The 72089-nt window shown below is 38.9% G+C and overlaps 1 pseudogene; it reads left to right on the forward strand.

Moving 5' to 3' along the window:
- Window positions 17305-32313, forward strand: LOC110261733 (annotated as a pseudogene).

Here is a 72089-nt window from a genome sequence, read left to right on the forward strand (position 1 = left end):
AAATACAAAAGACGAAAAAAAAAAAAAAAAAACAGTTGACAACTTAGAAGAAATGGACAACTTTCTAGAGACTTAGAGCCCACCAAAACTGAATCAAGAAGAAATAGATCAATTGAGCAGACTGATCACTAGAAATGAAATTGAATATGTAATAAAAACACTATCTACAAACAAAAGTCCAGGACCCAATGGATTCACAGGCAAATTCTACAAAACATACAAAGAAGAACATAAACCATACTTCTTAAACTTTTCCTAAAAGTTCAAGAAGGAACACTCCCAAAGACATTCTATGAAGCCACTATCACCCTAATACCAAAGCCAAAGATACTCCTAAAAAAGAAAATTATAAGCCAATATCTTTGATGAATATAGATGTGAAAATTCTCAACAAAATTTTGGCCAAATGAATCCAACAATATATGAAAAAAGATCATACATCACAATCAAGTGGGAAGTCCACAAGGATGGTTCAATATACACAAATCAATCAACATCATACAGCACATTAACAGAAGAACAGTCAAAAACCACATGGTCATCTCAATAGATGTAGAAAAAGCATTTGACAAAATCCAACATCCATTCATGATAAAAACGCTTACCAAAGTGGGCACAGAGGGAACATAACATAACAAAGCCATTTATGACAAACCCACAGCCAATATAATACTCAACAGAGAAAAGCTGAAAGAAAGCCTTCCCATGAAAATCTGGAACAAGACAAGGATGTCCACACTCACCACTTTTATTCAGCATAGCCACAGGAAGTCCTAACCACAGAAATCAGACAAACAATGAAATAAACAGTGTCCAAATTGGAAAAGAAGAGGTAAAATTGTCATTCTATGCAGATGACATGATACTATATATAAAAAAACCTAAGGTCTCCACACGATGACTCGAACTGATCAATAAATTCAGCAAAGTAGCAGCATATAAGATTAACATTCAGAAATGAGGTGCATTTCTGTATACTAACAATGAAATATTAGACAAGAAACATGGAATTCCTGTTGTGGCTCAGTGGAAACAAATCCAACTAGGAACCATGAGGTTGTGGCTTCAGTTCCCGGCCTCTCTCAGTGGGTTAAGGATCCGGCATTGCTGTGAGCTGTGATGTAGGTCGCAGACACAGCTTGGATCTAATGTTGCTATGGCTATGGTGCAGGCCAGCAGCTGTAGTGCCAATTGGAGCCCTAGCCTGGGAACCTCCATATGCCATGGGTGTGGCCCTAAAAAGCAAAAAAAAAAAAAAAAAAAAAAAAAAAAAAGAGCAAAATAAAGGAATATAAAAATATCTTTTTAAATTGCACCCTAAAAAATAAATACCTAGTAATAAACCTGACTAAGAAGGTGAAAGACTTATATACTGAGAACTATAAAGCATTAAACAAGGAAATTAAAGAGGATTCAAAGAAATGGAAAGATATTCCATGCTCTTGGGTTGGAAAAATTAATATTGTTATTAATGGCCATACTACCCAAAGCAATCTACAGATTCAATCCAATCCCTATCAAATTACCCAGGACATTTTTCACAGAACTAGAACAAAGAATCCAGATATTTATATGGAAACATAGAAGACCCAGAATTGCCAAAGCAATCCCGAGGAACAAAAATGAAACAAGAGGCATAATTCTCCAAGACCTCAGATAGTATTACAAAGCTACAGTAATCAAGACAGTAATAAAATTTGGTACTGGTACAAAAACAGACACATGGACCAATGGAACAGAATAGAGAATCCAGAAATAAACCCAGACACCTATGGTCAATTAATCTTTGACAAAGGAGGCAAGGACATCAAGTGGGGAAAAGACAGTCTTTTCAGCAAGAATTGCTGGGAAACCAGGACAGCGGCATGTAAATCACTGAAACTAGAACATACCCTCACACCATCCACAAAATTAACTCAAAATGGCTCAAAGACTTAAACATAAGACAAGACACCATCAAACTCCTAGAAGAGAACATAGGCAAAACATATCTGACATCAACCTTACAAACGTTTTCTTAGGTCAGTCTCCCAAGGCAACAGAAATAACAGCAAAAATAAACCAATGGAATCTAATCAAACTGACAAGCTTTGGCACAGCAAAGAGAATAATAAAAAACCAAAAATACAACCCCAGAATGGGAGAAAATAGTTTCAAATGATGCAACTGACAAGGGCTTAATCTCTAAAATATACAAACAACTTATACAACTCAACAGCAAAATAGCCAACAACCCAATTGAAAAATGGGCAAAAGACCTCAGTAGACATTTCTCCAAAGAAGATACACAGATGGCCATCAGGCACATGAAGAAAATGCTCAATATCACTAATTATTATAGAAGTACAAATCAAAACTGCAATGAAGTACCACCACCTCACACCAGTTGTAACTGCCATCATTAACAAGTCAACAAACAACAAATGCTGGAGTGGGTATGGAGAAAAGGGAACCCTCCTTCACTGTTGGTAGGAATGTAAATTGGTACAACCACTATGGAAAACAGTATAACTACAGAACTACCATACGACCTAGAAATCCCACTCTTGGGCATATATCCAGACAAAAATTTTCCTTGAAAAAGACTCATGCACCTGTTAGGTTCATTGCAGCACTATTCACAATAGCCAAGATATGGAAACAATCTAAATGTCCATTGACAGATGAATGGATTAAGATGAGATAAATATACACAATGGAATACTACTCAGCCATAAAAGAAGAACAAAATAATGCCATTTGCAGCAACATGGATGGAAGTAGAGACTTATACTAAGTGAAGTCAGTCAGAAAGAGAAAGACAAATACCATATATCACTTATATATGGAATCTAAAATATGGCACAAATGAACCTTCCTATAGAAAACAAAGAAACTCATGCACTTGGAGAACAGACTTGTGGTTGCCAAGGGGGAAGAGGGGGGAGTGGGATGGACTGGGAGTTTGGGGTTAGAAGATGCAAACTATTATACTTGGAGTGGATAAGCAATGAGATCCTGCTCACAGCACAGGGAACTATATCTAGTCCTAGTCCTTGTGATGGAAAATGATGAAGCATAATGTGAGAAAAAGAATGTATATATGTGTATATGCATGCATACATATATATAAAACTAGGTCACTTTGCTGTACAGCAGAAATGACAATATTGTAAATCAACTAAAATAGAAAAATAAAAATCTTTTAAAAATTAAAAAATAAAAAAATAATTATACCTCCTGTGAATACTCAGTTATTATGCAATTATTCTTTCCTGTTCTTTTTTCTCCCTTTTTAAACATTTTATTATAGTTGATTTATAATGTTCTGTCCATTTCTGCTGTGCTAGTCCCTTTATTTTTTCTTTTAATTGAAAACCTTCCTCTAGGGAAATTAATCATACTAAATAAACTTTTGCTAATGTGGTCTTCAAGCTCTTTGGGATACCTGGAGAGCTTTTAAAAATACAGATGCCTTGGTCCCACCCCCAGAGGTGGGCTTTGATGGTCTGAGATGGGCCTGGGCAGCAGGATTTTTACGAACTCCCTCAAGTGATTTCTAATAGGCAGCCAAGACTGAAAATCATTGCTCTTTGAAGGAAAAAACCCTAGTCTGGAGTGAGAGGAATAAAAAAATTGGAGTGAATCAATACAGTCCAGTGCTCCAAAAGAGAAAGACACTATTACTGTAGGGAAAAATGATAGCCCAGTCACCTAATTCAGAATTTGCAGCTTTGTTCACTGTTTTACAGTCTCCATGTTATTAATTTTCTGTTTCATAAACCTGACAAACATAATTGTTAATTACATACCATACACTCCACCCTCACAGTAATGGGTTCTTTCAGAACCTTCATCTGATAAAAAGCTATAGTGCAATGCCCCACTATATTAAATTTCAATTTAATTATCTTTATTACAGAATCACCTCCTTGGAGGAAATGATTAACTCTGAGATGGACTTGCATTAGGAGAGAAAGGTATTGCGGTGAGCCTTGCCCTAAACCCTGTTCTACTTACTACACAGGCTTCATCCACAGGCACAAGAGCAACAATAAAATGGCTGAAAAATGAGCTTCTCTTGCATTTCCTCAAATCCGTGTGATGTGATCCCTCAGAGGTCCCCATTGCACACACAAAAGTGAGGAGCAAAGAACTGGGACTTTAATGCACACCTGTGTGTGTGTGTGTGTGCCCACAGGCATGTGTGGGAGCGCATGCTTAGAGGTGCACTTCAGTTAAAAGCAAAGAATGATTCTCAAATAATTAGCATAGAAGAGAATAGACAGTGCACATGTTCATTACTTAATAACTGATCTTTTTCGGTTAACTTTACATAGTACTAAAGTTAAATTTTATTTAGTACTATGTAACTTTAAAAAAAAAATCTCAGGGTATTTTACTTTTAAACATTACTTGAGGTGACTTTCAATAAGAATATCTTTAACCTTGTTTTTCAAATTAAAAGAGCTAGACTCTTGCAAGTTTCCCAGAAGTAATCTTTTCCCTAAATGAACACAAAGGGGCTTGAATCCCATGCCACTATGTTATTAGGTGACTGAGAAGAAACAAAGTAGAAAATGGGACCACAGGGCTTTGAGACTCCATGTTATTGCAGTAAAACAGTGAAAGGAATTTCATTATCATTAATTAAGCATTTAGATAGAAGGCATTTACAGAAAGTACTCTGAGAGGAACTGCCATGGAGTGGACGGGCACTGTTCCACATACTTGCCTCTCAGCTCACATTTTTGTTCTCTTTAAACATGTTTTGTAAATTCAAGCACAGAAAACTTAATTTGTCCAACTCTCAAACAATGGAGTCCCACCTAAGCCCAGACAATACCACAGAAACTTGAGCTCTTCAACAAATTGGGTTTTTAGCCTGGAGCTAGGACTTCAGCTTGAGCCTAAGTTGAATTCACTACAGGATGCTGACACATCAGCGTAGCAGGGATGTAGGAAGAAGGGGTGGGGATCGAAGAAGCCTGTTTGATAAGAAAACATCTGAGGAAGGACATGTTGGAGCACTGAAGCCATCAGCCATTCAAGGGGAGAAGTGTTCTGAACACACGGTCTGCCTGTTACTCATATAACCACCACCCTCCTCCCCAGAAAAGAGTTGCCGTAAAGAATAAAACTTGAAATAGGTATGTTACTAAATTGCTGCAACAAATTGGAGTGATGGATGCTTTATCTGTTGCGGATACTAACAAAGTAGAGGGGAATAGAAGTGGTAGTTGTCCAGAATTTGCAGATTTGGGTCAGAAGGGGCTTCATGGCATCTCTGCTTTTCATGAGTGTTAATATATTTTCTGGAATAAGATAGTGAGAAATGATGAGTGTCAGGCAATTACTCCGAGTGCTGTATGAATGGGGAAGAAGTGTGAAGGTGCTAGAGGTGTTTATTGTTACATCAAATTGGTGAAAATTGAGTAAAGATAAAGGATTAGGGTCAAAGTGAAATTCTTGCATTGTACACTGACAGCCTATACAGCCTAAATATACAATGTTTATGGCCTTTGCTTTCTTTAGAACTTCATGCAATGTGTTGCCTATAGAAGCTTAAAATTCGCTCATTAATTGACACCTGCATGAACAAACAAGATCCCAAGATTCCTCATTTGAGTCTTTCCCCACTGTGTTCAAAGAATCTCTGTGGTTTTACAAGCTACATCAATCCAGGCTCAGTCAGGAACAGAGAAATGACTAAGAATTTTAAACAGAGCTAACAATACAGGAGATGGGCTACCAAATATCAGAAGGGCTAAAGGAATAAAAAGGGTAGGGTTTGATTGATAATTGCACGATGACATTCCATCCCTTTAGCAAGAGAAGTAAAAGGGAAAATACTATCTAAGAGCTCATGATCTGTGTTTTTAAGGCTACTAGATAAGCTCTTGCTACTAGTGGAGCCACCACCACAGGCACTGTTTCACAAGGCCACAGGAGTGACCTGATTCTTTTGTTACTGATGCTAGAAGTGCTGCCTGAAATCAAAAGGACAGAAAATGTCCTCTCTTATTGCAGCCTCATTATCTCTATTCTCCTGGATGATCTCCTGCTAGAAGAATACAAGGAAGCCCCTTGGCAAGGGTGTCTGTTAAATAAAGGTTGCAGACTTACAACCTGTTTATAAGAGAAGAGCAATGATGCATGGGAAAGGAACTGAGAGCCCAGAGACACATCATCAGTACGGACTAATCCAATGCAAATGCAAGAAGGGAGTTGTCGAGTCTGTGGCAGCCCAATAGATTCAATTCCATCACCAAAGGGAATTTTTTCTGATAGAAGTTATAGTGATTGTCTGCCACACAGTGTAATATGAAAGCCATTAGTTTCTTCCTTTTGCTTTGTGATGGGTAGATTTAGCTTGAAAACACTTGCTTCTATTTACTAAAATTTGGGTGGGAAATATTTATAAAAATAATCAATAATATGCATCCTATCTTACAATGTAATACAAGATCAATAGAAATAACATACATTTCTTTGACCCTTAACTGGCACATGGATTGCCTACAAACACTTGGAATAAGAAAGATAATGTAGAGTTCCTGGTGATTCAGCGAGTTAATAAGGATCTGGTGTTGTCACTGCTGTGGCTCAGGTCACAGCTGTGGCATGGGTTTGAGCTCTGGCCCGAGAATTTCCACATGCCATTGGTGTAGCCAAAAAAAAAAAAAAAAAAAGAAAAAGAGAGAGAGAGCGAAAGGAAGACAATTCAACAAAGGAAGTTTGATGCCTGACACAGGGCCAAATACAGCATCTGAGATGAGATTTGATGGAAAGAGCTTATGAAAATTCACTCCCATTAGAGAAGGGCTTTTTTTGTCAGCTCAACAACTTCCAGGAACTAATGAAGACATTTTAAAAATCAAAGTGATATCATCATGTAAGGGGGGCCTTATAAAAATTGATAATGGCACAGCATACCAGCTCCAAAGTATGACAACAGTTACCACATCAGGAGAAAGTAATGAATTGTAATAAGTCTGGAAACAAGCAAAGAAGTAATTAATATCTCTGAATCTGTTTTGTGAAGCTATTATCTTAATTCTGTGATATTTTGAATAGAATAAAAATATTTAGTAACAAGAGCAAGACATTAACTAAAGGATGGTGATTTCTGAGACTTGTTGATACACTTATTATGTTTTTCCTTTTCATTGATGACTAACGTGTTACATTTCATCTTTGGAGAAAGTCATCATCCATGTAAGGAAAGTCAAGTTTTAGAGCAAGTTAGAAGACAAATAGAACCTGAAGGACAAATACCAGATCTCCTCAAAATGTGTGCCTGCAGACAACACCCCTAGGAACTATCAAGTATTGTAACATTTGTATTTCACACTGATAGACCTGCCATTCATTAGGAGAACCACAAGCTGCAGAGAAGGAAGGAACTGTAACTCAACTAGGATATTGTACATGTGTGCCTTGTACAGGAACAAGTAGGAGGTTTGTAATTCTAGGACAGCTTCTGGCCAAAGAAGGTCTTAAAGTTTGGTGCACACTCATCTTCCATTTCCCTTCCAGTGGCCACCTTTTTCTCCAATCTAAGCATCTCTGCTGTTTCCCTCTTATGAGAAGATGTGTGCCTCTTCTTCACAATATTTGTGCAGTTTATGAAAGGGTGCAAGTTATATATTTCATGAATGAGGGATTTGTTTGTATTAATGGGGTAGTCTTACACTCATAATCTTTCTGAAATTGGGATGTGTTTTACTGTCAAAGTAAATTCATAATTTAAAATGGTAATGTTTCTTTTTAGCTTAATACAGAAAGTAATGGTATATTTTAGAATCTTGGGTGTTAGAAAATACATGAAATATAGGGGTTCCCATCATGGCTCAGTGGTTGATGAATCAAACTAGGAGCCATGGGTTGCAGGTTTGATCCCTGGCCTTGCTCAGTGGGTTAGGGATCCAGCGTTGCTGTGAGCTGTGGTGTAGGTTGCAGACGTGGCTCGGATCCCCATTGCAGTGGCTGTGGCATAGGCCAGCGGCTACAGCTCCAATTCGACCCCGGCCTGGGAACCTCCATATGCTGTGGGTGTGGCCCTAGAAAAGACAAAAAAAAAAAAAAAGAAAGAAGAAAGAAAGAAAGAAAATATATAAAATATAGACCTTAGTAAATATATAATACTGGGTGAGTTTCAGACTCATCTTCTATAAAATGTGGAGGCCACCACTTAACGAAAATGATTTCTTAATCTTTCTTCCACATTTAAAAGCTATTACACCATAGACTGGATTCTCAGCAAGGGTGTTCTGGCAAAGGAAATAAGTTGTTATTGACGAATGATCTTGCAGCAAACTAAGCTGCTGCTCAGAGTTAATTGGTAGGGAGCAGTTTAACTGAGGACAAGACCAGCACACCCCCTCCCCCACCCCCACAAAAGATCAAGAAGCGCAAAAAGCCCAGAATAGAGCTACATATACAACATTTAATGTTTTCATATTCCTTAAACACTACCTCGCCTGCTCTGCTAGAGCACAGAGTAGCAAACACAACCCCCTCCATATCTAATATTTTAAAGGCTTGGAAGTTGTATTCACAATTTAGAAGTCAGAAAATTTCTGACAGGAAGAAAACAGAATAAATTATTCTACATGGGGAAAAAAAAAGGCTGACAGTTTCTAATATGCGAGAGGCCCCAGAGAAAGCTACTAAGCCACTTATCTGTGGAAGGTATAATTATTTTTGATTCTATAAACTGTATGGAAATGCGAATGTATTATGGATTGTGATAAAATGCCCCATCCCCTTAGCCTTTTGAAGGTGAGTGCACTCCGAGGGCCCGCTAGATGCATTAAGGGACATATCAGGCGTCCTGTGAGCAGAGAATGTTCTACTTTGATCTCCCAGCAAGCGGATTGTGACACGGTGTCCCCACAGAGCGGAAGGCACAGCTCAGGAGGGTCTTTTAACTAACGTGCACAGAAGGAAAAATTTATGAGGATCTTAGGAAGTGGTATGTTTTAGCTCTGAATAGAGGAAAAGAGGGAGAGAGAAATAGGGGGCAGAGTTTGGCCACACAAAGATCCAGGTGGGCCTGGTGTGATTTTTATCATCTTAAAACACATTTGAGAAGACTCACCTCAAAGCATAAGACTGTTCTCAATACAGCACATAAGACATGGAATACAGAAAATAGCTGGTCTGTAAACAAGCCACAAAGCAAATTGCCAGTTGATATTTCCTGAACTAAAATTCTCTGGGTTACAACGGGAACCACTTCTCAGTATATAGAGTATAAGTCCTCTCTCTTTGGTTCCAACGGGGCTTTGCCATGACTTGTAATAAGCCGAACATTGTAACGCATGTTCTAAAAAAAAAAAAAAATGAGTATTACTGTGTGTGCAAAAAATACAATGCACATGCACCAGGACCTTAACAAAACAGCACCTGCACAAACTAAGATTGCAACTCTATTCTCAGCTTATCTTTGCTTTTCACTCACTGGGATCATTTCTGTTTCAATGGGAAATGAAAGCCGCACATGCAAGCATAATTCATACGTTCAACTGGAGCGACCACTTTTGTGTGAATCAGCGCTCTGTAAACAAAACAAAAATCTGAAAAATTTTTAAACCCAAATATTCTCTGTCAGATAAATATAACAAGCTTCCATGGCAACAGTGGTAATCACGGTAGCCTTACAGGTAAATGGGCTTTTAAATTTGGGATTGGAATTTAGGGGAGGTGCAAATTATGGGCTACTTAAAGAATTTTAAATTAACTATACTCTTAAAAAACGGAGTCACTAAAACTTTATGTAAATCTGCTTGTTAAAATAACTTGATTAATAGAATTATAGAATTAAGCTACAGATAAATAATAATAATGATTTTGTTTATTCATCCTTCTAAAAATGCCAAGAATTGGAGTTCCCATCATGGCTCAGCAGGTTAAGAACCCAACTAGTATCCATGAGGATGCGGATTCAATCCCTGGCCTCACTCAGTGAGTTAAAGATCCAGCATTGCCATGAGCTGTGGTGTAGGTCCCAGACGTGACTCAGATCTGACATTGCTGTGGCTGGTGTAGGCCAGCAGCTACGATTTCACCCATAGCCTGGGAATTTCCATATGCTACAGGTGCAGCCTTAAAAAAAAAAAAAAAAGCCAAGAATTAGCAAAGCTCTTGAAATCAACTCCATCATCTATCTGTGGCAGACAAGTGACAGATTTGCTTACTAATTGAAAACAGACAACCTGACCTGTTAAACTGTGTCACCATGCTGTACAGTATATATATAAAAAAATGTATTGGGAAATAACAATTAAATACAATTTAAAAAAAGAAAGAAAAAAAGTTATTTTCTCATTTAGTCCTTTCAATGGCCCTATTAGGTAGGTACTCATACTTTGAATTTGACAGGTGAGTAGCCTGAAGTTCTGGATTCATGAACCTTGCTCGTGTCAAAGTGTCAGCCAGTGCAAAGCTGGACAGTGCACCTCAGCATGTCAGCCTCTGAACCTCTCTGCCTCCCGCAGGTCTAGTCATCACAGATCCCTCAGTTACTATTGCTGGAAAAGGAAAAGGCAAAACAACATTTAGATTGCTGTGACCAGGGCAAATGCATGTTTTAAAATTGTGGAAGTAAGAGAGCTGACTACAAGAAGAAATGCTAAAAGTCATTAGTGGGATTCCATAATCTGGATCATTACAACGTTACAAAATCAAGACTAAAGACAACCATGGCACCTTAAATTGGGGAGCGATTTTAGCAAGTCTTATATTTCATCCAACACAGGGATTCTATGCAGTGCATTCTTGGCAGATGACCACCTAGTCTCCGCTTGAACACTACCAGTGATGGGGTGCTCACCACCTAAAGGGCAGTCCATTCTGATTCTGAATGACTTGATTTTTTAAAAAAGGTCATTCTATGGAGCCAAAAATCAGAGGTCCTGGCTCTTCAAGGAATTAATTTCACAAGTCATACTAAATGCTGTATCATTAAAAGGGATGCTATTTCACTATAAAAAAAAATGGCAGGTAAAGTATAATTCAGAGGGCAGCTTAATTTGTTTCATGGAGTATGTTAAGGCTTGAATTCTTTTTAATCAATTGTGTCAAGGCCAATATAAAACCCAATGGCAAGCCTGGATTATAGTGCATAACCCTAAATAGAATTTATCCATAAGCCAAGAGCATTACTTGCGACAAAACCATTGCACTTTGTTGTGCCAGCTTATACCAGGATTGTGTTGGTAAAGATATCTGGTTGAACCAAGATTCAGGTCTGGCAAGTCAGCAGGGCCAATATGCAGTAGGTCTTTGAATAGGTAATCCCCACCAAAACCCTCTGATCTGGGATTGCAGGAGGACCTGAGGGTTCATTCTCATGTAGGGCACAATGGCGGGCACAGACAGGCTCAGGGGTAGCCTTGGCCTTCCATAACGTGAGGCTGCTGTAGAGGGTGGGACTTCTGATGGACAGAAACAGATGCCAGCCTCACATACCCACCCTGCACATCCAGCCAAACAGACTCAAGTTCAGAGAAAATATTTATTCTCCAAGCAAACAGAAGAGAAATACACTTTAATCTGTTCTTTAGGTACACAGCACCTCCCCTTAGCCAAATGCCTCACTCACCTCACTCTATAAACCAAACATCAGACAAGACAGGAGAATGTAACTCCTCCATCTCTAGAGGAAGCATAAGATTCCTTATCACCTATTATTTTATATCCATTTTTGTCTAAAATGAAAACTTAGCAGCAGCCAAGCCTCAACTATACTCTAAATAGATGCTACAGCAGAATTGAAGAGTTTGGCCCACTAGGCATGTTCCAGTGGCCAGGCACTGCTGTTTTTCCTGCCCTTGTCACCACAAAGAGCTCCAACTGACCTCGATCCAGAAAGAGCCAAGTTCTGTGGTCTTACTCTGAACTGAGAAACGTGTTGTTCGTTGTATAGACTGCCCAGTTATGCAATCTCTGTGTGAACTCATTTTTAGGAGCCACTGTATTCATTTTTTAACTCAAAATTTGTGGTCGGTATGTTGAAATCACATGTTTATTTCTTTTTAAATTGTAATCCATTTTTAAAAAAAACTGGTGACACTCCCTCAATTTCAGAATAAACCACCACCTCTCACTGGGTATTCCAGAAGTCTCGGTGCAGTTTCAAGGCTTATCAACTTCAGAAAAAGAAGTGCTGCCAACTTAAGGAACATTTCTAATGTTGCTGGTTATCTTTCTTTTATGCTTACACGGTTTTGTAAATTTTTACAATTTTTTTCAGTTTGGATTTTTTCTAGTTCTCTTACTGAAGATGGTACAAACCAATTAAAAAATATCATGAAAAGATTCACAAAATTGTATACATATAAAGGAACATAAGTAATTAATATTTCAAAAGACTATTATAAGGTAGTACATTTATACTTCTGAAGTAATTAAAATTATGAGTAAACAGATTTTTGAGTCACCCTGTAGGATGGCTACGAGTTATGCTAAATCTTATGGCAATATAGCAACTAAAATGCCATCTTTGTATATATACTTCTTTACTCACTGCCTGACAAGGAGCAGGTATAATACAGAAAGAGGATTCTTACCTATAGATGTCATTTTAACTTAGTAAATGTATACATTCCTACCTCAGAGATATTGTAATTTTTTAGTGTCCAGGCGCATATAAAAGTTATTATACTAAGTGAAGTTAGTCAGACAGTGAAAGACATATGATATCATTTACAAGTGGAATCTAAAAGATAATACAAATAAACTTATTTGCAGAACAGAAACAGAATCGCAGATTTTGAAAAACATATGCTAACCAAAGGGGATAGGGAGGAGGGGAGAGATGGACCAGGGCTTTGGGACTGGCATAAGCAAACTAAAATATATGGAATGATTGGCTAACGGGGACCTGCTGTATAGCACAGAGAACTCTCCCCAATATTCTGTAATAATCTATGTGGGTAAAGAATCCACAAGAGAATGGATACGTGTACATGTACAACTGAATCACTTTGTTGTACAGCAGAAATTATCATAACCTTGTAATGAAATATACTTCCAAAAATTCTAAAAAAGAAAAAAGTTATATTTACACAATACTAAAAAAGCATTATGTTTTTAAAAATGTACATACTTTAATTTTAAAAAAGACTTCATTGCTAAAGAATTCTAATCATCTGAGTCTTCAGTGAGTAGTAATTTTTTGCTGATGGAGGGTTTAAAATATTGCAAGAATTACCAAAATGGGACACAAAGACACAAAGTGAGCAAACGCTTTGGAGAAAATGGCACCTACAGACTTGCTTAGCGCAAGCTTCATTTTGTAAAAACGCAATATCTGTGTGTAGCACCATAAAGCAAAGTACAATAAAACGAGGTGTGCCTACAAATGAGTGGTGGTGGAGTTTAGAGAAGAGCATCTCCTCTGAGGATGAATCCTGGCCTCTGTCCCATGACCCAGGACTGAAATTTGGAGAACAATATTTCACTCATCATAGAGCTATAGAATAAAATCAAAGGGAAGATGAGGAGGTTAAGAAGAGATTTCCTTGATTGAACTTTCAAAATGAAGCTGGCAACAAGCCTGCTTTGAGAAATTGTGCATGTGTGCAGACTTAATGCATTCTTTCCACTCTCTAGACTAGAAAAATACAGAGAAGTTAAGTCTTGTACTCCAATTTTGATTCCTGTTCTTTAGATCATTCCACCTCCCCCTCCCCTTCTCCATTTCCCTAAGGGACACTGAATGTCACCATTACAAAAAATGAAACTAGACTATGAGGAGACCAAAATAAGGCTTTATCACTCAACCAATATGGGATAGCTGAGCAGAAATCACCATCTAGCCTAATCACATCGATTTATTTTGTGAACAAGGAAAACAGAGAGAAGAGGTTTTATGATGCTGTGTTTTATCAATCTTGGATAAAACTCTTCCAAGTAGATTTTGCTGCTTAGATAGGATATGTTTAATTTCATTTTTCTCCCTTAGACTGAAAACTCATTGAAGGTAGAGACTCTATCTATTCACTATTCTGTCTACATTGCAGAACTAGCACGTAATCAACAGACACTTAACTAAATGAAACTATGGAGATAGTGCAAATTCTTACACAAAAGCAAGACATGAAAGCATGCTCATCTTTGATTTCCTGTCCATACTGGATTGGATAAGTAAACAAGGATTCTTTTATAATAAAAGGATGATACCCTGTTCTAATGCTCGATAGGAAGGACAAAGTTTAGGAAAGGAATGAAATCACCCTGGTTTGCCTTTTTAAAGGGAAAGAAGGCAGGCAAAAGACAAAGTGTGTTGAAAGAAGAAGGAAGTATAGAAAATAGTCCAGAACAATGTGTGACTTGGAAGAGAACATGAGGAGATTTCACTGGAGCTGGAACTTGGAACCACTTCTTGTAAATGTTGCCTTCAGTGTATTAATTTTTTAGGTGATCCGAACAGATTTTATTTAATACTTCATGAAGCAGACAGCCTCTTTTGGAAAACTGCAAGATGAGGCAGAAAGGGACTCTCCTCAACAGTCTGTGATAACATGTGTGACAAAAGAATCTGAAAAAGCATGGATATAGTTACAGGTATAACTGAATATTATATTAATTGTGCAAATGGCATATGAGACCCTCTTCCACCCTCTCCATGAGAGATTGCAGTGTCAGACAAGGCCGCCCCATGTAGATTTTGTTTCCAAGTCAGCTTTCTCACAAATGTCAATTTCCTGACAAATGAAGGTGAACGTAACTGTTCAATTGAAGGAGGAGGGTCTATGGTCTCTATCTGCCTTTGGCTTGTTTGCTTTCTTGAGGGCTTCAAGAAAGAGCAACATTTGGGCAGGAGAGAAAGGACTTGGTGGTTCTCAAAAAAAAGCTTCAAACTGTGTTCTGATTAGTGTGTAAGTGCTGCAGAAGAAAGTGGTTAGAAATAAGACATACATTTTTAATAAATAGAGACCTAAAAAGTTATTTTTATTTGATCTGAGCCTGACATCGTTCTGTGCCTCTAAATTCCTTTGGAAACACTAAAATTTTCATTCCCATGTTGCCTTCAAAGTGCTCTGAGGAATGTGAACATCTTTTGAAAGAATCAAAGGTAAAGGTTATTTTTTTAAAGGATAACCCTCACTCAATCTTAAATACACAATAAATGCCTCATTTGTCACTTCTTTAACACACTGAAACACCACCAAGAATGTTCTGGGCCTCTTGCAGGGATTCTCTGCCCCTCATACTGTATTCAGAAGTTTCCTAAGTGTTCCTGTACATGAAGTTTAGATCTCTTTGAGTTAACCAGGTAAAGTGGAGACTTCTTTCTTTGCAATTCTCTCTCAATATTCTGGCTGTGAATCATGGAATGAATGTACTTAGGGACCGCCATCATTTTATTTATGATGATGCTGAGATGCAGAATGCCTGATATTTATCTAAGACCATCCAGCTGGTTCTGAGGACCCCAAACACTGATTCCTCAGACCATCCACTCTTCCTTCTGGGCATTAATTAAACAGAACCATCAAAGGGCCACTGTTTTGGAGGTTCTTTGTTGGATGTCTTAGATGTATTACATTCATTTTCCTCATAGGAAAATAATCCTCCCAGAGCATATGATGAGAAAGTGGGACCCAAAAAAGTTGCATAACTCAGCCAATGTTAAAAAGCTGGCAAAACCTGGCCAAGAACGCAGCTCACACTGACCCCAAAGCCATTCAGGCTATGCTAAGAGATCCTGAAACTTCAAAGTCAAGTGAAAATGTGAATGTGGAAATGGACATGGAGGAAGAGGTTTCCCTGAGGACTGTAACAAGAAAAAATTGTGAAAATCAGGCTGTTTCTTGATTTAAAGGGCAGAAATCTAACCCAGCCCTGCTCCATGAGTTGCTTAGGGAACAGTGGCCAAACCCAGCCTCCTGAGCCTGGACATCCTGGTCACTGAGGCCAGGACTAAGGTCCACTCCACCTCCTTCGTGGGGCTGCTAAGAGACCAAATGAGAAGACTAAGTCAGAAAACAGTTTTAAATATTTATCAAAGCATTATCATCTTAAATTCTAAGCCCTGTGGAGTTTCCAATTGCTGTATTCATCTTTATTAAGTGGAAAAACAAATAGGTAGACAGACTTTGAATCAACACAAAAAATTTTAAATGACCACTTCTCCATCACATTGCTCACGGCGGAAATCATTCAAAAGATACGTACCTGCCATTCAAGAATCTCCAGCTTTGACAAGTTCCTGTTGTGGCTCAGTGGGTTAAGAACCCAACATAGTGTCCATGTTCAATGCAGGTTTGATCCGTAGCCTCACTCAGTAGTTAAAGATCTGGCATTGCCACAAGCTGCAACATAGGTTGAAGATATAGCTCAGATCCCATGTTGCTGTGGTTTGGCTGTAGCATAGCGTTGGCAGCTGCAGCTTTTTTTTTTTTTTTTTTTTTTTCTTTATTTTTAGGGCCGCACCCATGCATATGAAAGTTCCCAGACTAGGGATCAAATCAGAGCTACAGCTGCTGGCCTACACCACAGCCACAGCAAGTAGGGATCTGTCTGTGACCTACACTACAGCTCAGGGCAACACTGGATGCCCAACCCACTGGTGAGGCCAGAGATTGAACCCAAATCCTCATGGATACTAGTCAGATTTGTTTCTGCTGTGCCATAATGGGAACTCCTGCAGCTCTAATTTGACCCCTAGCCTGGGAACTTCCACATGCCTCTGGTGCAGCTGTAAAAATAATAATAAATAAAATAAATAAATAAAATAAATAAATAAGATAAAATAAAATAAAATAAGATAAAATAAAATAAAAGATAAAATAAAATAAACAAGAATCTCCAGCTCTTTACATCATTCTAAGAAGCACTGCTAGTGAGTATAGTGGGTTGAATGGTACCCCACCCCCACCCCCAGCTGATCTTGTCCGCTCAGAACCTCAGAATGTGTCCTGACTTGGATTTAAGACCTTCACAGATGTAAATAGTTACAGCTCTTGAGATGAAATCATTGTGGATTTCAGATGAGCCCTATGACTGGCATCCTTATAAGAGGAGAGGACACAGGGACAGGCAAGGAAGAAGATTATGTGACATCAAAGACAGAGTGATGCTGCTACAAGCCAGGAAGGCAGGAAGCCACCAGAAGCTGGCAGAGGCTTGGAGAGATTCATCCTGGAGGTTTCAGAGGAGCGTGGCCCTCTTGACACTTTGATTTGGGGCTTTTAACCTCCAGAACTATGAGAGAATACATTTCTGTTGTTTTAAGGCACTAGTTTGTGGTTATTTGTCATGTCCTGAGGAAGCTAACACAGAGGCCAATGTGTCATCATCAATTATGCGCTTATGTCGCCAGCAGGACCACCTTTCCTCCACCCTCACCGCCAGATGCTCCCCTTCCTGGGTGAGTTTCAGCAGGTGGCCCTGTGTTCGTAGCCAGTCTCTACCCCCATCGATCAGTGCTCAACCGCTAGATAGAATACATAGCTTTCATTCTATCCATGCTCACGGGGATTATGGAGCTGCAATATTCAGTTGCAAATACATGATTCGGTCTAGCTTCTTATCTATTATTATGTCTGATATAATTTTGTGTTTAGACTCTTTGTGAATAGACTAATATATGGAACCTGTATCCCATCTGGGTTTGAGAATACAAAAATGCTAGTGATAAAAATTACACATTAAAGATTTGGGTATAGCTTATGGTCTCAGGAGAAAAGGTCCCTGGTGGATGATAATTACTTTTACTTTTCACCTTTGCTACATAAAGAATGTAAAAGCCAGGAAATAGGAAAGAGCTGTTTTGCTTTATAAAAGGAGAGAGGCTGTGGGGTTTTTTTAATTCTGTTTACATATAAAAGGGATTGAGATCAGGGCCATGGTTCAAAGAGTCTGCAGAGGATTCTAGGCATGGGAGGCCCTCAATTAATATGTGATGGAAGAACAATAACAAATTTTTATATACCTCATATCTTATTAAAATTATTATGTTATACTAGAGTGGGTGGTAAGTTATAAAACATTTGTTGGTATATAGGGGAGTTGGAGGTGGAAATTTCTTAGACAGGGTCAGTTCCGGGAAACTTCTGCCCTTTTCTTCCTCATTTCTCCCATGTCACCAGTATTGACAGCATCTAACCAGAAATATAGAAAGGCTAAAGAACCATGAGGGGCTGTTAAGAAGAACAATAAAGCTTAGCTGTAATAAAATCCTAATGTTTAACACTCTTCACCTCGCTGATCTTGCAAGTATAACCTAAGGCCCCATCCCCCATATATTATAGCCAGCAATCACGCAGGCAGAAGAAATGGAAACAGGTGTTCCCATGAAGACCTGAACCCTCAGCACCACCTGTGTTCACATGCATCCCAAATAAATGGTATCTAGCTAAGATGTCAGCAAGGCTATAGGATTTATCACATTCCCCTGAGAAGCAGGAGGACAGGACAGGTCTTCTGAGCCTTGCAGGAATCAAAGACACACTGCCAAACCCAGAGAAGGGGACAAAATCCCTTCCCTCCTGACACCCTTCAGGAAAGAAGTGGGAGGGACTCTTGGCCAACACAGACCGAAACCTTGGAAGGTTCACTGAAAATATCAAATGGTTCTCAGAGTTCAAGTGACTCCACCTCACCACTTGGCTTTATTCTCAAAAAGATGCCAAATAATACCCACCAAGAACGGAGGACACTCCCAGCTAGCTCCCAATTGGGCATAGCAAGTGGCTGATTAGATGTCTTAAATTCCACAGGACCCTTTGATCTTCCTCTTCTTTTCTGATCTTAACCTGTAGCCTGAAGCAGTCAGGGACCCAAATAACTAAGAGGAGGTGGGCACACTTAGGGAACAGCTGCTAATGGAGCCACAGGGTGAAGTGTGTCTGATGTGTTCCAATAACCTTCTCCACACCAACTGGAACCATTTCCTCTCCCAAAGCAGACACAAACAATTAAAATGCAATGTTCCTCACAGCATTCTGGAAAACCACATTATATGCCCAAATTCCTTAGCAATTTTGCCTTCATTGGGTGAAAGTGAGACCTATGGTATCCCAGGCTGCCTGCTGAGTGGTTGCTTGGGTGCTGTAAATCTGAGAGCCTAGAAGAGGAATCATTACTTTCACACACAGAGAGTGCATGGCAAATCTAGACATGCCGAAAGGGCATTTAGGAATGTCCCACACAGAACCGGAGCCTCAATCCCGGCATTGCTGGCTTCTGGCCACTGCAGGTTACAATGAACATTTCACAGGGACGATGTCTTTTATGAAATCTGTTAGTTCCCTGAGATTTCTGCATGATAGATTTTATTGACATAATGATAAACCCAACACTTGGGCCTCATCAACCCCATTGCTAGTGATGCTCATGATAAAATGTGAATGCTTTCCCTGTACCATATCCTCAGTACAAGATGATCAATATTTGGAAAATTCCTGAGGCTCCTCCTCCAAGTGCTGTGTGATTTAATAAGATCTGATGTTGTAAAATAAGAAAAGAAATGTCCAAACTGGAGATGCCTCTGGCATAACAAGGTTCCTCCCAGGCCAGGGATCAAATCCAAGCTGCAGCTATAACCTACGCCACAGCTGCAGCCAACCCTGAATCCTTAACCTGCTGCTGCCACAGCAGGAACTCCTGGAGATAGATGCCTTTAAAAACTTTATTAATTGCTCAATTCTATTTGTATTTAAAATATTTCATGCACTTTGTTTATTCAATTTGTTTAACTCAGGAATACATCATTCATCTAGATACAGGCAAAGATCAAATTTTTTTTTTTTTGGTGTACAAAAATCCCCTTAAAATATGAAGAGTCACAGTTTGATCCCTACAGAATTAACAGTTAAAATATCCACTGCTGTTTTCCCTGTATTTTCAGGCATTTCTTTCCCATAACCATGATGTCATCACACAAAACAAGTAGGTCAATGGTTTTTCAAAGATTTGGTCTTTGAGACTATAAATGGTTTCCAGCAGCACTTTCAAAGCAAAAAGGACATGTGGGTGATGATTTCCACGGCACATAAAATTTGCTCTGTAAAATGTGTGCAGATTCAAAAACTAAAAGGAAAACGTTCTGGCCAAAACATCACTGAATCTTGCAGAAATTAAACGTGCAAAAAATTCAAGGCACTTAATATAATCAAGTGGCAGTGTGGTTTGTCTAGACCACTCCCACAGACTAAATGGCTAAAGTTCCTGTTTTGCAAATCTGATTTCTTGCCCAAAATTCTGCTAATAATTGGTTCCTGGACTGGCATGCCCACTGAGATGTGTGAAATGGCTGTCGTTGATATTTTGATGTCAAAAAGGGTCTGTCAGATTTTTCCTTCCTATAACCACTCACTTTCTTTGGGCCTCTTGTCACTTGTCCCCTGCCCCCCCTGCTCATTGTACCCACATTAAAGCTCTAAGTAAATAAATAACAGGCTGTGGCCTATCATCAGGTGACAGATCATCCTGCACTGGCTCTGAAGAATGGAGACGTTGTCATCTGTCTGGTCCCCCTCACATTCCCTGTCAGCCTTGCCGCATCCGGGTGGCATGTCACAGTCATCGGAGCAAGATGAATACAGCAGTGTAAACATCAGCCTGAGAACAGAGTCAATCAAACACGTGACTCTGCACTGAAGCCCTTCTGCTGCCGGAAAAGAAAAGCTCTCAGAGAGAAAGAAAAGTCTTTTAGGGGCCTGCTTCTGCTCTTCTGGTAGTTATTATTTAATTGAATTTAACAGAGTTTGGTTTTTTTTTTTTTTTTTTTTCAAATTGAGGGAGGAAAGTCACATTTTCCCCCAATGAGAGTAGGAGGCACAATAGAAAATCTCTCTAGAGCCAATCAATAGTTATAGGATTTACCTACTCTTCCCACAAAGAGGCACATCGTCGTGGTCCTGTGAGGTCTCCCAAACCTTCACGCCCTTCCCCGTGATAAAAGTTTAGCCACATTGCAAGAAGTGACCACAGAGGAGATGATGAAACATCTCATTGGCTAAGCTGAAGTGGCATTGGCAAGTAGTTTTTTTGAGGGCTGTTCCAAAACAAATAATGAACCGTGTATTAAAATAAACAAAGTCATAAAAATGTCAGGAGGTATGCCAGAATAATAATGACTTCCCAGTGTGAGAGGAAATTCAAAGAAGGATAATGAAACTCCTTCCCAAATGAAAGCAGCTGGCTCTGACCGTCCTCATGGATTTTCCATTTCCCTCCTGCTTAAGCAGCTTTTTTGGTGCTGGCACTTTAGAAGACCTCATTGATGGCACATGAGGGGAAAGAAATTAATGTTTTAAAAAAAATGTTAAAAATTTAAAAAAAAATCACTGTCAGCTACCGTTTGGCTCTCTTATAGTAGTTGGTGTGGGTATGGAATGATTAATATGACAGCCACCTTCTGCTATGATTTCTTGGACCTAGAACACCCTGACCCACCCATTGAGAGAAGCCACTGACAGGACTTCCACCATTTGAGACCATTTAGTCAAGCACTGATGATTTCTGAAAACTAGGTAGCTTTGTTGCTTATCAAAAGCACTTATGGACCTATTCAGCAATATAAAGCACTGAAGCAGTAGTGCCAACGATTCTGGAATTTTCCCAAACCCTCGGTGATTCTAAAGAAAGGAAACTTGTAGATTCTATCCATAACATCAAATTAAAAGCCACTGAATACCATGGCTCTCTCTACGTTATTTGATCTACCAGCAAAGGCTCTGCAAATTCTGGCTCTACCCTAACTTTTTGGCCATATTTCTTTAGCTTTTATTATTTTCCTGCCATGGTCTGAATGTGTGTGTTCCCTAAAAATTCATATGCCAAAATCCTAACCCCCAATGTGATGGTATTTGGAGATGGGCCCTTTAGAGGTGATTAAGTCATGAAGGTGGGGTGCTCTTAAGTAGGATTAGTGCCCTCTTTAAAGTCATCCCACAGGACTCCCTAGCTCCTTCTAGATGAGGAGACAGCAGGAAGGCCCCAGCTGTGAATCAGGAAGAGGGCTTTCACCAGACACTGAATCTTCCAGCTTTTCTTATCTTGGACTTTCCAGGTTCCAGTACTGTGAGAAATAAATTTCTGTTGTTTATAAGCCCCTTGGTTTATGCTATTTTTGTTATACCAACCCAACTGGGCCAAGCCATTCCTTTATACCTTTCTCTTCAGGCAAACCATAGCACCCATTTCACCTCATCCCCATTGGCCTATGCTTCCTGCATCTAGGCTATTTCTTACACTACCCCCATCTCGACTATATCGTGTCCTTCTAATGTATCCATTAAAAATATATATAGATGCACTGACCTAGAAATTCCACATTGAGACATTCATCATTAAGCTAATGAATTCATTTCAAGGATTTCTTTCAGCATGTTCATAATAGAAAAAAAAAAAAAACCCTTCCAAATTCCCAAAATTATAGGATAGGTTATATAAATCATAATACATTTATATATGACATAGTATACAGATAATAAAAAATGATGCTATATATTAATACTGATACCCATAAATACCATCCATGGTATGTTGTTTGGTGGAAAACCTATCATATTCAAAATGTTTGTTTTTATAAAAAATAAGCATCTGATTATGTATATATATTCACTTATCACTGTATCTATGTTTAAAAATCCATATTCACAATTATATCAAGGAAGAGTCTGAATATACACCTACGTATACTTGTGGTTTATGGATCAGGGAATTATTTTACATGTATCTGTGTGTGTACGTTTACGTTTATATGTACTTTATAATCTTATCAAAACTAAACACTGGTTGTCTTGGTATTGACAACTAAAAAAAATGTTCAACCTAAAAGTTGAGAATTACGTTGTATTTGACAGACCTTCTGAGGACTTCAAGCCTGGGAAGCAGCCTCTCAGACAGCTCCGCCTGCTCCAAAAGAGGTAAAGGAGAAGCCAGAATATATAGGAATTTTACAACAAAAAAACAGGTAATCAGAACATCAAAAAATGTACTGTAAATTAAAGAAAACCAGACATTGCAAGTTAATGAATGTAGCACTTGTCTTTGTATGGGAAGATGCAAGAGTCTGGGCTCATTAAATCATTCCTTAGCTATGTACCTTAGCTGTTTAGGGCCAGTATCTTCTTCTTTCCCATCCTGATTCCCCTCAGAGTGCACCGCTAGGGGTGGCTGCAGTGGCTGAGGGCTTGATGGCTGCAGCATCCTTTGCTGACATGGTAGGCAACGTTTTTAATCCACAGTATCAAAAATAATTTCGTTGTGTGCCATCTTCCAACTTCAGCTCAAATGCTCTACTCTACACAGTTTTTCTTGAAATCTCATCAGCAAGTCTTTTTTTCTCAGTCGTATCTATATCAATTTTATGTTGTTTAAACTCCAGCCTGGGTTAAAAACAGCTGTATATTATTAGAATATAAACTACATGAGCGTAGGAGTCCTTTTCCTTCATCCTTGAAGGCAAGCTTGTAGCAAGTGTTCAACAAATATTTTTATACTAATCAATATGATTTGCCTAATCAGTAATTAAAAATTGGATAGCACACCAGAATCACTTGGAATGTACCTCTTAAAAGTACAGAGTCCTTGGTCCACCCATTCTGTGGTCAATGCAGCCAGCCTGGCTTTTAGGTCAGTAGTGGAGGGCTGCAGTCCAAAGTCTACTCCAACAATGCCCTTGGTTTAATCCAAGCATTTCTCCTTCCGCCAGGCATGCTCCTTCTGTCCCAACATATTTGGGTTGTTAATGCCCTGAATTAATTCCTGTTCTTGAAAAAAAGTATAGAAACAATCCTAACTGATCAGACTTCATAAATGAAGTGCCAGGAAGATTGAAAATGTTTAATAAATGTTTGCTGGAGAATGGCTATGTTCTCCTGTCATGTTCCTAACCTTCAGAGCTGGTAGAACCCAAACTCCTGACTCTTGCAGGAAGTACTCTAATTGCCTTGACTTACTCCTTTTCTGTCTCCCTGATACTCATCTCATTGTCTTCTTGAGACTGATTCATCTCTTACCCTAATCATAGTATTTTTTGGTATTTTGTTTTGTTTGATTTTTTCTTTTTATGGTAGTACCTGTGGCAAATGGAAGTCCCTGGGCTAGGGGTCCAATCAGAGCTGCAGCTGCTGACCTGCACCACAGCCACAGCAATGCCAGATCTAAGCTGCATCTGTGACCTACATCACAGCTTTCGATAACCCTGGATCCTTAATCCACCAAGTGAGGCCAGGGATCGAACTTGCATCCTCACGGACACTATGTCGGGTTTTTAACCCACTGAACCACAACAGGAACTCCACTAATATATTTTGCAAGGAAAGTTATTTCAGCCAGCCTGGCACAGGAAAAGCAGACAGATGTGAACAGCAGGTAAGCCTCTGATCAGCAGCAGAGGTTATTGGGTGGGAAATGGGATCAGCGGTTATGAATAGTTGGTAATGGGCTTACCCTGTGATCTCAGAGGTGAGTCAGGGCAGACAGGAGCAAATGATGAACATTATTGTCTAGCAGTAGGGGGATGGGAGGGAAGCAAATCCAAACAAGGATATTCCTAAAGCATAAATTCAGGGAGAAAGCTACCCAGTAGGCAGGTTGGAATTCTATTAAGAGATTAAAGAAGAGAGATAATTCAAGGAATTCTGCCAGATACCTCCTGTACCTGATACAAAGCACCTATGTGTTTGTCACTGATGCCTGTTGTCACTGCTCTTTATCAGCTTTGTTATTTACTTACTGTTTCTCCTAACCTCTTGGGTGCCAGGTGCTAAATCCCAGCCATACACCAGTGCTCTATCATTACAAGTCAAGGTCTATTTCTGGGAGTGACTGTGTGTCTGACCAAAGAGATGAGTATCGAGGAAGAAGGTAAGGACGGGAAGAGAAACAAATATAGAATGAACATGAACTGGCCATTTAGACTCTTGCATTGCTGTAAACCACTCTTTCTCTGTGCAATCATTATATTTAAACAGTACAGCACATAGAATACCATCAATTGAAATGTTACCAAACTGCAACTCCTTAGAGGTCAAGTTCACCTTTTCTGCCTACTCATGAATTATAGGTTTTAAAAGTCCATTAGCACATATTGAGCATTACTGTTTCAATCTTTCTATTTGAAACCAGTATCTATGGTTTAAAAAAAAAAATTCCAGTCTTTATTTAGTGGCAATGAAGAGGATAATTTGGTAATTAGAATGTGTGGGAATGTGTGTTAATATCACTAGCACATTTTTTACTTTCTAAAAATCCCCTGTTTTTAATTGAAATAATGATCACACACTTTGGAAATCACTTTATAATACCTTTGAAGAAATTTGTTCACAGATGAAAACTAAGACTCATTACCATATGATTTAAATATTTAAAATAAATTCTAGAAACTTTTAGAGAAATAAAATAATTTGACATTTCAAGAGCCTCTCTCTTCATAAGCAGCTTATCTGGGGAATAACATGTATAGACCATTCTTGATATTTTTCAGCTTATAATTGATAGAAGAATTGAGTTTTTCCCCTTAAAAATCCATACATTTACCTAAATTATCCTTTTATACTTTACCACTCCAGACCTTTCTTTCTTATCAAGCATCTGACCTATGATGCTCTCTCCTCCAACCCAAGCCTCGGTTTTATTTCCAGTTTCCCTGTGGGGATTGATGTGTAATTTCAGTTTTCACAGTAAACATACTGATACTTTATTTTCTTTACATGGATTGTAATTTATAAAAATCTCCTGGAAGTTTCTCAAATTTGTCCACCACCTTTCCCTTTTCCCTCACACCAAGGCAGAAAATACAGTGAATCCAAGGAAACAACATCCATAATGATTACAAATGGTATAATCCTTCTCCTTCTTAGGTGAAGGAGGCACACACGCAAAAAATGTCCCTTTAGTCTGTACTGCTTGCGTTATTCAGGCCAAGAGTAGAAGACAGACACCTGAGGGTACATGGGAGAAGAGAGAGAAAGTGTGTGTTGTGTGTGGTGTGTGTGTATGAGAGAGAGAGAGAGACAGGGACATAACCTGAGATATGGAGGGAATGATAAGAAGAAAGAAACAGAGAGAGTGAGAGAATGAGAAAAATGGAGAAAGAGGATGCAGCATACTTATGAACATTAAATCCAGAAGTCACACTGAGAAATACACCAGTTAACAGCATTACACTCTGAGTCCAAAAAGGAAGCCCAAGAAACTGTGACGGTCAGTGAAATGATGTTTGTACAATTATAGAGAGACAGGCTCTAGCCTTTCAACAAATGTTTTCCTTTCTCTTGCTCACCCTACCAGGCCTCCATCCATTCAGACACACACACACCACACACACACACACACAACACACACACACACGAGTTAACACCTTAGAATAACAGAGTGCACCCCTGCATTCAGCTGCTTAGCAAGATCTGTGGCAGAATTCCTCTAAGTAGAAAATACCGTTAAAAACACTTAAAATAGCATTTCATTGAAAAACAACTTTTATCAAAACAATCCCAACTTCATAAATCCAGACACAGCTTTCCACCTTTTTGGAGCACCTTCACTTTCAAACCATTTTTTTTTCTAATTTTATACAAAACTATGAAAAAATGAACTCCAGTGGGAATTACTGGAGTTCTTATTCTTATAAAGATTAGCAAATGTCTGTTCCAGATAAGTACTTTAGCTCTAATCTGTCATATTGCTCTTCTACTTCCATTCCAGTGTAAAGATGTAAAAGGTTACTCTGAGAATTAAAATACTTAAAAGGAAAGAGAAAAGTTTAAGGAATTTTCCTCAGGAGTAGCAGATGCATCTCTTCAGATAAACTCCTTAATAAATTTTCCACATTGTCAGAGTTTTTTAGGCTAAAATAATTAACCTAAATTTTCAAAATGAATCCTAAGCAGTGTGTATACTGTCTTTTTGTGTTGGCATGCAAACTGGAGCTTGAATCTGTCTCCATTCAAAAATTCCACCAATGGGCACTTTAAGTTGGCTTGCTTCATAAGCAATTCAGAAGGTGGAACAGCAAAAAGATAAGAGGATTCATTAAGTGATTAGAGTTACCAGAATCAAGAATTTTTCACATTGGAAGATTTCATGGAGAAAATGAGACTTGAGGGATGTTTGGCTATATATTTTTTAACTTTAGGGGGAAGTTGCCGTGAAATTAAGGGGATTCTCAAATATCACTGTGGGCAGCTAAGGTCCTTTTTCATGACGCCTTCCAAAACCTCCTCAGTTTCATAGGAAACCCTCCAAAGTGACAAAGACAGCTTTGGGGTGAGTCATTTGATCCAAGATGACCAGAATGAACTAGAATAAAAAGAAGGAGACTAAATCAGAAGCTTCTTGGTCCTGGCGGTGGTATTCCTCATTCTTGGGTCCTAGTAGCACAGGCACCTGTCAGAAGAGGTTGGCCTAAAGGTCAAAGCACTAAGAAAGGCCATGCTCTGGTCAAAGAACAAGATCTGGTGAGAGCTCAAGATCAAGTCAAAGGTCAAAGTCCCATCAAGGATCAAGATGTAGTCAAAGGACAAGATCCAGTCAAAGCCCGATATACAGTCAAAGTCCAGTCCTCACTAAGCCTGGCTCCTGCCCCAGGATTCTGACCCAATGTGCCATGTTAAATCCAGCAATCAGTGTTTGAGAGATGCTGAGTGTCCAGGGGCCAAGAAGTGATGTGTAGGCTCTTGTGGGAAGGCCTGTCTGGATCCCTGGTGAGGCAGAATCTGTTCTTGCTGCACCTGTGAAGTCCCAGGGATGCAGGGGTGCAGGTCCTAGTGCCTGTAGCACTACCCCCTCCCACACGGCCCAATCTTCCTCTCATCCAGGATGCTCAAGCCTGGGCTGCCTCTCTCATCATCTTTCCAATAACTGGCTGCTTTCAGCACCCGCCCCCCCCCCCACTGGTGGCCGGGTGGTGCGGGGGTAAGACTAAGGCTTCCCTAGTCTCTGTTTGAGTGGAGAACTTGCATCATGTCACCAAGCAATCATGCATAGTCTGGAAGGACATTGCTTTTGAACTTGACAAAAGGTATCTTCAAACAGTATGTTTTGCCATTCTGGCAGCCTATCCATACTTCCAAACTCTTATAATTGAAGATAGGAGATAAGCTCCTCCACCAGGGCAGTAAAAGATAGGATATTGTAGTCAGTGATCCCTGCACAAAAGACAGAAGATTGGATATGGAACTAAGTATTTCAATCTTTACCAATCCACAAGCAAATTTAGACCCAATTCTCAGTGCCCCTGAGCTTTCTTTTCCTTATCTTTCCTTAAGGAAGTCTATTATTTTAACCTATTTCCTAATGTGTTTCTAGAAAATCTTCTCCCAACTCAGGGATCCATGGTCATGCATCAGACCCATCTTTTGTGCACAGCTTGACTGGCCAAGTCAAGGCTCTGCTGCTTCAAGATGCAAGAGTTTTCCAAGGAGGCTGGGATGCACTCAGATTCTTCCCTCACCACCTGAGGTGTTATCACCTCCAGGTAGATGAGGAGAAGCTAGAAACTTATTACTCCTCTAGCTGATGAATGTGAATTCAAATGCTCCAAGGCCATGGTGAATCAGAACATCACTACAAGTTAGTGCTAATGAGATTAGTGATAGACATCTCTATAATTGCTTATGTAATATAAAGAGTGCATTTCCTCTGTTACAATCAGTAGGGGACTCAGAAAAAGCTGCTCAAGCTCCTAAACATTACAGATATCTTAGCTATGCAATAATTTTGTCCCTGGGGTGCAAAATGCTCTTAGAAAGACAGAGACAAAAAATTGTATTTTTCAATCACCATACCTAGTACCACCACTCTCCTCCAATGGGGGTAGAAAAAAATTTACACACACACACCCCTGGGAATAAACTTGGTAGACTGGAGTTCAGAAAGAGTGCTCAATATTTACACTGATAGTTTTAAAATATAGATATCAACCACACAAATAAATTATCTGTAAAGAGTCCAGGCAGAGAAAGAGGCAAGAGAGACCATGGGACTCAGGCTTTGTTCTCAGTCTAGACTGGCAATTCCCAAACTGTGCACTGGGAGCCCTTGGTGCTGCAGGGCATTCACATAGTCAGTGCAGGATATCTTCCATTTTAGAGGGAAACATACTGTCATTTACCAAATATCACATAAGCTATTCATTTTAGGCTGCTCAGACCTGAATGAACATCATTAAAAACTGTTTTTTTTTTACATAAACTAAATTTAATGGAACTATGTGATATTTCTTTTGACCTAGAAACACTCTGAAAAGTTACTTAGACACTAAGGGTGCTGTGGACAGAATAAGTTTGGGAACCACTGTGCTAGCCAACTGATGATGGCTGGCTTTCCTAGGCAAGAAAGCCAAACATAACAAAGTCATAATCTTTGTGATGGTTTGGAAGTAAGGTCATGCTTTTGCAAGCCTGAATTTGCTTAATATGGGAAATGTTGATTTGCTTGTATATTGACATTGGAAAAAATAGTTATTTTCTAGAGTAATATAAGTGGCAAATACACTCAACCAATGCATCTTCCTTCCTTCTTGCTCAGTGTGTCTGAACTCCCCGAAAAATTCAGAGTTCACAGATTGCCTAAAAATCTTCTTTTACCCATCTTTCCAAAACTGGTGGTTCCTTTTACAGTAGCCTATGATTGGAAGAGATGTCTTGTAGCATATGATACAGACTACTCAGAATCACCTACATGAAAATTTGACCTTGAAGTATTTAATGCACTATAGTCTTTGATACTCTGAATGCCATCTGTCAATGAGGAACTGTATAAAGAGCTATAGTTTTAGTCAAGGTATTCCTTAGAGACTGTTAAAAATATTCTAAAATCTTACGAGTATTTCTTTCTAAGACATATCTTTTTAAGACATTCTTTTTTATTGTGGGAGGTGATAAGACAGAGTAGAGAGATCATTTTCCAATAGAATGTCTCTATTCTCGCTATTAAATACCTTGGGAGTTTGCAGTGGGTCAGCTTGGATAAATTGGAACTTATTTCCTGAACAGCCCTTCCCGGTGTTGTTCTGACTTAAAGCTGGCCCAAAGAGGACCTCACATGAAATCTGGAAGCAGAAGTGAAGGAGCAGCCAGTACTCTTTTAACGCGGATCACCGTGATTCGAAGTGGTGGCAGAAGATGCAAAGATGCTGGCATGTTCCAGTACATCCTCATTCTCCCCCATTCCACATCGGTGAGACTGTCAGGCTGACCCTATTGACTAACAGAATCCCAAGGTCCATCATCAAATGCTTGGCAGCAAACCCACAGAGGTGGCTGCTACACAGAGGTACAGCTCCCAAAGTCCTCCATGACCCTCCCCCTCCCCATCCACCTGGGTGACTGGCTGCACTTGGCTTCTAATCCTGCTTCTCCAACTCCCGCCTGGACTTCCACCTCTCCTGACACTGTGGAAGCTCTAATTCCTGTAATAAATCTATTTTCCTATAATTCACAGTGGTTGGGCTTCCCTGACTGCTACAAATATATACTATAGACATCCCAAGTGAAAAGAAAACATGGAAAATGATTCTCCAGGTTTCATTTTTTTTTTTTTTTTTGGTAAATGATTTCCTTATGGGGACACTGGGCTGGAACAAAAAGTATCTGTTGCTCATTAGTTCTGTTTTTAGACCATCCTAGACCATTGCTCTTGAATCCTTTTCTTAATACTAAAGAAAGCATGGGAATTGAACCATACACATGTGGCTGGATTGTCTAAAATGCCTTAAAGTTACTCAAGTTTCTCATGGACCATTCCCTCTGAGGAAGAAGAAAGTATTTCCACAGTCAGGGAAATAGGCCTATTTGGTGTGGCTTTTTCTTTCAGTCAGCCAGTTTCTCTCCAGATTTAATAAACAGCTTTCAAAAGGGGTATAAAAGTGTCTGCTCAAAAGCCTGCAGTCTGTTATTTGTAGAAGTGCCTGTGGATTCGCAGACCTGTTTCCAAAGGAGTGGATTATCATCTCGTGATAACTCATTGCAGAGCACTGAGTAATACAGTTCTGTGGGCAAACAAAAAAGCCATTCTCTTCTGGTGACAAAAGATGAAGCTAGTTATTAGCAATTCGATACAAAAGAAGTAAAAAGGACTGGAAATGAGGAGTCAAGCCAAGTTTGGCATCTATTATTCACACAAAACCTTCTAGTAATGACAACTACCCAAATCATAGAAAAATCCTATTCGTAGCACCCATTTTCTTGCTTCGCTGTCAAAAGTGTAGATGATAGATAACTTCCAATGACTGTCAAAATTAAAATCAATTTTAACGAAAGAAAACATAGTCTGTTTGTGAGTTCCAGAGAAAATGTGTGATGATGAGTTTGTGAAGTCTTTAATTTATCATTCCACCCTGAACAGAATCTATTTTTGCAAACAATAGTTCTCTCTATCATTGACATCCTTTTTTAAGGAAAAAAAAAAAGCGTACTGGCTTAAATGTTGAGCACTATTTATGAACACCAGTCTACTGAGTTTTTCCCAGAGATATTTTTTTCTATATTATCTCATAGTTGCAGGCTTCATCAAAGGTCATCATATCCACTGATTTTTGTCAAATATCCCCATGTTATTTCATCTGATAAATTATAATTTGTGATTGGCCTTTGGAAATTTCAAAGGATAGCAAACAATAGATATAGTTTCCAAAGTAAAGAACAACTGCAAATAAAAAGTAAACTCAGAACTCAAACAAATATCAAAGGGAAAATACTAGTGAGTTCACAATTCAGAAGGCTTAATATCATTTAATAATTTATCTGTTTCTTTTTATTTATTTTTCAAACGAACATGAAACCCAATTCTCATTTCCATAAATGCTAACAAAATCACAAAGTGACAATTTCCATCAGAAGTTCATATCTGAAATCTGAATTTATCTCATATCACAGGGATTACACACTGTTCACAAACCTGGGAAACCAAAGCCAACAATGCCTATTAGCTAGATGTTATTTTAGTATTCTTTAAAGCAGTACTTATGTTTAATTATATGACACTGCTGTGGCCCTTGAGAACTCCTAAGGTCATAAATATATAATAAACTTTTTTGTTCCTTGAAATGTGTGAAAAATGAAATGATAGGATCAGTTGGAATTGGATGGCTGAATCATCTCTTTGTTAGATACATCTTATCATAGCTTATCGGAGGCCAAAGAATCATTTTATTTATTAGGTATTAATATATTATTTAGGCTAGTGCAACTCTGAGGCCAACAATCTGATGCCTTTACACTTCCCCAGTATATAAGTAACTAACATGGTTTTATGATAGGCAGTCAATATACATATTGGCTAAAAGAAAGAATCAGAGAGATGAAGAAACCAAAAGAAAATAATTTGGGGAGCTCCCATTGTGGTGCAGTGGAAACAAATCGAACTAGGAACCATGAGGTTGCGGGTTTGATCCCTGGCCCACTCAGTGGGTTGAGGATCCTCATTGCCATGGGCTGTGGTGTAGGTCGCAGACGCAGCTAGGATCCCACATTGCTGTGGCTCTGGCATAGACCAGCAGCTACAACTCCAACTGGACCCCTAGCCTGGAAATCTCCATATGCTACAAGTGAGGCCCTAAAAAGCCAAAAAAAAAAAAAGGCAAAAAATAAATAAACTAATTTGACTAACACCTCACATTACCCTGAACCATCTCAATGTCTTAAGTTTTTTTAAGGGTTTATACTATGTTTATGGATAACTACATTCCATACCTAAATTCCCTCTATTCCTAAAGCTTCAGACAAGACTCAGCACATGGCTTATGTTAAAGATGTAGCAAAATGCTTGACTAAAAGTTTGTCTGAATCAGCTCTTTTAAAAATAATTTATGAGTATATACCTACTGTAATGTATGTGTAATAAAAATACTTTTGTACTTGTTAGGAGCCTACCAAGGGCATCAGTGCCAGTGATGTAAAGTCCTTGAGCTTCAGAAAGCCCCTATAAATCTGTAAAATTGACACTAGCACTTCAGTAGGAAAATGGGCAAAGGGTATTAATTAATGGATCGGTTGCTCAGGGGTAAATAATACAATGTAGTTTCCCTATTATTTTCCTGTGTAGAAGTTACACATAAAATTAATCATAGTCATTTTTCCTGGTAATCAAAATTACAAACAAAAGCATGACACAAATATAGAATAATAAAATAGTGAAATTCATTTTCTTTTCTTTTCTCCTCTCTTCCCTTCCTTTCTTTTTTTACTGGTAGAGGGAAATGGTTTAACTTTTCTGAACAATCATTTAGCAACATAAATCCAAAGCTTTTAAATGTCCATATTTGATATCAAAATGAACATTCTAATACACTATTACTGAGGACAAAACTTTCCAAAGGACGATCTGGAAATAAATGTTAGCACTTAAAATGTTTATGTCTCTTGATCATTTCCACTTATATACATCTATCTAAAAGAAATAATCTCACAAATGAGTGTATATGGTGAAAATATCCTAACAACCTCAACTTCTATTAGTAAAAGAAGTGTTAAACTATAGTTCAAATGGCAGGCACTACAAAATATTAGTACATTGGTGGGAAAGCTGGCAAATATGTGATGGCAAGTAGAAAAATAAAAAGTAAATTATATAATAGTATGCTAAATAGTGTCTATTTTAAAATTTTAATATTAGTAATATAGCATACATTTTCTTTAACATTGGAAATTTTAGCAAATATTAGTAACCTAGGGGAAAATGTATGTGGTTGTATGTGTAGATTTTGGCTCAGGAATTCCATTTCTAGAAATTTTTCCTGATAATGAATAATATGTTCCTAATATAAAGAATGATTTAAATAGGGAATGGGTTAAATACTGTATGCATATATACAACTAAATTCTATTCAGGAAACTGAAAAGATAAACGTTTTTCTTTGGGGTTTTTTGTTTTGTTTTGTTTTTTTGTTTTTGTTTTTTTTTTTTTTTGCTTTTTAGGGCCACACTTGTGGCATATGGAAATTTCCAGGCAAGGGTCAAATGGGAGCTACAGCTGCCAGCCTACACCACAACCACGGCAACGTGAGATCCAAGTCACATCTGTGACCTACACCACAGTTCACAGCACCTATGGATCCCTGATTCCCTGAGCGAGGCCAGGGATCTAACTGGTATTTTCATGGATACTGGTCAGATTCGTTTCTTCTGCGCCACAGTGGGAACTCCCAAAGATATTTTTTTTAATTAACAATGCTTATAGTTTTCAATTTAGATGGATTATAAACTTACTGTATGGTATAACCTCACTTTGACAAACAACTTAAAATTGTTCTTTCTGTTTGTAAGCAGAATATATAAATGAACACAAATATATACATTTATACATGTATGCAAAGAACAATGTCACTATGTTAACAGGGGTTAATTTTGCACTGTTTATGAGTGGTTTTTTTCTCTTTTTGTTTATCATAATTCTATTTTTTGCCTCAGAAGGCACATACAACTTAAAAAGATATCTCTGTTAAAAATAAGTATGTGTAAAAACTTATAATCACAGTAGTAAAATACATATGACCAATAAACAAATAAAAAGGTTTAGACTCATTAAGATAATTAAAGAAAAATAAATTTAAAACAATAACGACATGCAGATTTTCACTATTTAAACTGAAAAGTTTTTTTTTTTTTTTTTTTTTTTTGTCTTTTTAGCTATTTCTTGGGCGGCTCCTGCGGCATATGGAGGTTCCCAGGCTAGGGGTCGAATCGGAGCTGTAGCCACCGGCCTACGCCAGAGCCACAGCAACGCGGGATCCGAGCCACATCTGCAACCTACACCACAGCTCCCGGCAACGCCGGATCGTTAACCCACTGAGCAAGGGCAGGGACCGAACCCGCAACCTCATGGTTCCTAGTCGGATTCGTTAACCACTGCGCCACGACGGGAACTCCCATGCAAAGATTTTTAAGAGAACATTCACTGTGGACAAGAGGTGAGAGATCATCCTTCATTGTTCATGAAGGATATGCTGGTGTGACCTTTCTGGAAAGCAACTCAGCAACAGTTTAGAACCTTAAAGATGCTCATAATTTGGGCCAATAACTTAGCTTATAAGAATGTATCCTAAGAAAGTAATCAGAATTGTGGGTAAAGATGTGTGTCATTTGGATATTTAAAATTATGAAAAATCAGGGGGAAAAAAAACAAGTATTCAATCACAGGGAAAATAATTAAACCATATTAATAACCATGTCTGAAGTATTAAGAAGCCATTTAATAGTATGATTTCAAATAATTTAGAAAGTAATCATGCTACAGTGTGAAGTGGAAAGAAAAAAAAAAACTAGGATGCCAAATTATATAAATAGCATAATTTCAAAGAGAAAAATACTAAAAGAAAATCAACAAGTATATTTTATCACTCTCTATGGAAGGATTGCAAGAAACTTGCATGCCCATCTTTTTTTTTTTTTTAATTGCCATACCGGCGACATATGGAAGTTCCCAGGCTAGGGGTCGAATTGGAACTGCAGCTGCTGGCCTATACCACAGCCACAGCAATACTAGATCCAAGCCGTGTTTGCAACTTATACAGCATCTCATGGCAACACTGGATCCTTAACCCTCTGAGCAAGGCCAGGGATGGAACCCACATCCTCAGGGATGCTAGTCGGGTTCCCTTCCACTAAGCCACAACAGGAACTCTCACCTGCTCATGTTTATAATTCTGTTTTTAAAAATTATATCTTTGAAAAATTACTCAAAAATCTGTTGAGTAGCACAGACAAATACAATAATTGGCATATGATTCAGGCTCCAAGAAACAGGCTGGGGCTTCCATGACCACATGGGCCCCCATGCAGAGCACCTCACATATTTAGAGAGGAGGTTGTGAGGGGCAGGATCACCCCATCAAGTAAGAAGAACAGGAAATTTAACATTGAGACACTTACTGCTTGCTCAGTGTTTCTCAAATTGTGGTCCCTGGACCAGGAGCATTAGCATCACTGGAGGATTTAGAACTATAAATTCTCAGGCCCCACTCCAGACTTACCAAATCAGATATTCTGAGGTGGGTTTCAGCAACCTGTGTTTTAACAAGTTTCATGGAGATTCTGAAGCATACTAACCTCCACATGTTTAGAGATGAGAAAAAAAATGAAATGATTTGATGGGGCTGCACTGTTGTTCAGAATCCAACTGAAATCAGCTATCAGCTGGTTTAAAAGGTTTACAACACACTCTGTTCTACTCATCAAAAAGTCATAATGGGGAGTTACTATTGTGGCTCAGTGGGTTAAGAACCTGACTAATAGCCGTGAGGATGTGGTTCAATCCCTGGCCTCACTCAGTGGGTTAAGGATCTAGCATTGCTGCAAGCTACAGTGTGGGTTGCAGATTCGACTCAGATCCGGTGTTGCTGTGGCTATGGTGTAGGCCAGCAGCTGCAGTTCTGACTTGACTTCTAGCCTGGGAACTTCCATATGCTGCAGGTGCAGCCATAAAAAAAGAAGAAAAAGTCATAATGGGAGTCTTTCGAGTTTATTTTGGGAAAAAAAAGTCAATATTCTTTTATATCCCAAACAAAATAGAAACATTTATTCCATTTAATAATATCTCTAATGTATCTTCCAGGCCCGCCATCAAACATCTGTCTATTTTGGATAGCCTTGGGAAATGATCTACTAGAAACAGAGCTAAACAGATTTTGTGAGTTGGGAGGAAACTGGGAGGCCAAATAATTCATAGTTTAGGAGGCTAAAATACATAGACAGTATTAAATGATATTAACATTTTAAAATTGTGAGTCCTCAAGGATCTTGTTATTCCTACCATGGTTCAGGTGTCCAGGCAGCCTCTGTATCACCCAGGAGCTTGTTAGAGATATAACTTCTCAGGCCCCACCCAGACCTACTGCATCAGAATCTGCATTTTAGCAAGATCTCCATATGATTCTCAAGCACAGTGAAGTTTGAGAAATATTGCTGTAGGAGTTTAATGATAGCAAATTACCATTTCTTTGGGGAAAATACAGTGCTTTCAATAGAACAGGCGAAGTTCTTACAAGAGCATTACTATTCAAGAAGAAAAAGCATCAGGGAGTCTGACATGCATGTATCATATGAAGATTTGGGAGATACTGCAGAAGGAGAGTAGAACTTATTCACTAGGATATATAGCAGTTAGGGTTATCTGGCCTGCAAGCAACGGGGTAACAAATCAATCTGTAGTAAACAATAATAAAATCTGTTGACTCATAGGAGTTGAGTGGGACAGGATCCAGGCATTATGCAATCAACTCAACTGTGCCTTCAAGACTTGCGGTTGCCAGGGGGTGGGGTGGGGTGGAGGAGGGATGATGGATTGGGAGTTTGGGCTTAGCAGATGCAAACTATTACGTATAGAATGGATAAACAACAAGGTCCTCCTATATAGCATAGGGAACTATATTCAATATCCTTGTAATAAACCGTAATGGGAAAGAATATAAAAACTGTGTGTATATATACAGCAGAAACTAACACAACATTGTAAATCAACTATAGGTCAATAAAATAAACTACTAAAAAGAGAATTGGGGGGTGGAGGGATGGGCTGGGGGTTTGGGATAAAAATGCTATAAAATTGGGCTGTGATGATCATTGTACAACTATAAATGTAATAAAATTCACTGAGTAATTAAAAAATAAACAAATTTTTCTAAATAAATAAAAAGAGAATTAATGCTTTTTTAGTCTCTCCACTACACAGACCTCAGGATCAGGGTCATCCTAGGATGGGTGTCCCTCATATCTTCAAGATGACCATAAGCAGGGCTATATCAATTCAGCAGGAGAGAGAAAGAAAGAAAAATGTATCTCTCAAGTATGGTATATAATAAGGTTGAACACATACAGGCAAGTCTGGTTCCAGACCACCACAATAAAGTAAATATGGCAATAAAGCAAGTCACATGAATTTTTTGGTTCCCAGTGCATGTAAAAGTTATTCTTACACTATATTATAGTCTATTAAGTGTGTAATAGCATTATGTCTAAAAACAACAATGTACATATTTTAATTTTTAAATTAAAATTAAATACTCTGTTGCTAAACAATGCTATCATCTGAGCCTTCAGCAAGTGATCATAGTAATATCAAAGATAACTGATCACAGATGCCATGACAAACACCATAATAACAAGTTTGAGATATTGTGAGAATTAACCAAAGTGTGACACAGAGACACGAAGTGAGCAAATGCTATTGGAAAAATGGTGGCAAACACAATTGCTTGACCCAGGATTGCTACAAACCTTCAGTTTGTAAAAACACAGTATTTGTGAAGTGCATGAAAGCAAAGTGCGGTACAACGAGGTATGCCTGTAATTTCTTTTACAAACCACAATGTTCGTAAGAATGCAAGGGGACGCTATGAATAGTCACAACAAGAAAAAAAGCACACACTCGGACAGCTTCAGACAAGCCAAGACATATGGTCACTTGTTATCCTATGGATTAGATCTTTAAGTCTTTTCATTCAATCAAATTAAGGCACATGCCTATCTTTGGATATGTAAACAGCTATTAGGGCAATGTCATAATATAATTGACTCAGACTACATTTGAATCCCATTCTATAACTGGAAATAAGGTGAATGGATAACTTTTTTTAACGGGGAGAGGATTCTTATTAGGAAAGAAAAAAAGGAAGGAATTGGGTACTAGGGATGCAATAGACTGTGTGGATTATAAGCAGCATTGCTAGAACCACCAGGACCACAAGTTCAGAAGGAGAGTTGCTCTTCAATGACCACGGTCACCAAGAGCCAGGCAGCCTCAGGCAAGTGAAGATGCTCTGTGCTCATCACTAACACCCTGCTGCCTCTGGTGCTTCATTAAGTACCATTTTTTGGTGTTGAAATGACTTTTCTTTTTGGAAAAGATTCTAACAGTACATGGTGGATGCATTTCTTTCCCTACTTGCAAACATAAAAGCTAGCCACCCCATGCCAGCTGTTCACATTTTTGTTTATAATTACATTGACTATTGACATTTCAGTCTGGGCACAACCTTATAGGACTGGATGATAACTTGATCTTATCTCAAATAAAGTGTTTACTATGAACGTTATTACCATGAAACGTTTTCCAAATGATAAAAGCACTACTGATAGCAATATTAAAGAGGTTTTAAAAGTGAAAAATAAATGTCAATTTCCTGCCACAAACAATAATAAATAATTTCACCACAGGGTGTTCCCCTCCAGTCTTTGCTCACACGCATCCATGATTACACACAGATGTAATCATGGTGTAACTGTAATTTTGAGTTCTGCTTTATCATTTTAGCACCATATTGTAAATATTCTAATTAGCATGCCATTCCTACAAGAAGTACTCAGGTAAAAGATGTTAAAGAAATGAAACCCCTAAAAGATCTGACAGCTCCACGAAAATTTTCTGTTCAAATCCATATATTCCAAATCACTATGGAATTGGAGAAATTGTTCCTTTTGCTTTAAATCTAGCTTTTATTGACAATCCAAAATCAGTCATCATAGTTTAAAGCCCCTAAAAAATATGGCACTGATTATCAAAGAGAAGATGTGAGAAAGCAAAAGGGCCTTTCTGCTAAAGACAAAATTCTCCTCATTTTTTACTCTTATTAGGGATTTTGTGATTACGCTCAGTCTGCTATTTGGTAATGTTTCATGGATCTGTAGAAATATTTGACATCTTAGGCTAAATTCAGGTATGTGTCCACACATGCCATTTTTAAATGGGAAAAAATTCCTAAATGATGATGTCCAGTCACTCTGATAGATGGCCTTGGGGGAGAGATAAGCAGTATTAAGGCACTTGATATTTTTCTTTCTTTCTGTGCTCACAAGAGGACAGAGCGCATTTCCACCAGGATGTGTCCACAGGAGAGAGCTTGATGTACCTGGTGAGGATTCTGCTGTCAAGCTCCTGAGTTTCGTCAGTGTATTATCCCACTCCTGTCTGTTCCCCCATTAGACTGCAAGCTCCTAAATCAAATGTGAGGGTTTTATTCTTCCCTACACTCCAAACTCCAAGTATAGTTCCATACGCAGTAAATATTGACTGAACGTCTAAATTAATCATGAAATAAATTCCACAGAAATATTTTGTATTAAAGTAGAGTTGATTTACAATGCTGTGCAAATTTCTGCTGTACAGCAAAGTGACCCAGGCAAATGTATACATATATATAGGTATATATATAAGCGAGTATATATATTTTTTTTCTCATGCTTTTTCTCATATTATCTTCCATCATGGTCTATCCCAAGAGACTGGATATAGTTTCCTGGGCTATACAGAAGGGTCTCATTGCTTATCCATTGAAAAATGGGCAGAAGACCTAAGTAGACATTTCTCCAAAGAAGACAGTAGGTACATGAAAAGATGCTCAACATAACTACTTATTAGAGAAATGCAAATCTACAGTATTGTTTAAGACAACAGCATTCATCAGTTGTTTGTTTTGTTTTGTTTTAAGCTGTGCTCTCTATCCTCTCAACCTCTCCAAGATGCTTCCTTATAAATGGGCATATTTAATAAATTGCCTCTCTGATTCAGCGGGGCAATTTATTAAAGCGGAAGCACACTTCGAGATCACTGGGTCACCATTTCACAAATTGTCCCTATGCTTCTGCTATAGAAGCTTCAATGCACTTACTTACAGGCATCATAAAGCACCAAGTACATGACTTCATCAGGGAACTGTACCATTGGTTCAAAAGTAACTAGTCTGGATTGGGTGTTGTATGATAGGAATGGAAGGAACATTTTCTGGGAAACAGCCACTTCCCTACACGGGAAATGAGGACGTCTATAGGCACAACTTTTCTGAGGAAGCTGACAATTTGCACAAAAAGATTTTGGCACAAAAATTCCACTTCCAGGAATGTAGTCTCAAGGAATATTTGAGGAGGGGCGTAAGGTCTGTTAAAGAATATTTTTGATACTCTAATTTGTATGTCTTCACTTAGGAAAATACAGAGACAAGTTTTTAAATATATGCAAGACACTGAGCTCTCCATAGTCACTGGACTTTGATGGGGTGAAGTGCTTGAGCTTTTCCATCCTAAATGGTGCTCTTGTTATGCAAAGGAAGATTCTGAGTGATGACAGAACCCCCCCACTACCGCCCCACCATGGACCAGGATGTATTAAGCACTGCCCATGGGGAAAATGAGTGTGTGTGTTCTCAAGATAATTGAAAGTAACTAGAGAAGAGTTAGAAACAAAAAATTACATCCCTTTCACATTATTTGCGATCCCATTAGCAGGGAACACAGCCTCTCTGACCATCTAAGTTTAATTCCATTTTAAAATTAGCACCTTCTCTGATGCACCTCTTGTAAACATCATTTATGCTATTAATTTCAATTTCCTTCTCTGTTACTATGTTTAATGTCAAGCTTGTGGTAACTATGATGCATAGGACATTATATATGGACAGTTTTGTTCCCGAACAAATAAAAAGACCTGGCTTCCATGCCAAAGATTTTACGACCTAATTTAGGCAAAACAGTTAAGACAAAAGTTTAAGCAACACCCCTGCCTAAAAAAATTGGAGGCATCCACTTATTTCTTTTGGAACCCAAGATTTTTATTTAAATATTTGCCTTCATTAAGAAAAACTGGAAGAAAGTTCTGTCAGGCAGCATACATGGAAATCTATCATCAACCCCATCCCAGGAGGGAAGTTCAGACTGAGTATTCTTTTATTATGATTGTTCCATCCTTCAAAGGCATGTAGTCCCTTTATACTATGGGGATTTCAATAAAGTTAAACATAAACATTTCATCATTCTTCTCCTTAAGTACTCCCAACAGCAAGCCATTACCTTCTCTAACCCTCAGGTCCAAAGTATTTTCTCCCCAGATTATTCTCCCTCCAAAACAGAATGTTCAGTCAAATGCTCCAAGTTTAACTCTAGCACAACTTCAAAGAATTACAAAACCATGTCTTGTTTCATGTTCCATGGTAAACAAAGAAAGCACTCCTTTGTCATTTTCCTTTCTATTTCATAAAAGTTTGATGCTCTGCAAAGATAGTGAACTATGACCCGAAGACCAACTCAGAATCAGGACTTTTTTTTTTTAAGTTGTGATAAAAAACAAAAATACACACACACAACATAAAATTTACCATCTCAACCATTTTAAAAAAAGTGTCCACTTCAACAGTGTTAAGCATATTTACATTGCTCTGCAATAGATCTCCAGAATTTTTTCATCCTCCAAAACTGAAACTACATCCATTGACCACCAGCTCCCTATTTTCCACCCTTCTAGTTGCTGATAATCACCATTCTGCTTCCTATTTCTATGAATTTGACTACTTTAGATTTTTCATGTGTGTATTATTATTGTATTTGTCTTTTGTGACTGGTTTATTTCACTTGGCATAATATACTTAAGATTAAGCTGTGTTGTAGCACGTGACAGAATTTCATCTTTTCAAGGCTGAATAATGTTCCATATTTTCTGTATCCATCCATCCATGGACATTTGAGTTGCATACACCTCTTGGCTATTGTGAATACTGCTCCAATGAACATAAGTGTGGAAATATCTTTTTGAGATCCTAGTTTTATTAGATATATGTGCAGAAATAGGGTTGCTGGATTATGTGGTAGTTCTATTTTTAATTTTTGAGGAACTTCCATACTATTGTCCATAATGGCTACACCAGTTTACATTCCTATCAGCAGTACAAAAGTTCCAATTTCTTAACATCCCCTCCAGCATTGGTTCTTTTTTTTTTTTGCTTTTTTTATAGTGGCCATCCTAATGGGTCTGAGATGATATCTCATTGTGGTTTTGATTTGCATTCCTCTGATGATTAGTGATGGTGAGCATCTATATCTTTTGATTGGGGTTTTAATCAATTTACATTTAAATTAATTACTGACAGTGATGAATTTACTACTGCCATTTTGCTTGTTTTCTGTATGTCTTGTAGCTCTTTTGTGTTTTTCTTCTCTTACTGCTTTTCTTTGATTTTTCTGTAATGGCATACTTTGATTCCTTTCTCATTTGCATATATTCTATAGGTATTTTTTTTTTGTGGTTACCATGAGGATTACATAAGGCATCCTAAGGTTATAACAATCTATTTTAAACTGAAAACAATCTAACTTTAATCACATACAAATATTCTACTTGTTTACATCTCTGGCCCCCAGAGATTAAATTTAAAAATATTAAATTGTTTTACCTAGTAGTATGGACTTACAGTTATTTTTATGCTTTGCCCTTTAAATTCTATACGCTGATTAAAAGTGACTTACATAACAACATTACAATACTACAGGAGTGAATATTTGTCTACGTATTCGTCTTTACTAAAGATCTTTATATTTTCGTATGATTTTGTCTAGCACCCTTTCATTTCAAGTAGAAGGACTCCCTTTAGCATTTATTATAGGGAAGATCTAGTGGTGAAATGAATTCCTCTAGCTTTTGTTTATCTGGGAAAGTCTTAATTACTCCCTCCTTTTTAAAAGACAATTTTGTCACATATGGTATTCTTGGTTGACAGTATTTTTCTTTCAGCACATTGAATATGCCGCCCCACCCTCTTCTGGCCTGCAAGTTTTCTGTTGAGAAATCTGATGATAGTCCTATAAGAGCTTCCTTGTACATGATCAACCACTTTTCTCTTGCTGCGTTTAAGATTCTCTCTTTGTGAATTTTGACAGTTTGATTATAACATGTCGATGTGAGCCTCTTTGGATTTTTTCATAGTTGGATTCATTGAGCTTCTTAAATTTGTATGTTGATTTTTTTCCTCAAATTTGGGCAGTTCTGGGCCATTATTTCTTCAAATAAGCTATCTGCTCTTTTGTCTCTCTTCTCCTTCTGGGATTCCCATTATGCATATATTGATCTACTTGGTTCTATACTGTAAGTCCCTTAGGCTCTCTTCACTTTTCTTCACTGTGTTTTCTTTTTGCTCTTCTGCCTTGATAATTTCAAGTGGGCAAGGACTTTTTTGTAAGTAAAATTTTGCTGGAACACAGTTATGCCCATTGTAAACCTTCTGTACCTTTTGCACGGCATTAGTAAAGCTGAGTAGTTGCAAATGTGTATTGGCCTACACCTGTCAGTATGGTTTACGAAGCTAAAATATTCACTATCTGGTCCTTTTAAGAGAAAGTTTGTTAATCTCTGCCCAGAGAAGCAAGCTTATCTGGCACATAAAACCACAGATTATTTTTTATAGAGAGAAAGCACCCTAAGGATTTGGCTTCTTTTTTCCCCAAAGTGAAGCCTTATGGAAGGAAATGCATAAAGCACAATAGAAAAGAAGGAAGAGAATCCTGGAGGCCTGTACTGAATTCTGATCATCCTACAGGTTCCAGAAAGTTGTTGACTCAAGAGGTATACCTTTCCTGGTAAATAAGCCTGTTTTACTCTGCATCTGCCATCTTTGGAAAACCATCAGACAAGATTAAATTAAATACAGTGATGAGTCAAGCCATGCCACTTAAATCAGACATGAAACTGCACTCAAGAAAATCCTTGATTACTTCCTAGTTTCATGAAAAAAGCCCTTCAAAGAAATCAAGGTAGTTAAAACATTGCTATATGAAAAATTTTCATGAGACCTAAAGGGATTTCCTCAACCTCAAAATAGTTAATGGGTCACATTGTCTATTTTCGCTTACTGGATACTTCCTTTTTATTATTCTCACTACTCCTATTTTGTATCTACTGTCTTGTTTCTCAGTGTGCTATTTTCCCCTTAATTATCCTCTTCACTGCCTCTCCCCAAAGTCAATTCCTACATTTCAGTTTTCCCAAAAGTTGTGTATCTTATTTTCCCCACTCACCTCCCCACCTCCAGACACAATTATAAAAATCATTGAATTAGGGTATAGAATACCCAGGCTCTATTCCAGATTTTTCCACCATCTAGTTTGGTGTCTTAGGGATATCTTTTTATTCTATAGGTGTTATATTAACCTGAAACTCAGTAGATTGACCCAGCATCTCAAAGACAAAAATATGTGGGTAAGATAAAATTAAAGCCTATATGTTTCTCAGTAAGAAAAGTAACAAGTAACAGGTGTTTTAGAAGCTATAAGTGCAACATTTCACAGCAATACACCAGATGTATACGAACAGATTATCTGCAAAGCTGCCAAGAAGATACACAAAGACATCTCCATCAAGGACTACAAACCATGCACTAATCTCTTCTAGCCATATTGCCAGACACGCTTCCAGGGCAAAGAAAACTGGATCTGATTTAACATCACCCAATTTTTTAAGAAAATACACTCCGTTGACTATGAAGGTAAAAAAGTTTATATTATTATAATTATTTAATATATAATTATAAAATATGCCACGTCCATTATATACACTTCTGTTTTCAGATTGTTCCACAGCTGGCAGCTGAGAGTCATTCTCATTCACTTCTACACTAGACACAGCTTCCTAAAGTCCAGCCAGGGGAGTTCCCACTGGGGCTCAGTGGAAATGAATCCGACTAATATCCATGAGGAAGCGGGTTTGATCCCTGGCCTCGCTCAGTGGGTTAAGGATCCAGTGTTGCCATGAGCTGTGGTGTAGGTCACAGACAGGACTTGGATCCCGTGTTGCTGTGGCTGTGGTGTAGGCCAGCAGCTATAGCTCTGATTTGACCCCCTAGCCTGGGAACTTCCATATTCCGAAGGTGCAACCCTAAAAAGCAAAATAATAACAATAATAATAATAAATAAACAATAAAATAAAGTCCAGACAGAGCACACCTCTAGGCTTGCCAATTTGTTGGAGAGAAGTTCAAATAAATTCTGCAATATCTCATTAAAAACATTTGTCAGATTTAATTGTACCAAAAGCAACAGAATGCTTGTATAGTACGGAAATCCAGTAGTGAAACAACCCTATGCTCACTGAATTTCAAGGATCCTTTGTTCCACTTATTCACTCCTGGGGGAATAGAAAAATTTTGTTCTGTGTCTCCAGAGGTAATTGTAGAAGTTGAAGGTAATGCAGGACTCGACTAGCGTGCTGGCAATGGAAATATAAATGAAAAGATAGGAGTGAGAGAAGCGGGAATTAAAATGTGATAAGGACTTGCTTGTCATCTAAATCTCAAAGGGAAAGAAGATAAATTTTTCAATAACGATGCATTATTTCCAGCATGAATGACTGAATGCTTTATTCCACTGGTAAATAGGCAAGTGAAGAGGGGATAAGGCATAGAAGGAATTGATAGAGCCTATTATTTTAAAAGTAAAATAGTCAAATACACACTAAGTCGTGTTTTTTAATCAATGTGCGAGTGATCAGAGATGGATGGACAGATTTTATAATTTTCCTAATTTACTGAAAATTTCCTTCTCTGACTCCTATCATAAAATGCCCTGACACTTCCATACTGCAGCTCATATTTTAACCTATAATCCTTGGGCTTGATTACTGGGGGTGGGGTGGGGGGGAAATGCAATAGAAAAGAAATGTTCAATGAGTTAAAAAAAAAAAAAAAACCAAGCAAGTGCCATGTCATGGAAGCCAAAATATGAAAAAAACTGCAAGGTAAGAGTGGAAAACAGTTCTATATACTAAAGATTTTAAGAAGCAGAACTGAGGAGTTCCCACTGTGGCTCATTGGAAATGAGCCCGACGGTATCTATGGGGATGCAGGTTCAATCCCTGGCCTCACTCAGTGAGTTAAGGATCCAGCATTGCTGTGAGCTGTGGTATAGGTTGCAGACATGGCTCAGATCTGGCATTTCTATGGCAGTGGCGTAGGCCAGCGGCTACAGCTCAATTCAACCCCTAGCCTGGGAACTTCCACATGCCTCGGGTTTAGCCATAAAGAGACAAAACAAAACAAATCAAGAAGTAGAACTAAGAAAAGCTGACTGCATTTGTAATTAGGAGATTACAGGTGAGTCAATAATACAGCAGGAGAAGGGAAACTCTGCTGTTATTATAACACAAGAACTGACTGCATCTGCTTTTTCCTCTCAAGATGATAGCATAGAACTTAGAAGCTAAGTTCTATGTTTATAGGAAAGAGGAAAGAAAGAGCCTCCTGCTGCCAAGGTAAAGGTCCTAAGAAGAGAGGAAGTCAACATCCTATTTTCAGAAATAACTGATGAATTTTTGAGGCTACAGTATCTAGTATTATATTTATGTTGGTGTCTACATGGTACTATCATTATAATTGCCCACCATTATTTCAAAATTTTGGGGAAAAGTCTGCCACACACAAGACCATTACTACAGTTATTCATGAGAGAATGAAGAAACCAGGGTCAAGTCCCCCATGGAGGAAAGTGAATCAAGAGAAAGGGAATCTCTAGGAATAGCAAGTGATGTTTAAGAAGCAAATTATCTTGCAGCCCAATCTAGAGATTTCAATCTCCCTGAAATCCAGAGGACTATTAAGGATATTTACATCTTGATATGAAGTAGATTCTCAAGCTACCATATGTAGATATTAAAACTATCTAAAACTAAGAGTGATCTTCAAAACTCAAAGAAGTAGGAGTCCCTGTCATGGCTCAGCAGTAACGAACCCGACCATATCCATAAGGATGCAGGTTCAATCCCTGGCCTCGCTCAGTGGTTTAAGGATCTGGCATTGCCGTGAGCTGTGGTGTAGGTCACAGATGCGCTCGGATACCACGTTGCAGTGGCTGTGTTGTAGGGCAGCAGCTAGGGCTTCGATTCCACCCCTAGCCTGGGACTTTCATATTCTTCGGGTGCAGACCTAAAAAGACAAAAAAAAAAAAAAAATTCCAGAAAATCTTCTGCCCCTTGGACAATAGATTCACAATGTGTGTGTGTGGTTTTTTTTTTTTTTTTTGTGATCAAGGCTGGTAACAGATGCCTGTAATGACCAAAAAGCTGGAGAAGTTATGGCTTATTTGATGTCATTTCAGGGATACCACGGAATTCGTCTCTGCTTAAAATTATCTCCCTACACTTCTTGGATGTTATAAGTTATAGATTAACTTGGGGATATCAAGTATTCCCACATTAATATAAAAGTTAGCTCAAACAAACTGCCCTTCCTCTTAGAAGCTATCTAAGATTATATGAAAAATCTGATGAGAGGAAAGAAGAGAAAGAAAAGAGAAGCCAAGAGATGCAACCCCCACCCAAGGTAGCAAGAAGGTCTCTGGTCCATCAAGATGTAACAGGGAAGAACAAATCTGACTCCATATGAGATCGGTTTCTTTATTTTAACCTTAACTTTAACTTTCGTCCTCTGTCACTTGTGTTTAGTCATCCTGGCTTTGCACCTTTCGCAAAAGAATCTGCCTATAGCCTGAAATATACAGGATAGACTATTATTAAGGCAATCACCTTTAAGAGTATTGCATTTTTAGATAAAAAGTTGTGGAACAGAGAATATTTGTTTTGTTGGAGGTTTATAGGAACATGGTGATCTGACCTACATGAATAGCTACAGAAACAAAAGATCCAACACAAAGATATTTGCAACAACTAATCATGCCCCTCCCCTCCCCTGCCTCTAAAAAGGCTTTGCTGAAAGCCTTCAGGGAGTTCAGTTCTTTGGGGGGGACCCATCTCCTTGCACCAGCCTGCATAAACCTTTCTCTGCTCCAAACTCTGACAAATTCCCTATTGTTTGGCCTTACCGTGTGTAGGGCACACGGAGGTGTAGATGCTGTGGGTGCTGGACATGATGGGGTCGAGTGAAAAGATGAAAGCGTTGATAATGCCAAAGATAATTCCACTTACTTAGAACTTTTGTTTGCAATCGGATTTGTCTCAAATGGTTTATTTCCTCTTTTTTTATTTTTTAACCATTTTTGCCACCCCCACTGTCTCTTCTCCCAAAGTCATCCTTAATTATTGTTCTAGCTTTCCCCTCCCCTTTTTTTCTTTCTCTCATGTGGAAACATGTAGGAAAATGGTTCAATTTGAGCCAGAGGAAAAGCAGGTGAGACTAACAAGGTGAGTCATCTGCGACTTGGCATTGTGATGCCTCAGTCCTAGAATCTGATTACATTTTTTCCTGGATTTTGAAGCTAGTTTCTATTTAGTTCATAGACAACTCATCCATATATAGTCAACTCTTCAGTAATTACATTCAGAGGATGGGCTTTGAGACTCATCCAAGAAGGAGAGAGTCACATTGTCTTCTTGTTTAATTTTTCACCTCAGCTGTTTATTTGCTCTGAATAAAGTACACAGGATTAGAGAATAAATCACTTACTCTCTCCCAAAGAAGCTTTTCAGCTATAGCAATATGTCTGAGCCCTTCTCTCGGTTTTAATGATTATTAAGTTCTTTGCGGTCTTGTATATTGGTGTGAATCCTTTCCCTGGAGAAAATTAGGTTAAAAAATTTAAGCAATGACAAAGCTACTGCTTAGAACAGGTGTGAGCAAATTATAACCTGCATTCCAAATCTGCCCTTTTGCCTCTTTATACAAGGTTTTACTGGAACACAGATATGCTTATATGTTTACATACTATCTATGGTTGCTTTCACACCATGACGGCAAAACTCAGCAGTTATAACAGAGATCATATGGCCTCTGGAGCTAAAAATATTTACTCTCTAGCCCTTTATAGAAAATGTTAGCCAACTCCTGACTGCAGTGTTACATTTTCTGATATAGGTATAGGTCTCCTTAAATGTGTATAGTTCTTTTCCACCAATCATGCTTAACTGGTTTCCTGATAAAAAGATATCAATAACATGGGGGCTATCTGACACATAGATTAAAAATAAATACTTGAAGGATCCAAAGTTGCACAAACCACCGTCAGCCTAGTGATTCTCTTACTCCTTTGACCATTTTGAACAGAGAACAGAGCTTTCAGAAATCTACAGATCTTCAGTGAAGTATGTCCCAATCATCACACAAGCTCTTCAAAGGTTTTCACCTGTTACTTAACCAGCTTGAAGCATCATTATCATGAGGAAGAATTTTTGACTCACGAAACAGAGCAGCAAAGCAAAAAGGTATTAGTCACATTCACACTATAAGTGGTATTTATACCACCACCATCAGCCCCCAGATTTCAAAACCTTTTAAATCACTTTAGCTTAGAGTGCATTTCCAATGCATTTTTGGCTAAAGATAAACATTCAAAAGAATTAAAAATATAGAGAGAGAGAATAATTCAAACTCTCCAAATTAGTATAAATATGGCATCTTTTTTGTTTAGAGTTGTTTGGGGTTTTTTTTGTTTTTTTTTTGTTTTTTTTTTGTTTGTTTGTTTTGTTTTTTTTTTGTCTTCTTGCTATTTCTTTGGGCCGCTTCCATGGCATATGGAGGTTCCCAGGCTAGGGGTCTAATCAGAGCTGTAGCCACCGGCCTACGCCAGAGCCACAGCAACGCGGGATCCGAGCCGCATCTGCAAACTACACCACAGCTCACGGCAACGCCGGATCGTCAACCCACTGAGCAAGGGCAGAGACCGAACCCGCAACCTCATGGTTCCTAGTCAGATTCGTTAACCACTGCGCCATGAGGGGAACTCCCTGGGGGGGTTTTTGTTTGTTTTTAGCCATGCCCGTGACATGTAGAAGTTCTCAGGCCAGGGATCAAACCCTCACCACAGCAGCCCAAGCTGCTGCAATGACAATGCCAGATCCTTAACCTGCTATGCCACAAAGGAACTCCCCAAAGACAGCATCTTAATATCTCTCAATCATACTAGGTAGTGTCAGACTTTCTCATTCATTTAGTATTTCCTAGGAGCATCTCCCCTGATCATAATCTGAAGTCTTCCCACAAAGTGAAAGAGAATAATATTCTTAAAAATAATGTTATACTCTTATAGAAAATATTAATATTGAGAATTCTATACTTAACAGAAACAGGTTAAGGTATTTTGGGACATAAATAAAATTTGGAAAATATTTACATATTCCAACTGACAGAATTCTCTAAGATTTTTACTCCCATTCATCTGAAATTTTAATACCAAGACTTCACTTAAGATAGGCACTGCCCTGTCTGACTTTTCCTTAGGTTTTCATGTCTATTTTTCACTTGTTCTAAAGGCTCAGACCAACATTAATGTGTGAGACAGCCCAGGGTTTACTATTATTGTACTCATTATCTGTTGTATTAAATCTATTGTCAGGCTTAAACATCCAGACTTGCTTAAAAGTCTAAGAAACTGATTTTTAAATAATTTACAAACATTAAATTTAGAGAACCTTTAATTGGATACATCTTGCAAATCTAAATTTAGCAAATTGTAAAAGAGCAGTTTCTACTGATTCCAAAGATGATCTAGTCTAGAGTTGGCTATCTTTCCAAGGTGATATGCCAAATCTTAATGTTTTCACTCCTTGCCTTAGGAGAGTTTGTTATTAGAGTTTGAAGAGAATTTTTGTGTTTAAAGAACCTCTTGTCAACTGGTGCAAAGCACTAATTTTGGACATAGCAGAAACAGCTTCATGTTGATCAGCAAATTTCTTCTACATATATTATCTCATTCATTCTAGAGTAGAAGGTATTGTTATTACCTATTTTTCATCGATAGGGAATGTGAGTTCAAAGAGGCTAAGTTACAGGTCAGGCAGCTAGAAGGATACAAAGTTAGAGTTCAAACCCATGCTTTCCAACTCATCCAAGATCAGATTTTACAAATAGAAAAAAAGGGTGATTAGCTTTTGGACAGATAGCAGAAAACAAAGCAGGCCAAGCACAAGCTATGATCATCTTGACTAAATTTGAGGTGTAACTGCTAGAAAGGCAGGTTACACTAGATTTAAAACAATGAAGAAAGACACACATCATGACAATATAAATATCAGGAAATACAGTAAAATGGAAGACTCAGTGTATAGTGGGGAAGTCAGAGAACCTTCAGAAGCTGAAAGGAAAAACAAAGTTGATGACGAAAAGTCCTAGAAAGGAGTCAGCAATCAGAAAGTTCCAGGAATTGAGAGATCAAAGGACAGGAGCAGAAAATCTTAGATTGCTAAGCTTTCACAGACTATTTTTTTTCCAGGCACACTGCTAGGTACTGAGAATGCATTAACAAAACACTATCCTGGCTCTTCACAATTTCATAATTTTGTAGGAAAAACAGAAACATAGACTGTCTCACCTCATTCTCAATGGTGCCGAATGAGAAAGCATTGGCTGGATTGAGGTTTGTGGAACAAAATGGCAGAGAACTCTTGGCTGGTTTGTGGATAAAGAAGGCCAACAGGAATCTTGGTGCACCAGCATTTACCAGCAACAAGTTAATAACCAGCCGAAACAGAATAAGTGAGGTTCAAAGAGGCGGAGGAGAAAATTATGTTCCCAGGAACATTTCTCCTGGGGACAGGTGATACAAGAAGGGGCCAAAGATAAGCTTCTCCCACTTCACAATTTTGCTTCAGATCAATTCTGGTGCTAATGAAGTGGGATGACCATATACTATTTGACCAAATCTGGACTGTACAGTGAAGATCTTTTGATAATTATTGAGGGCAACTGGGAGGAATGGTCATCTCGTATCTAACATAAGTCTGCTTGTGGGAATGTGGCCAAGCTCTCTTTCTGAGCTTCCCTTTAACTTTGGAGTTGTAAGCTTTCAAAGGGAGGGAGGAAGGAAAGAAAGAAGGAAGGAAGGGAGGAAGGAAGGAAGGAAACTACATGAAATGCCTGGTTTATTGTAGGCAACTCAGCAAATACTACTGCTAAGTAACTAATTATAATAAGCTAAGATCTGCCCCAGTTCTAACTTGGGCCTTAATCAGTACACGTTACCTAAAAGGAGAGACAATGACAGTAATCACGACTTTTAGAAGCTTGAGAGATGAGGACTATGACTGTGTCAGAACATTCCTCACACACTTCTGCCTGCCGGGAGTGCTTCAACACACCCAGGCTTCTGCAGCAGCCCACATAACACAGTGAAAGCAGAGGGCATCCTCAGGGAGTTATCTCAGACACAGAGCCAGAACAAGCAGACATGTCATGAAATAGCTTTATGTTCCAGTGAAACACCAAGCGATTTGTACGTTCTGAGGTCTGAGGATCACGAGTGATCCCTTTTCCCATGTAATCTTTTCGACTGTCCTTGCTTAGTATTTATAAAGACTGTCTGGACATAGGAGAGCAACTGTTCCAAAGGAGCAGATCTAATGTTTGCCTCTCTCTTATTTCATCAGTGCTGAAACCTAAAAGCTGAAACATTACAGCAAAAAGCAGGCAGACACTGCAGCAGAGATAGTCAAGAATAATATCGTCACTATTACAGGTGATGATCAGGTAATGGCTCTAAGGCAGAGGCACGGGAAGGGGAGACTTCAACAGTCAGTGATTGTCTCAGTCTGGGGTGATCCTAAAAAGGCACATTTGCAGCCCAAATTGATGATGATTTGCATGCAGGCTTCTCTCACTCTATGCATATATTGCTATTATAGGTTCTGCTACTGGGAATCTCTTGACCTCACATGGTCTCTATTTGCTTCTTCCTAATGGTAACATTATTTTTCCTGCTCTCTAGAACTGGTGGTTTATAAAGAGAATGTGCTTTAAAAAGAATTTACAAGAATTAAAAAAAACTAGTAATAAAAGATCCCAGAAATAGGTTTTAAGTCTCATTTCTCCCATTAAATAGCTAATGGCCTTGGTCAAGTCACTTTGTATTTCTCATCTATAAAGTGAAGAGATTGGGCCAAGCAGATACCAATGTTCTAGAATTCCATCATTCTGAAGCCAAGCCACTTAGATGATTAGAGTATGGGGCAGAAGCTGCAGAGATTTTTAAAAAGAATGGAAAAAGAACTTAGCTCCTTGTTCCTAAAATGACCAGTAGGCCTCTGGGAAACCAGGACTAGGAAGATTTCCTCTCTTATGGAACAAAATTTCTTTTCCTTTTTTTTTTTTTTTTTGAGGTTGAGAAAGATGTCATGTTCCTTTCTTGGGTGAACATTTAATTTCCAGAATTAGAATTGATCTCAATGAAATGAAACATTCATCACAAGTGATAAAACCCCAATGTATTTGTCATAGCTTTAATAAAATATGGTTATATTTAAAGCAGCTCTATTAACCCGGCAGTGACTTGGTGCCATTCTGAACAACCACAGAAAGTTTCCAAAGCAACAAGCAAACACTTCTGCTTTATACTCCAGAGGCAAATTTAACGCAAAAAAAAAAAAAAAAAAAAAAAAGTCATAATAATGAAAAGGAGGGGAAAGCAAAGGTAACCACACATTACTAGGTAAATAAAAAAAAAAACTCATGAGAAAAAACATAAAAAATTTATGCTATTCGCATTTTGAATATAAATGTAATTTCCATTTTGATACACTAAATATGATTTCAAGCTCTGTAAAGACAGACTTCCTTAAAAAAAAAAAAAGGAATTCCTGTCATGGCTCAGTGATTAATGAATCCGACTAGGAATCATGAGGTTGCGGGTTCGATCCCTGGCCTCGCTCAGTGGGTTAAGGACCCAGCGTTGCTGTGAGCTGTGGTGTAGGTCGCAGATGGGGCTCAGATCCTATGTTGCTGTGGGCCTGGCGTAGGCAGGCATCTACAGCTCCGATTCAACCCTTAGCCTGGGAACCTCCATATGCTGCGGGTATGGCCCTAGAAAAGACAAAAAGACAAAAAAAAAAAAAAAAAAAAAGATAGACTTTCTTTTCAGTTTCAGTCATCAAGAACTGGAAGATGCCCCCATAATCTTTAGCTTGTTTTCTTGTTTCTGAGAAGCAATCCAGAGTTTGCCGAACAGAAAACACGTTGGTGCTGGTGCTTAGAAACTGGGGACCTTGTCTGGGTACCAGCCAACTGACTAGAAAGAAAATCAGATTTAGTTTCTGCTCTGCAGAATACCACGTTTGAACACCCCCAATTCTGTATTTCTCTAAGTCATTCTAAATAGGTGTCTATCTGCTCTTTGCTGAAACAACTACAGCCTCAACAGTGCAGGAAATAGGAGCCACAGGCATCCACAGAAACGTGGTCTGTAAAACCCCCTAGCATCTGCAGAGGACTGACTCAGACAGGACTTTCTGAAACCAGATTCTAATTTCCTCACTTCAGCTGAAGAAATTTCTGTCTTTAAAGGAGACATGATTGCTAGTTCTCCTTATCTTACGCCAGGGTTTTCCATACACACAAAGACAGTTAGGCCTTAGCTTCCCTTCATTTGCTTCTACTGTCAAGTAGAACAACTTTAAAGAGTCACAGTTCACTGGAGTCCCTATCATGGCTCAGTGGTTAACGAACCTGACAGGTGTCCATGAGGATACAGGTTCGATCTCTGGCCTCACTCAATGCTTAAGGATCTGGCATTGCTGTGAGCTCTGGTACAGGTCGCAGATGAGGCTCCGATCCCATGTTGCTGTAGCTGTGGTGTACGCTAGCAGCTACAGCTCCTATTCGACCCCTATTCTGGGAACTTCCATATGCCATGGATGCAGCCCTAAAGAGACAAAACAAACAAAAAAACAAAAGTCACAGTTTCCTGCACTAGGAATAGTGAGCAGGGGAATTACAGTTTCTAGAAATACTTTCCATATTTCCAAAAGATAATCCTTAGCAATTCCAAACTGAGTCTAGATAAGAAAGCAAATTAATATCCTAATAAAATTGTAACATGTAAGCAAACTGGTAAGATCATTTTAAGAGGTAAGATCCTGGTTTGGGTCATCTGTTTCGCCATGTTTTCTCAACAAGTCATGCTGGATATTTTGTGAAGTGCTGTCCTACAGGGTGGGACCATCTGTCTATGGATACCTGTCCTTTCCTACTATTGCTATTTGACCAACAACTGAAAGGCAAGCAAGCACCTTTCCTCTGGAAGAACTGAAAAAAAATTTTGAAAAGAAGAAGCTAATAGCCATTGACACCCTGCTCTCTTATATTCCATAGTTCCACTGTTGCTCCATCCTAAGATTCTGAGTAGAAGACATTAGTTCCTCAAAAGGAAGAGAGAACCAGTGAAATAACCAGATACAAAGCAACTCCAACATTCCTGCCCCCCTCCCCCTATCCACACACACACATCCATGGCTTGCCACAGTCCATTTGATGCAGAGGTGACTTAGGACAAATATTTTTTAAAATTAAAGCAATTGTTCCAAATCTTGGAACCAAGAAGGGATCCACATCTTTTAGTTAAAATCATGCAAGCAAGCAAACTGGCTGTCCCTACAACGTTGTAAAGTGAAGAATTCTAAGGGTTCTATCAATCAGGAAGCTGGCGTTTTTCTAATCACAAAGCTGTTGATATTTTTAGATGCTGGAAAGTGATTATCTGGAAACATAACAGTGCCATACGCAGGTCCTAGGATCACTGAAAGAGAAGACTATGGAAAGCCTACAACTGATAGTAAAAGATACATTAAGAGAATCTACATAATTATGTCATCATAAGCCTGCATGAACACACAGGAGAGCCAGCATCTTTACATCACACACACACACGTTTAACATCCCACTAACACTTGTGAGCAGGAGAATGAAGCCTTTGTGTAACAACAAAAGGATCATACTGTTTCATTCATACAATACCCACATTTGAGTAACCAGACCCTCCAACACTGAAGCTTTGAACAAGATACTCGCCCCCAAATTAAAACGGATTCTGCAGTTCCATCACTAGAAAAGAATGTGATTTCAGCATCACAAGAGTAAATAAAATAGTAATCCTACTGTTATAAATTATGCATCTTTCATCTCAAAGGACAATAAATAAAGCATCTTTCATCCCTGTGAATCCCAAAGCAGTTAACAATTTATAAACTAGCACACGGGGATCACATGATTCATCGCCAAAAGCCGTCCTGCCCCGTGGTGCTGCGGTATTGTTTTTAATAACACAAAACTGTATTGAGGGAGTTCTCATTGTGGCTCAGTGGGTTATGAACTCGAGTAGTATCCGTGAGGATATGGGTTCAATTCCTAGTCTCACTCAATGGCTTGAGGATCTCGCATTGCCATAAGCTGCAGTATAGGTTGCAGACATCAGCTCGGATCCTGTGTTGCTGTGGAGTAGGCTGGCAGTCGCAGCTCTGATTCAGCCCCTTGCCCTGGGAACTTCCATATGCTGCAGGTGTGGCTCTAAAAAGAAAAAAAGAAAAAAAAACTGTTCTGAAAGATGAGAAGGAAGGAACTATTAAACCAATGGCCTAGATTTGAGTTGAGGAGATAGGAACCTGATAGAAACTCATTCAGAAGTTCTCTCCCATTTAACTCAAGGAGATGTTCATTTTGAGACTTCCCAGACACATAGGTACAACTCTCCAAAGTTCTTGCTAATATTCCCATTTCTTCTCACCTAGTTTATTACCATATACTTTTTGGAAACAAATATTTGGCACATGATATGGACAAACCCTGTCACTCTCCTTTGCCCATCATGAAGCCCAAATTTAGACTAGCATGAAGGAACCCCCCAACATCCAGTCATCCCATCTCAGCTGGAGAGAAACTCTCACATCAAAATAATGTGATTAAGGTGACTAACACTCGACACAAGTGTTCATACAAGGGAGGAGATGGATAATATCTGTCCATACAACAGCGCTATTTCAATGACCACACTCAACCATGGAGGAGTTTGATGACTCATCCAAATTCAAATAGTCCTAGACAGACTAAGTTGGAATGACCCTGAAGAAGTTACTTTCAACTGGTAAGAGATTAGGATCCAGGTTAAAAATAAGATGACCATCGTTTATCGCTCAAACTACGACACGTAGAGTAAAAGAGGCATACTCTAATATTTTCACCAATACAACAAGGGTAAACTGGGACCATCCAAGGCATCCAGCTATTTGATGAAGCGTAAATTTATATACTTACTGCCGTTGTCACAGAAAATCTATGACTGGTTAACATCTATTTGGCCAGCCTTGCTTCTCTAGAAGATGGAATGAGAAAGCATTACAAGAGTTTTAAATTTTGAAAAGTTGAGAAACACTCTAGAATTAACATGGTGCAATTCTTTTGGGAGTGCACTGAACTCTGTGAGCTGCATTTGAAGCCACGTGTGCTCACTTCAGTGGGGTAAGAGGTCCACTAAAGACGGCTGACATATTCAGAAAGGGAAGCTCTTCTCCCCAGCCTTTGTCTTTGGCATTGTATGAACCTCTGGAGGGCTGCCAAGGGCTTCACAAAGGTTGTGTTTTCCTTATTCACACATTTGAGATAGAACATCATGGGTGATGATTATTACCAAGGGCCACATTTTCACCTGCCAAATGTGGCATCTCCTTAATAATGAGCCATCTCCTCTCATTTTAGATCCTGAACTTCATTATGATAAAACAGGACAAGTATCATCTACCCAGCTGTTAGCATCTCTATACAAATATTTTAGGTTTTCTTAAAAAGACATCTTTTCAAATACACATTGATGCTGAGATCCTACAATGTCAGAATCCAAGGCAGCAGTCTGGATTGGCTTCTTAGAAGTGCTTTTTATCATTCCCAGTCTTGAGTGCTCTCTGTGTATGAGTTTGTTTGGGCTTTTACAAACAAAAACAAAAACATAAACTCAACTTGAGCTGCACTAGAACGTACATGAAAGCACATACCTACAGAAAATAAGCTTCCTCCGAGTTTCCAAGTCTTAGGCTTCGCAAATATTGACAATGTCAGCCCTGTATGAGCTTTTACACATGTAAGCATTCAATCAATACATGGATTGATACTTAGGATATGATCTAGAGGCAGTTAAAAAGAGCAGTGTTGGAGAAGAGTGAGGAGGAAAAGACCTGTCTGCAGCCCTGATTTCTGAATATACTGCAGAACTCAGAACAGGGTAGGTGTTCAATAAATATTTGTTGAGTAAGTGTTGAAAGAATGCCTATAAATCTTTCTTTTCTCACAATGACTCAAGCCTATAAAGTAGAATGATAACCCTTCGGCTAGGAAGGTTGGCCTTTGCGGTCTCCCCCACTGCCTGCCTGATTGCAGGCAGTGACAAAGCAGCTTGGCTGCCTCTGCTTCAACCTCAAGTTCTTGGTTTTCCAACAGCTTTATTAGATAACTCATCTTTTCTTCACTTGAAACAGATGCAGAGACCAATGCATATCCCAAGGTGAAAAAGTAAGACTCTGAGCTTGGGAAAGTCACAGCTGTAAAGGCAAACCATGAACTAGGCTAGGCCAGGCAACTCCCAATATTCACCCTTCTTTGAAACTAACTCACAAATGCACACTCTGAAATTAAAGAGACTCTGCTCTTAAGCACGGGGCCTGTTTTCATAAATGAATTCCAGGTTGCAACCACCACCTATGCTGCTATGCACAGTTACGCTGCAACTCCCCTTTCACTTAAAGCTTTTCTTGCTCAAATTTAATGAAAGGTAGACCCCTAAGAGTACACAAATGACTAGAAGCTACTATTACCCACTAAAAAACAAAGCAACATTAGCTGAAGGCCCAGTAGGTCCTTATGCAGCTGACCTTTTTTGGGAACAAAGTGTTCCAGACTTACGAATTTGCCTGATAAATGGTTTAGGAAATGGCAGACTCAACATGCAGACCAAATGCAAGGGGTCATGTGACTCATGATCTGAATAAAATCCCTGCAAGAACAAAGTAGGGGTTGTAGAAGGTAAATGAAATCCATAGGAATCCCTAAAGAGACTGCAGGGAATTTGCTGGGTTTCCCCCAACACACAGAAATTTGAGCAAATACCATGTGAATCTCAAACGACAGGGTGCCTTCTGGCTAATACTGGAGAGGAAGGAAGTGGCAAATTTGGGGCTAGAATCCAGGTGTGTTCCAAAGAGTCAGTGGCTTTCCAAAAGTCATTTTACTCTTTAAATATATGGAAATGTGATTCATACATAAATTTGTCCAAGATTGAGAGGAATTTTAGAATGTAACTGTATCAAGGGCAGGAAGTGTGTGAGATATATATCTGTGTGTGTGTGTGTGTGTGTGTGTGCATATATATCTTTAAATAATGCACAACACAGTTTTGCTTTCCTTCCTTCTGCATGACCATGGCTAATCAGAGCCCTTTTGTCAGGCAGGTGAGGAAGAGCCACCCACCATTCAGGGCTTGTTTCCACTTGCCCCAAAGGTGAGAAGCAGTCGCACTGCCAGCTGCCCTGAGAGTGACTCTGTTTGCCCCACCCCCAACTGTCGCCCCAGGCCTTGCCCACACCTCTCCCAGCCCAACTGCAGGCCTTCTTAAAGGACCCTGAGGCCCCAGCGTTACCCGGCAACCACACACCTGTGAGTTAGGTCAGCCAGGCGGTACTAACCTGTGTGTTCGGGCTTGCTGGCGCCCGTGTATTCTTTGCTCCCTGAGAGCTCACACCCTCACCTCAGAGGAGAACGGAACTGATTGTTTGCCCTCTCGGTTTCCAAGAGACAACAGCTCCTCTGAGGAGCTCTCTGTCGAATGTCCAAAAAGGCTAAGGTATACACCATAGCATTAACCTTGAAAATGCAGCTTTTAAGAAAGTATCCAGTTTTATCTGGGGAACTTTATCTCTGCCCGTAAACCAGATCCTTACCTTGGAAAATTTAGGAAAAGAACTGTGAATAATAAATTTAATAATATCAGGAGAAAAAAAAATATTATGTAACAATTAGGCTTTTTTTTTTTTTTTTTTTTGCTTTAATCTCTGTTTCTCTCCAGCCCCTCCCTCCCACCAGAAGGGGTTCATGGTGTCAAACTTCCAGGGGAGAGTTAATGAGACGGCTCTGGGACTGGCCTTCCTGTTTCAATGAGCTGCATTGGGGTTTGACCCACGATAACCCTCCAATGTACCCATTGTTCTGGTTCCTGGCATGGAAACCTGACATTGACCTCACTTCCGTCTGCAGGCCTCCCTCGTCTAGGACACCATTTTCTGGAAAAAGATGAACATCTGTAAGGACAGCCAGCTAGGCTGTTACAAGGCCTCCTCCTTCCATCACCCCACAGGGAGTAAATCTGGGCAGGGAAGGACCCAGCCAGATGTGGATGTCTGCATGCTGCTGGGGCAACATCCGTAAGTATTTTGTAAACGTTTCTTCAGTCCCCCTTAGTGCATTAAGGAAGTGAACTGGCTTGTAGTTGGCAAGGGGGAGGTGGGAAGGAGGGGGATGGGCTGGGAGTTTGGGTTAATAGATGCAAACTATTACATTTAGAATGCATAAGCAATGAGGTCCTTCAGTATAGCACAGGGAACTATATCCAATCACTTCTGATAGACCAAAGTGAAATATGAGAAAAAGAATGTATATATATATGTATGACTGGGTCACTTTGCTATATAGCAGAAATTGATAGAACATTGTAAATCAACTGTACTTTAATAAAAAAAATTATTAAAAGAAAAAAAAAAAGAAAATGCACTGTTCTTCCTGCTCTGTGTACCATACCCCTAAGCTCTGCACTTCTAGGTATGGATTAGGCTGCAGTACAACCTGACTTCCCTTGCTCCTCTAGCTTTCTTTTCTTTTCCCTGACTTTCCCCCTGAGTGTTTCTCTTTCTCATGTGAGTGATCCCATTCTCTTCACATGTGACTTCTCACCTTATCCTGTTTCTCTTTGTTCTACTCTCTCCTCCATCCATCCATCCCTACCCCCACTATAGTCATTGAGTGCTTGGCCTGAAAAAGTCCATATTAAGTATTTAAGCTCCCATGAATGGTGTTTTCTAAATCATCCTGTTTGATTTAAAAAAACAAAACAAAACAAAACTAGAGATCCTCATACTAAGTGAAGTACGTCAGAAAGAGAAAGACAAATACCATATGATATCACTTATATGTGGAATCTAAAATATGGCACAAATGAACCGATCTACAAAACAGAAAGAGATTCACAGACATGGAAAGCAGATCTGTGGATGCCAAGGGGAGGGGCAAGATAGACGAAGACTTTGGGGTTGGCAGAGGCAAACTCTTACATTTAGAAAGATAAGTAATGAGGTCTTACTATATACAGCACAGGGAACTATATCCACTCTCTTGGGATAGAACATGATGGAAAATAATATGAGAAAAATAAATTATTTATATGACTGGGTCACGATGCTGTATAGCAGAAATTGACACAATGCTGTAAATCAATTATACTCTAAGAAAAATAAAATTTTAAAAATAAGTAATTTTTTAAAGCTAGAATGTGAAGTCAGACAGGACTCCAGTGGCTTCCAAAGATGTCTCTTTTGGGTTAAGCAACCCTCACTGTGAAGAAGCAAATACTGCTTGCTAGTATGGCTCTAATCAGCTTCCTTTCTTCTATTTGGGGAGCCATTTCTGAATCAACCTACTCCCTTAATTTTTTTTTTTTTTTTGTCCTCACCCATGGCATGTAGAAGTCCTAGGCCAGGGATCAAACCCAAGCCACAGCAGTGGCAATGCCAGATCCTTATCCCCCTGTGCCAGTAAGGAACACCTTCCTAAATCTTTTGCAGACAACTCTGTCCCCAAGAGTGTTTGTTTCCCAGCTGCTTTACAGAAACCACCTCCAGGTTAAAGTCTCCTAGGCTTTGAGCTGTTAGAACAGAAAAGCTACTAGTGCTACTCCTCAGGGCTCCTTTATAAGGATCTGAGTACAATGATGTACAAGTCAGAGGTCAAGGGTCTCCCTTCCTTCTCTCAGAGACTCAGACATTTTCTTCTCATCAAGAAAACTATTAGGTTGCTACTGTTACTTCAAAAAAAAAAAAAAAATCAAGTGTAGGAATGGAATACCAAACAAGCTGTTTTTTAAGAAGACGAAATCTCTCCCTTTAGGGGTCTTTTATAATTTACTTTGTTCTCCAACACTGGGATTTTATAAACCTGTTTCGCTCTTGAAATCTCACCTGAGGGAAAAAAAAAAAATCTCTTGCTCTTTTTTTTTTTTTTTTCTTCGCTGACAGGGTTCATTGTGTTTTGAGTTTCCTTGTTTCAATAGGAAACATTTACATGTTTTATGTGCTGTGTATTATGTATATATATAATGCTAGAGAAACCATTAGCAGTGCCAAAGTTAATAGCCTAAGAATGTATAGCATAATATACTGCAGTGTCACTGATAGAATGAAAAAGATTTAACAGAGGACTCAGGGGGAGAAAGTATAAACAGTATGAAACTATTACTACTCCAGCTAGTTGTGAAAGAGCTCAATGTGAAACCAACCAGAAAATGATCATCCCACAACTATAAATATAAAGCACTAAAAAAGACAAAAGCTCTCCAGCACTGAGAAAAATCCATAAATAAAAGCACCCCTAAAAGCATTTGCTGGCAAAAGTATTTAGTGTGGTAATAAAAATGAGTATTTGTTTTCTTTATATTAAGTGATTTTTTTTTTTATGGAATCGGTACATTTAAACACTACATAAGAACACAAGAACAGGAGTTTGTGTTTGGTACCTAATTGAGTATAGAATCAGGAAAATGAAGACTCTGAAGAGGCTGTGAGCCTCTACACTATACAGTCAAGGTGACTTGTAATGCCCCGTTAAGTGAAAGGTGTTCCATACAGAAAAAAAAAAAAAATTCATTCTCTGAAGGCACACACATAAAATACACACACATCAACACACAATATAAAACAGGGTTCTCTTTTATGGTTTTATATTCTGCACACAAATGTTTGCGTATACATAGGGTAGCATCTTGAGGGAATCTGTACTCCAAAAGGCAATTCTATCAGGTCAAACTTCATATTAAATATATTTAAGTTAAGAAATATATTATAACCTCATTTTATGTTGTTGCAATTCATTAGGTGACATAGGAAAGAGTGACTTTTTAAAAGACAGTGTACCTCTTGTCAGTGAAAAGAAAATCTCAGTAGTCCCAAGCACTAAGTACTAAGCACTTAGAAACAAAAAGGAGAGAATTAAAGAATAAACTTAACGAATTGCATGTAATATCATCTTGATTCATCAGGTCAAAAACTTCCAAGTCTCACCCAGACAATGGGGATCACGATGTTAATAATGAAATCTAGGGAGTTCCCGTCATGGCTCAGTGGTAACAACCCAACTAGGAACCATGAGGAAGCAGGTTTGATCCCTGGCCTCGCTCAGTGGGTTAAGAATCTGACATTTCTGTGAGCTGTGGTATAGGTTGCAGATGCAGCTCAGATCCTGTGTTGCTGTGGCTGTGGTATAGACCAGCAGCTGCAGCTCTGATTTGACCCCTAGCCTGGGAACTTCCATATGCTGCAGGTGCAGCCCTAAAAAGAAAAAAAATAATAATAAGCTTAATAATGAAATAATAATATAAATAATTCTACCTCATTTGTGTTCTGAACTTTCACGAATCCAAGTGACTAAAGTGTATGGACCAGCTTCTTCACTCCTCACATTCATTCTGTGGGAGAAAGAAGTAACCAGAGAATCCTGATGAGCGCGGTTGCTGGAAATAAAGACACAGCAATGGAGGTTAGTAGAACCTGTGCCTCCACCCCAGTATCCTTAGCAAAAGAATTGTTAATGCAGTGTCAAGTGGAATCATGTGCCTTTCCAATGTCTAGACTGCCCTGGAGCAATGTGAGAGGGAAAGTTTGGACCTTCTGCAGTTGCCAATAACTGCCTGAAAAAAAACCTACAAGAATAGCAGTTTCATATGGATTTAAATGAATTGTTTTTAGACTTAATACAGAACTTGATCCACTGAGAATAGTTTGTCTGCTGCAAAACAGAGGAGTTTCCAGATGGCTTAGCAGGTTAAGGATCACTGATATAGGTCGGGTCACAGTATGAGGAAGTTCCCAGGCCAGGGATCAAACCCACATCATAGCAGCCACCTGAGCCATAGCAGTGATGAGATCCACCAGGGAACTCCATCGTTACACCTATTTGCTCCTGAATGCCTTTGTGTTTGTTTCCTGCAGCAGCTATAACAAATCAATACAAACAGCTGGCTCAAAGGACAGAAATTGCTTCTTTCAAAGCTCTGGAGGACAGAAGTCAATCAGCAGGACCACATTCCTTCTGGAGGCTCTGGGGGAAAATCTTCCTTAGCTTTTTAGGCTTCTGAGGGCTGCAATGTAGACATATCTTTGGAGCCCTATTCAGTCTACTACATACTTCAACCTATTCACATCCACTCCAAAACGCACGCACACACACACACACACACACTCCTCTACTTAACCAACCATCACTATCAGTAGCACTGACAGGTGACTTCTTATTTTTTAGGATTCAAGATCAGTTTTCGGTTTCCATGAGATTTTCTACATTACCAGGCATTCTTAGCAGCTCTGGACTTGTCTACTCTCCTTGCTGAACTTCTATGATTCCATTTTCCTGATGCCATTCTTCCCACCATTCCTTTTCAGGTTAACTGGCTGGTACCACTTCCTCCTCCATGCACCTCTAAATGGCAGTATACACCAGAGAACCTCCTCTTTTCTTCTTACCTTTTGCTTTCTCTGGATAAAGCTATCCACTCGCAGAACATTCAACTCAAGTCTTTGTGTTTGTTACTGAATCATGACCTTAGACCCTTCAATCAATAGAAATTGATAAAAAGTCAAGAAAAGGATTTCAGACCAGGCTTTATCAGGACTCATTCTGCAGCCCAAGGGAGTGAAAAGAAGTAACCAGTTCCCTTGTTCACCCACCAGGAGGGAGGTGAGCTGCTTCCTTAAATGGAGCGAGGGTGGCGACAGATCAATGGGTCAGGCAGGAGGGGTGGTTTCAGTAGCCTACCCACTCCCATGGTGGAGCCTGGATCATGCACGGCTCCCTGCTTCTGCTCTCAGCACCTCAGAAAGGGCAGTTGGTTTGTGGCCTATTTGCATCTTATTGTTCATAACTGCCCCAACTGTGCATGCATGCAGTTACTTTTAGTCCCTTATAGTTTCTTTGTATTCTGTTGCTCCTGGAACATTTGTCCAGGTATAAATGCAAGCACTCCAGTAAAGGGCCCCACATCGCAGGTCCCAGGCTATCTCATGTGGAGTTTGCCCAGTCTGAATGCCATCCACCTTCTTGCATGACTTTCCACACCAGCACTGTCCAGTGGAACTTCCTGCTATCATGGGCATATTCTATATCTATGCTGACCTACACAGTAAGTCGCTGGCCAAATGTGGCTGTTGAATATTTGAAATGTGGTTGGCTCCTAAGGAATTGCATTTTAAATTCTTGTCCTTTTAATAAATTTAAATAGTCACATGTACTTGCTACCTTATTGATCAGTGCAAATCTAAAGTCCCTTCTCCCCTCTGTGACAATCCTAGTGAACTTACTCATTCACATAATATGCCTTTCTACTGGGTGACATTTCAAGCCTCAACTGTCACCTCCTCTGTGAAGCCTTTTCAACCATTCCAGGTTAAACTATCAGTTGCACTTTTGTCTTTCCATAACTCATTTTCCATTATTGTATATAAAATTATGGTCATATAATAAACATATAACATGCTATATATGATATTATATTTTATATAAATATATAATTTTACAGTTTTATATGCTTGAACGCCAAGAAAAGAAAGACTGTATCTTAATTCATTCTGTAGTCTTTCTTTTTTTTTTTTTTTTTTTTTTTTTTTTTTTTTTTTCTTTGTCCTTTTGCTGTATCTTGGGCCGCTCCCCCGGCACATGGAGGTTCCCAGGCCAGGGGTCCAATCAGAGCTGCAGCCACCGGCCTACGCCAGAGCCACAGCAACTCGGGATCCGAGCCGCGTCTGCAACCTACACCACAGCCCACGGCAACGCCGGATCGCCAACCCACTGAGCAAGGGCAGGGATCGAACCCGCAACCTCATGGTTCCTAGTCGGATTCGTTAACCACTGCGCCACCACGGGAACTCCCTCATTCTGTAGTCTTTCGATCTGGTACCTGACCATTGAATCAATGAAAAAAATGGGTGACTCTGTTGCTTAGAGATCACCCTTCATGATGAGAGGTAAAGCTTAACAAGGTGCAGGCTCTAAAAAACGAGCTTCTGCTTCCTTTCATAATGCCCTCATGAGAACAGCCAAGTCCAATAATTCAAGAAGGTTTTGCATCCATTAATTGGATGATAGGGAATCTTGTATTTGGGGTCTGTTTGGTTTTTTTTAAATTATTCTTATTACAGCTGACACACAATGTTCTGTCAATTTCTGCTGTACAACAAAGTGACCCAGTTATAAATATATATACATTATTTTTCTCATATTATCCTTCATCATGTTCCATCACAAGTGATTAGATATAGTTCCCTGTGCTACACAGCAGGATCTCATTGCTTATAAACTCCAAATGCTAGTTTGCATCTACTAACCCCAAATTTCCAGTCCATCCCACTCCCTCCCCTCCCCCTTGGCAACCACTAGTCTGTTCTCCCCTGTCCATGAGTTTGTTTGGTTTGGTTTTGGTTTTTAATGAGTTGCAGTTTTTAGCTTTAAACACTGGAAGTTAACATGGTTAACTGGGTACAGGAGCCATTTGGCTGTCACTCTTCATGCTTAAAGTGCAAATCATTCTAAGAATCACTCTTCTCTGAAATCTGAACTATGGTGATTTGGAGAATTCCAAAGAGTGATGCATAATTTTTTTGAAATTAAAGGGAAAAAAAAGGCTGATATTTTTGCTAAAAGAGGAAAGGTGAGAAAAAGCAAAAAAGAAAAAAAAAGTCTCCAATTTTGGCTATAGGAGGTACGTGGGTGCCTACATTTGTTAATGGAGCAAAGGACAGCATTAGCAAAGAGTTAGGCAGGCATACAGATTGCAAGAAAGGAGACTCATGAAGGCTTTTTCTGGTCCTGTGCTTTCAGCCCAGCCTTCACTGCCTGTGGCTGCTCTTTTTATGAAAACTGGTGCACATTTAACTGCTATAGCTGTTGGCTCCTAGGCTTAGTTTTACCCACAGAGGAGGCATTCATTCACACTTTTGCTATCATTTCCATTAAACCGTGGAAGCATTAGTGGTACCTAATCTAATTGGATAAGGAACCACCAAAACAATATATCCCCTAAATATCCTAATTATAAGGTATCTAGAAACATAGTGGTGTACTTATTGAAAATAAGTACATTCACTGGAAACTTAAAATTTTCCTTCCTAAGTATGTGGAAAAACCAAGTAATCTTTGTGCAGAAGGCAGGAAGTAGCAATTCCATTAAGATATCTGGTGAAAAGAAAAAAGAATTACTCCCATTTTGTCTATTTCAAGCTCCATTTTCTCATATTGTAACTTAGAGAATCATTCAGAGAAACAGGGTGGGAGGAAGAATACACCTAGTTTCATTGGAACCTTAGATGCATTTTTCTTTCCTGTTTTATCAGAACATGCAGGCGACATCTTCTTAATGAACGTCTTCAAACTTCTCTACCTTTTAGAAGTGTCTCTGGTGTGCCCTGGGACAATGGTCTCTGACTGTAGCTTTTAAATAAGCTCGTGATATAGAGTAATTTTTTTCTTAGCTCTAGTCATTGTTTTACCTGCCTTAGTGGGAATTATGGATTTGATTTATGGACTGAAAGACTTGGTCCTTTTTAGGTTCTTTATCTCTATCCCTTCCTGATGCACGATGCTTCCAACAGTCTCTGAATACCTGGGCATCCTATCTGCAAGAGGAGTTTAAAATGAAAGTAAAAATAAGAGCAAGATGGTTTATTTATGGCACTCTGGGTGACCATTTTTCATTAAATAGATTCCTGCATATATGTGTATGTTTAGTCATATATTTATTTATTCCTTCAACAGACTCTTCTGCTTTAGGCATTATGCTTGGCACTGGGAAGAATCTGTAGTGATTTTATGTTCTAAACTAAAATGAGACAGTGGCCAAACACTGAACTCTACTTTGAACAGTGTCCACGGCTATGACAATGGAAATGGATAGGCAAAGACAAAGTAACTCTAGCAGGGCATGTTTATTCTGTTTTAATTTTGGTCACTATGTTAATCAAATAATAATCAGGAAACACCTGTGTTCAGTGAGTTAATAAAAATGTATGACACATGCTTCTGATGAAACAAACTACCCATCTTGGAATCCACAGGTGCTGCAAAATTAACCGCAAATAACCAAGCAACTAATCCCATCATCACTGGGAGTGCAAGCTCTGAGTCGAATATGCATACTTATCACCCCAAGCAGCTCTTAAAGGTGAAGTAATGCTTATAGGTCTACTAAAGGGCTCACAGAAGAAGGATTATCTAAGAACACAGAGTATTTGGGTGCAGGGAGGTAGAATACAAGATTTCAGTGAGACCTCCTCCTTGATTCCTCTAACCAATAGATATGTGCTATTTTGGCACATGCACACCTTGATGGGCATGTACAAAACCAGGCAAGTTTTTAATCCTCGGGGTGATGGGATAAAATAACAGTCTAGTGCTAGAATGGCACCAACAGCTACTTTTTGGAAAATAGTGCATTTTCTTCTCCATTTGGGCAACATATGAGTAAGTTCACTAAAATAAGCCAGAAAATATTCCTGACTCGTTCAAATGCAATCTGTGAGTTCCAAAAATAAATAAAGATTGCTCCTAAGAAGTCTAGAACATGATATGATGCAAAGCAGTGGTAACAGATTAAGTGCTCTCATGCTCCCAAACATCTGATTCAGCCCATTCTGCCTGGTTAACATGAAAATAAGATGTGCGCAGAGATCTTCAATTATAACTTTCCTCACAAGTCCCCAGATCTGGAATTTTAAAAATGCACTTGATGAAACATAAGTAGTGGTGATAAGTGTGTGTGTGTGTAGTCACTCTAAAATGTAACATAAGCACAAATCATTTCATGCTTATTGATGGGCAGAGGAATCACAGAACAGCACTGCTATTACAGGAAAAGTTCAACAGTTCTGCTTAATTATAAAATAAATATACCCTGCTTAATCATACACACACATTCTAATCACACACAAGCTCAAACTCTTTGCCATCCCTAGCAACCTCTCATCTGATCCTTAATAAGGAAGTATTTGAAGACAAGTGATAGTGGGTATGAAAGTGATTATAAAAGAAAACCTGGAGATGTTGCAGCCAGGGAAGACATTAAGTCACAGGAAGTAGGATGTCATTCAAGGGTCTGCCCAAAGGAGGAGCCATTCTCAGACCAACTCCAGCCAGGAAGTTACTCTCCATGCCACCTGAGACTGGGTGGAACATACAGTGTTGAGATCATTCTGAGAGATAAGCACAATTTCTGTGATGATAAGTACTTCCTGGAAAAAGATTTTACCAGATGGCTCTGAAAGAGGAAAATGCCATTCGAAAAATATTAACAATGGACTCTGAGTGGATACAAAAGCTGAGCCTTGCAATTATGTGGAAACAGTAACCAAAATGTGATAGAAAGGCATGACCATCTCAGTACATAATGTGTAAAGCACAAATAATAGGAGGAGATGCAGGAGGGAATAGACAGAAACGGGACCAGTGGCCCCAATTCTTCACCCTTCCCTTTATCATCACTCTTCACCAAGTGAACGGCATTTCCTCCCCCAGCACCACCCCCAAACAGAAGCAGAAGCTATTTCCTCATTTTGGATTTGATCCTAAGATACACTTTCACCAACAGAATGTAAATGGGAGTAATACGGCCAAAGGCTTGAGGTCTAAGTGACAGGGCTGTCCATTGCTAAGGGAACTCAGCAAGAAAAGTACTTGCCCAGGCTAAACACCAACTCCTGCTGGAGCGTGAGAGATCAGGTCAGCCTATATCCTCTGAGAACAGCCCCAATCAGCCAAGCTCCTGCCCACTTTCAGACCTGGGAGAATGATTGCTTACTTTGTATGTCCCTGCGATTTTTGTGCTTATTTATTTTTCAGCAACAGCTAACTGATAGAAAAAGACTGATTATCTTCAAGTATATGAGGACATTTTCTTTCTTGAATGGAAAAGAGAAACTACTAGTAGAGATTCAGGCTAAAAATAAGGAAGATTAGTATTGATATCCCCCTTTTTAAAAAAGGAGTTTCATGAATGGTTAAGATAAATGCTGAAGCCTCAATTAGCCTCTAAAAGAAACAAATCAAGTGATCTTTGTTTCTTCACACTTATTGATGCCCACAGATAAGGCAACAGAAAATAGAAATTTCATCTGATTAAAAACAGGCTCTCTGGCAGCTTCTTGAAACAGATAAGAAAATTTTCCTTTACATTACCTACTCCACCATGATACAGGGGTCAATCTAATACTTTTGTTAAGACATATGGTTTATCTTGGTCCTCATTAACTTGAATCTAGTTTCTCAGAACAAATGTTCTCTTGAGAAATTAAATAACAGAGAAACACCTCAAAACTAAAAAAAAGAAAGATCATTGTGTTAAACTAAGCTTTAAGTTACATTAAAAGGGTTTATTATTATTATTATTATTAAATTAGAAGTTGGATAACAACCAGGAAGCTTCCAGGGAACTTTAGATGATTTGTTTGTATGTGCAAATATCAAGTACCATTGTTAAGGTACTTACTCTAGAGTCAGACAGATACAGGTACAGATCCCAGCTCTGATACTTAATAGCTATATGACCTTGGGTAGGAAGTTAGTTTCAGAGCCTGGCTGCCTATGAAGTAAGAAAAGCATGCACATAGTATGTGTTTTGCACATGGTATGTGTTTAACACATAGCAGCTATTACCACCATCATCATTAATACCATCATCATGATCAAAATTATCATCATTCTCATTATCATAAAAAGTTGGGAGGAAGAAGGGATATGATCCAAGCTGTGCTTTAGGAGATGAATTTGGCAGGCATTCACAGAATGTACTGGAGAGGCCGAGCAAACTAGAAACACAAATGGTTTTATTTAGAATATCTCTATCTTGGCCATCACCCTCTTGCAATATCCCATACACCCACACTCATCAGAGCTGGAGTAGAAAACCTAATACTAAACCACAAATAAGGTAATGCTGGCGTTTCCACCCTGAATGAGTAACAGCCAAGGATCCAGACAGGAGTATTCCTTATCCCCACTTTGCTCCGGAGCTCAGGGCTAAATAACAGACAGACAGATTCCAGGCTTATGCCTAGAGATCTCACCCTCAGCACTCACTTGCAATGATCCTACATGGTCTCTTTGCTGCCTACACTGCTGGCCATCTGTTACAGTGGCATGCTGCCAGCTTATAGGAGAGCTTGCCTACTTTGCAGAAGCCTGGGGGCCAAGGAATAGTTTCGACAGAAGCCCTTATAAAACTCACGAGGGTGCCTGGCGAGAACTCCTGCGTGCCCCTCCTTCTCCCCACTCAGCAATGCTGATGGTGATTTTTGCTTCACCACATTTTATTTCACCTGTTGACTAAACCGGTTGGGTCTCCAATCTAAATCTTGAAATCTGGAGAGGAAAAAACATGAACCATGTGTAGATACCTGTG

The sequence above is a fragment of the Sus scrofa genome, chromosome 7 (genome assembly GCF_000003025.6).
Source record: "Sus scrofa isolate TJ Tabasco breed Duroc chromosome 7, Sscrofa11.1, whole genome shotgun sequence".
NCBI classification, from domain to species: Eukaryota; Metazoa; Chordata; class Mammalia; order Artiodactyla; family Suidae; genus Sus; species Sus scrofa.